Source organism: Pogoniulus pusillus, chromosome 36, assembly GCF_015220805.1.
Source record: "Pogoniulus pusillus isolate bPogPus1 chromosome 36, bPogPus1.pri, whole genome shotgun sequence".
Classification (NCBI taxonomy): Eukaryota; Metazoa; Chordata; class Aves; order Piciformes; family Lybiidae; genus Pogoniulus; species Pogoniulus pusillus.
In genome coordinates, this window is record NC_087299.1 from 2,064,617 (window position 1) to 2,131,631 (window position 67,015).

At 59.6% G+C, this 67,015-nt stretch overlaps 4 protein-coding genes across 7 annotated transcripts in view; 1 reads left to right on the forward strand and 3 right to left on the reverse strand.

Annotated features, from left to right (window-relative positions):
- Positions 1-11,448: 11,448 nt before the first annotated feature.
- On the reverse strand, positions 11,449-32,601 carry ZBTB17 (zinc finger and BTB domain containing 17). Of its 4 annotated transcripts, none has more exons than XM_064171896.1 (17): positions 32,493-32,601; positions 29,708-29,798; positions 29,132-29,249; positions 26,554-26,760; positions 25,561-25,749; positions 23,058-23,219; positions 22,823-22,945; positions 20,655-20,893; positions 20,417-20,559; positions 18,013-18,313; positions 16,609-16,696; positions 14,679-14,795; positions 14,480-14,600; positions 14,250-14,380; positions 13,215-13,430; positions 12,435-12,524; positions 11,449-12,344 (listed from the first exon to the last, which is right to left on the reverse strand). In XM_064171896.1, the coding sequence occupies exons 2-17, from the start codon at positions 29,711-29,713 to the stop codon at positions 12,061-12,063; spliced, it is 2,535 nt and encodes an 844-aa protein (XP_064027966.1). In that variant the 5' UTR covers positions 29,714-29,798; positions 32,493-32,601; the 3' UTR covers positions 11,449-12,060. The 4 variants fall into 4 exon arrangements, with proteins under 4 accessions (XP_064027966.1, XP_064027965.1, XP_064027967.1 ...); XM_064171895.1 differs by having other exon boundaries at positions 22,823-22,951; positions 32,493-32,600; XM_064171897.1 differs by lacking the exon at positions 29,708-29,798 and having other exon boundaries at positions 11,632-12,344; positions 22,823-22,951; positions 32,493-32,596.
- Positions 32,602-36,970: 4,369 nt separating this feature from the next.
- Positions 36,971-39,282, reverse strand: HSPB7 (heat shock protein family B (small) member 7). Its single transcript, XM_064171849.1, has 3 exons — positions 38,969-39,282; positions 38,645-38,778; positions 36,971-37,483 (listed from the first exon to the last, which is right to left on the reverse strand). The coding sequence occupies exons 1-3, from the start codon at positions 39,093-39,095 to the stop codon at positions 37,298-37,300; spliced, it is 447 nt and encodes a 148-aa protein (XP_064027919.1). The 5' UTR covers positions 39,096-39,282; the 3' UTR covers positions 36,971-37,297.
- Positions 39,283-39,689: 407 nt separating this feature from the next.
- On the forward strand, positions 39,690-48,453 carry LOC135190394 (chloride channel protein ClC-Kb-like). The gene is made up of 19 exons (XM_064171747.1): positions 39,690-39,798; positions 39,893-40,021; positions 40,129-40,257; positions 40,338-40,477; positions 40,590-40,667; positions 40,820-40,898; positions 40,991-41,116; positions 41,234-41,318; positions 42,068-42,169; positions 43,693-43,777; positions 43,864-44,031; positions 44,140-44,209; positions 45,449-45,559; positions 46,562-46,775; positions 47,456-47,589; positions 47,683-47,774; positions 47,857-47,940; positions 48,107-48,193; positions 48,282-48,453. Exons 1-19 carry the CDS (start codon positions 39,690-39,692, stop codon positions 48,318-48,320), a joined length of 2,061 nt encoding a protein of 686 aa, XP_064027817.1. The 3' UTR covers positions 48,321-48,453.
- Positions 48,454-54,353: 5,900 nt separating this feature from the next.
- The window catches only part of EPHA2 (EPH receptor A2), a 43,010-nt gene continuing 30,348 nt past the window's right edge, over positions 54,354-67,015 (reverse strand). Inside the window, exons 19-23 of the mRNA XM_064171748.1 lie at positions 66,497-66,706; positions 66,252-66,401; positions 65,148-65,341; positions 57,104-57,259; positions 54,354-55,201 (exon numbers count right to left, since the gene is read on the reverse strand). Of these exons, the coding sequence (XP_064027818.1) occupies positions 55,096-55,201; positions 57,104-57,259; positions 65,148-65,341; positions 66,252-66,401; positions 66,497-66,706 (816 nt within the window). The 3' untranslated portion in view covers positions 54,354-55,095. The remainder of the gene's footprint in view (positions 55,202-57,103; positions 57,260-65,147; positions 65,342-66,251; positions 66,402-66,496; positions 66,707-67,015) is intronic.

Sequence of the window (67,015 nt, forward strand, 5' to 3'; positions counted from 1 at the left end):
ACAGCTCAGCCCCGCAGCACAGCCCAGCCCAGCAGCACAGCCCAGCCCCGCAGCGCAGCCCTGCAGCACAGCTCAGCCCCGCAGCACAGCTCAGCCCCGCAGCACAGCACAGCCCAGCAGCACAGCCCAGCCCCGCAGCGCAGCCCTGCAGCACAGCTCAGCCCCGCAGCACAGCACAGCCCCGCAGCACAGCCCAGCCCCGCAGCACAGCCCAGCCCCGCAGCACAGCTCAGCCCCGCAGCACAGCCCAGCCCCGCAGCGCAGCCCTGCAGCACAGCACAGCCCCGCAGCACAGTCCTGCAGCACAGCACAGCCCTGCAGCACAGCACAGATCCACAGCACAGCCCCACAGCACAGCCCCGCAGCACAGCTCAGCCCCACAGCACAGCTCAGCCCCGCAGCGCAGCCCTGCAGCACAGCCCAGCCCCGCAGCACAGCACAGCCCCGCAGCACAGCCCCACAGCACAGCCCAGCCCCGCAGCACAGCTCAGCCCTGCAGCACAGCACAGCCCTGCAGCACAGCCCAGCCCCGCAGCACAGCTCTGCCCCACAGCACAGCACAGCCCCGCAGCACAGCCCCACAGCACAGCCCAGCCCCGCAGCACAGCTCAGCCCTGCAGCACAGCACAGCCCTGCAGCACAGCCCAGCCCCGCAGCACAGCTCTGCCCCACAGCACAGCACAGCCCCGCAGCACAGCCCCACAGCACAGCACAGCCCCCCAGTGCAGCCCTGCAGCACAGCCCCGCAGTGCAGCCCCACAGCACAGCCCAGCCCCGCAGCACAGCACAGCCCCGCAGCACAGCCCAGCCCTGCAGCACAGCCCAGCCCCGCAGCACAGCCCAGCCCCGCAGCACAGCACAGCCCCGCAGCACAGCCCCACAGCACAGCCCCCCAGTGCAGCCCTGCAGCACAGCCCTGCAGCACAGCCCCGCAGTGCAGCCCCGCAGCACAGCACAGCCCCGCAGCACAGCACAGCCCCGCAGCACAGCACAGCCCCGCAGCACAGCGCAGCCCCGCAGCACAGCGCAGCCCCATAGCACAGCACAGCCCCGCAGCACAGCACAGCCCCGCAGCACAGCACAGCCCCGTAGCACAGCACAGCCCCGCAGCACAGCGCAGCCCCATAGCACAGCGCAGCCCCGCAGCACAGCACAGCCCCGCAGCACAGCACAGCCCCGCAGCACAGCTCAGCCCCGCAGCACAGCTCAGCCCCGCAGCACAGCGCAGCCCCGCAGCACAGCGCAGCCCCGCAGCACAGCCCAGCCCCGCAGCACAGCGCAGCCCTGCAGCACAGCACAGCCCCGCAGCACAGCACAGCCCCGCAGCACAGCGCAGCCCCGCAGTACAACACAGCTCCACAGCACAGCCCCGCAGCACAGCCCTACAGCGCAGCCCTGCAGCACAGCACAGCCCTACAGCACAGCCCTGCAGCACAGCACAGCCCTACAGCACAACACAGCTCCACAGCACAGCCCCGCAGCACAGCGCAGCCCCGCAGCACAGCGCAGCCCCGCAGCACAGCCCAGCCCTGCAGCACAGCACAGCCCCGCAGCACAGCACAGCCCCGCAGCACAGCGCAGCCCCGCAGCACAGCACAGCCCCGCAGCACAGCACAGCCCCGCAGCACAGCGCAGCCCCGCAGCACAGCACAGCCCCGCAGCACAGCGCAGCCCCGCAGCACAGCGCAGCCCCGCAGCACAGCGCAGCCCCGCAGCACAGCACAGCCCCGCAGCACAGCCCTGCAGCACAATACAGCTTCACAGCGCAGCCCTGCAGCACAGCACAGCCCCGCAGCACAGCACAGCCCCGCAGCACAGCACAGCTCCACAGCACAGCCCCGCAGCACAATACAGCTTCACAGCGCAGCCCTGCAGCACAGCACAGCCCCGCAGCACAGCCCCGCAGCACAGCACAGCCCCGCAGCACAGCGCAGCCCCGCAGCACAGCCCCGCAGCACAGCACAGCCCCGCAGCACAGCACAGCCCTGCAGCACAGCACAGCCCCGCAGCACAGCACAGCCCCGCAGCACAGCCCCGCAGCACAGCACAGCCCCGCAGCACAGCACAGCTCCACAGCACAGCCCCGCAGCACAATACAGCTTCACAGCGCAGCCCCGCAGCACAGCGCAGCCCCGCAGCACAGCACAGCCCCGCAGCACAGCACAGCCCCGCAGCACAGCACAGCCCCGCAGCACAGCGCAGCCCCGCAGCACAGCACAGCCCCGCAGCACAGCACAGCCCCGCAGCACAGCGCAGCCCCGCAGCACAGCGCAGCCCCGCAGCACAGCACAGCCCCGCAGCACAGCACAGCCCCGCAGCACAGCACAGCTCCACAGCACAGCCCTGCAGCACAAGACAGCTTCACAGCGCAGCCCTGCAGCACAGCACAGCCCCGCAGCACAGCACAGCCCCGCAGCACAGCACAGCTCCACAGCACAGCCCCGCAGCACAATACAGCTTCACAGCGCAGCCCCGCAGCACAGCGCAGCCCCGCAGCACAGCACAGCCCCGCAGCACAGCACAGCCCCGCAGCACAGCTCAGCCCCGCAGCACAGCACAGCCCCGCAGCACAGCACAGCCCCGCAGCACAGCGCAGCCCCGCAGCACAGCGCAGCCCCGCAGCACAGCACAGCCCCGCAGCACAGCACAGCCCCGCAGCACAGCACAGCTCCACAGCACAGCCCTGCAGCACAATACAGCTTCACAGCGCAGCCCTGCAGCACAGCACAGCCCCGCAGCACAGCACAGCCCCGCAGCACAGCACAGCTCCACAGCACAGCCCCGCAGCACAATACAGCTTCACAGCGCAGCCCTGCAGCACAGCACAGCCCCGCAGCACAGCCCCGCAGCACAGCACAGCCCCGCAGCACAGCACAGCCCTGCAGCACAGCACAGCCCCGCAGCACAGCGCAGCCCCGCAGCACAGCCCCGCAGCACAGCACAGCCCCGCAGCACAGCACAGCCCTGCAGCACAGCACAGCCCCGCAGCACAGCACAGCCCCGCAGCACAGCCCCGCAGCACAGCACAGCCCCGCAGCACAGCACAGCCCCGCAGCACAGCACAGCTCCACAGCACAGCCCCGCAGCACAATACAGCTTCACAGCCCAGCCCCGCAGCACAGCCCAGCCCCGCAGCACAGCACAGCCCCGCAGCACAGCCCCACAGCACAGCCCCCCAGTGCAGCCCTGCAGCACAGCCCTGCAGCACAGCCCCGCAGTGCAGCCCCGCAGCACAGCACAGCCCCGCAGCACAGCACAGCCCCGTAGCACAGCACAGCCCCGCAGCACAGCGCAGCCCCGCAGCACAGCGCAGCCCCATAGCACAGCACAGCCCCGCAGCACAGCACAGCCCCGCAGCACAGCACAGCCCCGTAGCACAGCACAGCCCCGCAGCACAGCGCAGCCCCATAGCACAGCGCAGCCCCGCAGCACAGCACAGCCCCGCAGCACAGCACAGCCCCGCAGCACAGCGCAGCCCCGCAGCACAGCACAGCCCCGCAGCACAGCACAGCCCCGCAGCACAGCGCAGCCCCGCAGCACAGCACAGCCCCGCAGCACAGCGCAGCCCTGCAGCACAGCACAGCCCCGCAGCACAGCACAGCCCCGCAGCACAGCGCAGCCCCGCAGTACAACACAGCTCCACAGCACAGCCCCGCAGCACAGCCCTACAGCGCAGCCCTGCAGCACAGCACAGCCCTACAGCACAGCCCTGCAGCACAGCACAGCCCTACAGCACAACACAGCTCCACAGCACAGCCCCGCAGCACAGCACAGCCCCGCAGCACAGCACAGCCCCGTAGCACAGCACAGCCCCGCAGCACAGCGCAGCCCCATAGCACAGCGCAGCCCCGCAGCACAGCACAGCCCCGCAGCACAGCACAGCCCCGCAGCACAGCGCAGCCCCGCAGCACAGCACAGCCCCGCAGCACAGCGCAGCCCCGCAGCACAGCGCAGCCCCGCAGCACAGCACAGCCCCGCAGCACAGCGCAGCCCTGCAGCACAGCACAGCCCCGCAGCACAGCACAGCCCCGCAGCACAGCGCAGCCCCTCAGCACAACACAGCTCCACAGCACAGCCCCGCAGCACAGCCCTACAGCGCAGCCCTGCAGCACAGCACAGCCCTACAGCACAGCCCTGCAGCACAGCACAGCCCTACAGCACAACACAGCTCCACAGCACAGCCCCGCAGCACAGCGCAGCCCCGCAGCACAGCGCAGCCCTGCAGCACAGCACAGCCCCGCAGCACAGCCCCGCAGCACAGCACAGCCCCGCAGCACAGCACAGCCCTGCAGCACAGCACAGCCCCGCAGCACAGCGCAGCCCCGCAGCACAGCCCCGCAGCACAGCACAGCCCCGCAGCACAGCACAGCCCCGCAGCACAGCACAGCCCCGCAGCACAGCACAGCCCCGCAGCACAGCCCCGCAGCACAGCACAGCCCCGCAGCACAGCACAGCTCCACAGCACAGCCCCGCAGCACAATACCGCTTCACAGCGCAGCCCCGCAGCACAGCGCAGCCCCGCAGCACAGCACAGCCCCGCAGCACAGCACAGCCCCGCAGCACAGCGCAGCCCCGCAGCACAGCACAGCCCCGCAGCACAGCACAGCCCCGCAGCACAGCGCAGCCCCGCAGCACAGCGCAGCCCCGCAGCACAGCACAGCCCCGCAGCACAGCACAGCCCCGCAGCACAGCACAGCTCCACAGCACAGCCCTGCAGCACAATACAGCTTCACAGCGCAGCCCTGCAGCACAGCACAGCCCCGCAGCACAGCACAGCCCCGCAGCACAGCACAGCTCCACAGCACAGCCCCGCAGCACAATACAGCTTCACAGCGCAGCCCTGCAGCACAGCACAGCCCCGCAGCACAGCCCCGCAGCACAGCACAGCCCCGCAGCACAGCACAGCCCTGCAGCACAGCACAGCCCCGCAGCACAGCACAGCCCCGCAGCACAGCCCCGCAGCACAGCACAGCCCCGCAGCACAGCACAGCCCTGCAGCACAGCACAGCCCCGCAGCACAGCACAGCCCCGCAGCACAGCACAGCTCCACAGCACAGCCCCGCAGCACAATACAGCTTCACAGCGCAGCCCCGCAGCACAGCGCAGCCCCGCAGCACAGCACAGCCCTGCAGCACAGCACAGCCCCGCAGCACAGCGCAGCCCCGCAGCACAGCACAGCCCCGCAGCACAGCACAGCCCCGCAGCACAGCGCAGCCCCGCAGCACAGCACAGCCCCGCAGCACAGCACAGCCCCGCAGCACAGCACAGCTCCACAGCACAGCCCCGCAGCACAATACAGCTTCACAGCGCAGCCCTGCAGCACAGCCCCGCAGCGCAGCTCCACAGCACAGCCCCATGGGCATAGCCCTGCAGCGCAGCCCCGCAGCACAGCATAACACAGCACAGCCCCGCAGGCATAGCACAGGTGGAAGGGGCCTGTGGGGGTCAGACAGTCCAATCCCCCTCTGCTAAAGCAGGGCATCCACAGCAGCTTGCCCAGGAGCACAATGGACAGACAGGGAGACTCCACAGCCTCTCTGGGCAGCCTGCTCCAGGCCTCCAGCACCCTCACACCATGGAAGTTTCTCCTCCTGCTCAGCTGGAACCTCCTGGGTTCCACATTGTGCCTCCTGCCCCTTGTCCTGTCCCTGGGCACCACTGACAAGAGTCTGGCCCCAGCCTCTTGCTCCCCACAGCTCCTTTAGCTCCTGCTGAGCATTGCTCAGCTCCCCTCTGGGGCTGCTCTCCTGCAGGCTCTCAGCCCCAGGGCTCTCAGCCTTTGCTCCTCCCAGAGCTGCTCCAGGCCCCTCAGCAGCTCTGCAGCCCCTCTTGGGCTCTCTACAGCAGTTCCCTCTCTGCCTGGCACTGGAGGCTCAGGATTCCAGATGTGGCTCTACTAGGGCAGAGTAGGGGAGCAGAACAACCTCTCTTGTCCTGCTGACCACACTTCTGCACCCAGGACACCATTTCCATTCCTAGCCAGGAGGGCACATCTCTGGCTCCTGGGCACCTGTCCCCCAGCACTGCCAGGCCCTGCTCCCCTCACCCATACTGCTGCAGAGGTTATTCTTCCCCAGCAGCAGGACCCTGCCCTGGCCGTTGCTGAACCCCATGAGATTCCTCTGCCCAACTCCGCCGCCTGGCCAGGTCTGGCTGAATGGCAGCACAGTCTGGGGGGTGTCAGCCACTGCTCCCCATCTGGATCATCCGAGCTCCCCTCTGCTCCTTTATCCAGGTCACTGATGAAGATGTGGATCGAGACCGAAGCCTGTGCTGGGCACTGTGCGCCACAGGCGTCCAGCGACACCGAGCCACTGCTCACAACCCTCTGAGCTCTGCCCTTCAGCCCCTTCTCAACCCAGCTCACTGCTCACTCATCCAACCCACACTGCTTTAGCCTCCTGGGGAGGATGTCACAGCAGATGGCATCAAGGACACATCAGTTCTTCAGCTGCTGGTGCTGCATGAGGGGCTCAAGCCTCATCCAGACATCCCTGTGCACCATGAGAGGGCTGCTGGCCAGAGTGTGGCTGCTCTGTGGGACATGCCAGATCTCAGGTGCTTCACTTCCCTACCCCCAAGCACACTGGGCTCCAGCAGTGGGAGGCACTGACACCCCTGGTGAATCACCAGTGCTGGGGGGAGGGGACTAAGGAAGATTAGAACAAGGATGTTGAGGAGAAAATCTGGGGGTCTGCACCCCACCAGAAGGGTCAGGTTAGGGTCAAACGCTGCTGTGATGAGGCCACACCTTGAGTCCTGTGGTCAGTTTTGGGCACCTCATTACAAGAGGGATATGGAGGTGCTGGAGCCAGTGTGGAGGAGAGCAAGGAAGATAGGGAAGGGCCTGGAGAATAAATATGATGAGAAGTGACTGAGGGAGCTGAGGATGGGTAGTGTGAAACAGAGGAGGCTGAGGGGAGACCTCCCCTATTGGCTAGGGACAGTGTCTGAGAGCAGCCAGGCAGAGAGGGAGCTGGGGGTGCTGGCAGGCAGAGAGGAGCTGCAGAGGAGGCAGCAGTGCCCAGGTGGGCAGCAGAGCCAATGGCATCCTGGGCTGGCTCAGGAGCAGTGTGGGCAGCAGGACAAGGGAGGTTCTTGTGCCCCTGTGCTCGGCACTGCTCAGGCCACCCCTGGAGTGCTGTGTCCAGTTCTGGGCTCCTCCATTGCAGAGAGATGTTGAGGTGCTGGAAGGTGCCCAGAACAGGGCAGCAAGGCTGGGGAGGGGCCTGGAGCACAGCCCTGTGAGGAGAGGCTGAGGGAGCTGGGGGGTGCAGCCTGCAGCAGAGGAGGCTCAGGGCAGAGCTCATTGCTGCCTGCAGCTGCCTGCAGGGAGGCTGTAGCCAGGTGGGGTTGGGCTCTGCTGCCAGGCGGCCAGGGACAGAAGAAGGGGCCCCAGGCTGAAGCTGTGTCAGGGCAGGTTGAGGCTGGATGTTGTTAGGAAGTTGTTGTCAGAGAGAGTGATTGGCATTGGAATGGGCTGCCCAGGGAGGTGGTGGAGTCTGTGTGGCTGGAGGTGTTGCAGCCAAGGCTGGCTGGGGCACTGAGTGCCATGGTCTGGTTGGTTGGGCAGGGCTGGGTGCTAGGCTGGGCTGGCTGAGCTTGGAGCTCTCTGCCAACCTGCTTGATTTTATTCTATTCTAGTCTATTCTATTCTCACTGCTGTCTGCAGCTACCTGAAGGGAGGCTGTGGGGAGGCTGCTGCTGGGCTCTGCTCACAGGTGACAGAAGAAGAGGAATGGCCTCAAGCTGCCACTGGGTAGGCTTAGAGTGGATGTGAGGATTTTTTTCCCAGCAAGAGTGATTGGCTCTGGAATGAGCTGCCCAGGGAGGTGGTGGAGCCACCAAGCCTGGGGGTGTTTAAAGGTCGTTTGGGTGTGGTGCTTGGGCATGTGGCTTAGGGTGCACCTTGCAGAGTGGGGTTTGGGCTGGAGTTGGTGATCCTGAGGGGCTTTGCCAGCCTGAGTGTTTCTGTGAGTCGGTGAAGGGAGAGAAGCTTGGCTCACAAAGGGCTGGAGGCAGAGCAGAGCTTGTTCTGGGGTAAGAAAGGGACAAGGGTGCTGCTGGCACAGGTCTTCCCCTCCCCCACCCCCCACTGGTCAGGGCCCTTAGCCTGGGACACCCCCAGAGGACTCCCAGGCCCAGGACCGTGGAGAGGGATTGGGATATCCTGAGGTGAGGAGTCCTGCTGCTGTCTGTCTGTCCTCATCCCTGTCACCCACTCAGGTGCCAGGGGGCTTGGAGGCTCTGCAGAGTGCCTGCACCCCAATGCAGGCAGCACAGGGAGGGAGGAGGAGTCAAAGGCTTGTGTGTGGCCAAGGGGCTTTGATCTGAGGACAGTGACAGAGACGTGGCTGGAAGGAGGCCATGGAGGGCTGTGAGGACAGCCAGACAGGGCACCAAGGCGAGCTGGTGAGAGAGCAGCCAGCCCGAGCTGAGCTGTGCCCAGGGCTGGGCGAGAAGCCAGCCCAGCGTCCGCGGGTGCCACCGAAGGGGCAGCCAGCATGGCTGAGCCTCTCCTGGGTGTCTGCTACAGGCCCCCTGAGCAGGACAAGGCAGCTGAAGAGGCCTTCCACAGGCAGCTGGTGGCATCCTGGCACTTCCAGGCCCTGGGTCTCATGGGGGTTGCTCACTCCCAGGGATTTGCTGCAAGGCCTCCTCCAGCAGCCTCCTCCAGCAGCCTCCTCCAGCAGCCTCCTCCAGCAGCCTCCTCCAGGAGGTTCCTCCAGTGCTTTGGTGAGGGTGAAGAGAAGAGCACTGCTGGGGCTCATACTGACTGCCAAGGAGAGACTGGTTGCAGTGGTGAGGGTTGAGGGCAGGCTTGGCTGCAGTGGCCATGAGCTGGTGGAGCTCAGGATCTTGTGCAGTGGGAACAGAGCACCAAGCAGGATCACAGCCATGGGCTTCAGCAGGGCCAATGTGGCCTGGTCAAGCAATTGCTAGGGAAGATCCCATGGGACAAGGAAGCAGCAGGTAAAGGGGCACAGCAGCTGGTTAGTATTCAAGGATCACTGCTTCCAAGTTCAGGATCAGAGCATCCCAAGGGGTAGGTAATCAAGAAAGGGAGCCAGGAGAGCTGCATGGTTAGACAGGGACCTGCTGGGCAAAGCCAAGTGGAAGAAGAGAGCCTACAGATGATGGCAGAAGGGGCTGCCTGCGTGGGAGGAGGAGCAGGCTGCTGTCAGAGCATGCAGGGAGGCAGCCAGGAAAGCCAAGGCCTCCTTGGAATTCAACCTTGAAGAGAGGTCAAGGGCAGCAGAAAAGCCTTCCTCAAATCCCTTGCAGACACCAAGACTGGAGGCAGCAAAGGCCTGGTGCTGAGTGCAGTGGTTCCCTGGGGACAAAGGATACAAAGAAGGTGGAGATGCTGAATCCCTTCTTTGTTGCTGTCCCCTGGGGCCTCAGAGCAAGACAAGATGAAAAGGAGGAGTTTGCCTTGGAGTGGGAGCAGTTGGGCAACCTGGACATCCCTAAATCCTGATGGGCTGCTCCTCTGGGAGCTGGGGGAGCTGGCAGAAGTCCTCACCAGGCCACTCTCCATCGTCTTTGGTAAGGCACTGGAAGCAGCCTGTGGGTAGCGTGGGGACCAGAGGTGCCTGAGGGCTGGAGGAGAGCAAAGGTCACCACAGTCTTCCCAAAGGGCAGGCAGGAGGACCTGGGTAGCTGCAGAGCAGTCAGCCCCACCTGCACCCCCGGGGAGGCGATGGAGCAGCTCCTCGGTGCTGGCTGTGGGCAGGGATAAGGTCACTGGGAGCAGTCAGCAGGATCTAACCAGGGGGAGGTCAAGTTTGACCAAGCTGGCAGCCTTTGGTGAGGACATCAGCAGGTGAGCAGGCCAGGGCTGAGCAGTGGCTGTGCTTTAGCCTGACCTCAGGAAAGCCTTTGCCAGCCACAGCAGCCTCACAGCTGAGCTGAGGCAGTGAGCTCAGGACAGGCAGAGAGGTGGCTGTGAACTGGCTGAAGGGAGGAAGTCAGAGAGCTGTGGTCAATGGGGCAGAGCCTGCTGGGAGGCCTGTGTCCAGTGGGGTGCCCCAGGGGTCGGTACTGGGACCAGTGCTGGTCAATACATTCATCAGGGACCTGGCTGAGGGCACTGGCAGCAGGGCTGCTGATGGCACCAACCTGGGAGCAGTGGTGACAGCCCTCAGGCTGTGCTGCCCTTCAGGCAGGCTTGGCCAGGCTGGAGAGCTTGGGTGGGGAGAAATGAAATCCAGCAAGGACAAGTGGAGAGTCCTGCAGCTGGGAAAGGACAACCCCATGGAGCAGCAGAGCCTGGGGACTGACTGGTGGAGAGCAGAGAAGAGGAAAGACCAAGGGATCCTGGTGGACAGAAGGATGCCCTTGAGCCAGCAGTGTGCCCTTGGGGCCAAGAAGGCCAAGGGCATCCTGGGGGGTATCAGAAGGGCTGTGGTGAGTAGGTCCAGAGAGGTTCTCCTGCCCCTCTGTGCCCTGCTGAGGCCACATCTGGAATATTGTGTCCAGGTTTGGGCTCCTCAGGTCAAGAAGGAGCTCAGGGAACTGCCTGAGAGAGCCCAGCCCAGAGCCAGAGCTGCTGCAGGCAGTGAACATCTCCTGTGGGGCCAGGCTGAGGCAGCTGGGGCTGGGAGCTGGCAGCAGAGCAGCCTGAGGGCTGCCCTCAGTGCTGTGCTGAGGATGTGCAGGGCAGTGTGGGCAGGACACAGGCAGGCTCTGGCCAAGGGCAGCAGAAGGGGCACTGGGGTCAAGCTGGAGCAGAGGAGGTGCCAGGGGAACAGGAGGGGAAACTTCTTCCCTGTGAGTGAGCCTTGGAGCAGGCTGCCCAGAGAGGCTGTGGAGTCTCCTCTGGAGAGTTGTGGCTGTGTTCCTGTGTGCCCTGCCCTGGGTGACCCTGCTCTGGCAGGGGTTTGGCCTGGATGAGCTCAGAGGTTCCTTCCAATCACTACCATCCTGTAACTGTCCACATCTCTGTCCCCCAGCCTGGAGCAATGAGGGGCTCAGGTCTGATTGTAGCTCCAGGTTCTCCAGGACACCTCCAGGAGGTTTGTGTCCTGAGAACATTCCAGCACAGAGCCCCCAAGGTCCCTCAGGCTGGACCCCAGCCTCAGGCCAGTGTTCCCATAACCCCCCTGCCCCAGGCTGGGGAGCTGCAGCCTCAGCCCCAGCTCTGGGGGGAGATGAAGGATGGGGCTGGAGATGGCACTGCCTCCCCAGAGCCCCCCAGCCGGGTGAGAGGGACTGGGACACAGATGGAAACTTGTTCCCTCCACCCCAGGGTGGAGGTTCCCACCTGGGAGAGCTCTGGGGGCTGTCCTCAGCCAAGCCCCTCAGCCTTCAGGGAAGGCTGCCTGGACCCTGGGGTGCCACCAGCACCACATTGCCCTTTTTTCAACCCAAAATGAGCTCTGCTGTGCCTCTTCAGCATGGGGGTGGGAGACAGTCCCTGCTCCAAGCCCAGACTGCCTCAGGCTGCTCTGACAGGGCTCCAGGCCTCTGCTTTTAATCCTAGATCTTGAACTGCTTTTCACCTCCTGCCCGCAGTGCTGGTGATGGAGCAGGAGCAGGTGCTGCCTCCCCCCACACCTCCTCCTGTCTGTAACCCAACCCTTCCTGGCCCCTCTCCAGCCACCTTTTTTACCTTTCAGCAGCTCAGGCAGCCTCAGTTTCAACTCTTTGTGTCCTCCCTAAAGGAATGCTTCAGAGGCTGTGGCTGCCTCCTCCCTGGAGGTGCTCAAGGTCAGCTCGGATGAGACCTTGACCAAGCTGGGCTAGAGGGAGGTGTCTGTGCCCGAGCTGTGTCCCTCCCTCTAGCAGGGGGTCAGAGTAGATGACCTCCAAGCTCCCTTCCAACTCTACCCCCTTCCTCCAGTCCAGCCAAGGAGCGCCAGGGTCCAGGAGTCCCCACAACAGAATCAGACCCAAAGCATCCTCCAAGGGGAGCCCCAAAACTGTCCCGGGAGGGGGTCCCGAGGTGGTACCAAAAAGCACCCTTAGAAAATACTGCACTTTATTCCATCTGTCTCCTTCCAGCTCTGTCCCAGCCTGTCCCAGAAGCTCTTCTTAAACACAGGCGAGAGAGGGCAGTCACTCGGGGGGGGTGGGAGCCTCCCCGGCGGTGGGCGCTGGGGCCAGGGGGGCGCTGGGGGACTCGGCGGGTCCATCGCGGGCACGGAAGAGCAGCTCCCCGGCGGGGAGGACCTGCTCGGGCTGCCAGGCGGTGGCACCATACTGCTGGTAAAAGTCCGAGTCGGCCTGGAACATGACGAGCGCCTGCGCCGTGTGGATGCGCACATGCTGCGCCAGGCTGCTGGCGTCCAGGAACTTCTCCCCGCAGGAGTCGCAGGCGTAGAGGATCTGCGTGTTGGGGTCTGCAAGGCAGAAACGGTGCGGAGGGGTCGGCCCAGGGTGCGCAGGACTCGGCCGAGCCCCCGCCCCCGCCCCGGCTTAGCCTCTCTCACCTGCCTCCTGCACCTGCTTCACCGCCTTGGTGATCTCGGCTTTAAGCGCTTCGGTTTCGTCCGCGGTGACTGCGGCTGCCACCGGCACCACTGCGGGCACAGGGCGGGGGGAGGGGGGAAAAGACGATGAGAGGCCGAGGTGTGGGCAAGGAAAGGTCGGTGCGAGCAGATGAGGGGGGCTGCAAAGGCGTGAGGGGGGTGGAGGGAGAAACAAAGGAGCTGGGGAAGGGGAGGAAAGGGGGAGCAAAGGGGGAGGGGAAGGGGAGGAAAGAGGGAGCAAAGGGGGAGGAGAAGGGGAGGAAAGAGGGAGCAAAGGGGGAGGAGAAGGGGAGGAAAGAGGGAGCAAAGGGGGAGGAGAAGGGGAGGAAAGAGGGAGCAAAGGAGAAGGGGAGGAAAGAGGGAGCAAAGGAGAAGGGGAGGAAAGAGGGAGCAAAGGGGGAACTGGGGGAGGGGAAGGGGAGGAAAGGGGGAGCAAAGGGGGAGCAAAGGGAGAGCAGGGGGAGGGGAGGAAAGGGGGAGCAGGGGGCAAAGAAAACCCCGAGGGGCTGGAGAGATGCCAGGGCAGCTCCAGGCTGGAGCAGGAAGCACCCCAAGGTTTTGTGCTCGGGTGGAGGCTCCAACCAGGCTTTGCCATTTGCCGGGCTCAGGCCACAGCTCTGCACCCCAGGGAGGAGCCTCCCCCGTGGCAGCTGTGGGACAGCTGCGGGAGGTGCCAAGGCTGCTGCCTGCAGCCGGGAGCTGCCCGGGCCGGGCCGGCGGCGGGACCCGCGGGGCTCTCACCGGTGAGCTGCGTGACGGCGGTGGCCGCCAGCGCCTCGGTGGCCAGCGTCACCATGTCGTCGGAAGCCACCGTGACGATGTTGACCTCATCCCCTTCCTCCGGCTCCAGGATCTTGATGCCAGCCTTGCCCTGGTGCACAGTCTTGACGTGGGACCTCAGGTTGTCGACGCGGTTGAAGCCTCGCCCGCACTTGTCGCACAGGAAGGGCTTCTCCCCTGGGGCGGTGCAGTCAAGCGATTCAGAGCGGGGGCTGAGCGCTTGCAGGGGGAGGGCGACCACCTCGAGGGTGGGGCTGAGCGTTTTGAGGGGGTGGTTAAACAACTTAAGGGGTTGGCTGACCACCTCAAGGGGTTACCTGGACGTTTGGAGGGGGTGGCTGACTGGTTTGGGGGAATGGTTGACCACCTCAAGGGGGTGGTTAACTGACTTAAGGAGGTGGCTGACACCTCAAGGGGTTACCTGAAGGTTTGGAAGGGGTAGTTGACCACCTCAGGGTGTTTGCTGACTGTTTTGTGGGGGTGGTTAACCAACTTAAGGAGTGGTTGACCACCTCAAGGAGGCAGCTGACCACCTAAAAGGGTTGGATGACCACCTCAAGGGGGCAGCTGACCACCTTAAAGGGTTGGATGACGACCTCAAGGGGGAAGCTGACCACCTAAAAAGGTTGGATGACCACCTCAAGGAGGCAGCTGACCAACTTAAAGGGTTGGATGATGACCTCAAGGGGGAAGCTGACCACCTAAAGGGTTGGATGATGACCTCAAGGGGGCAGCTGACCACCTAAAGGGTTGGATGACCACCTCAAGGAGGCAGCTGACCAACTTAAAGGGTTGGTTGACCACCTCAAGGGGGCAGCTGACCACCTTAAAGGGTTGGATGACCACCTCAAGGGGGCAGCTGACCACCTGAAGGGTTGGATGACCACCTAAAGGGGGCAGCTGACCACCTAAAGGGGGCAGCTGACCACCTAAAGGGGGCAGCTGACCACCTCCAGGGGTCAGCCAAGGCCCTGGGAGCCCCGCAGTGGTACCCACCCGTGTGGATGATGATGTGCTTGGAGAGGTCGCCCACGTTGACGAAGGCCTTGCTGCAGACGCTGCACTTGTGCGGCCGGATGTTGTCGTGGTGCCGGATGTGGTTGGCCAACTGGCTCGACTGCACGAACCTGGGGAGCGTGGGGGACACCCACAGAGGTGACAGTGACAACCTGGGCACCTCCACCTACCCCCTCCCAGTCTGGGGCTGGGGGTGGAGGTGTCCCCACCTCTTGCCGCAGCGCTCACAGACGTAGGGCTTCTCGCCGGTGTGCTGCCGCACGTGGGCGATGAGGGAGCTGGCCTGGGTGAAGGCCTTCCCGCAGATCAGGCACTGGCAGGGCTTCTCTCCTGGCAGAGAAAAGAAGCTTGGAGACCACAAAGCATCCCCCAGGAATCGCAGGGGGGGCCGGGGGGGGTGCCCCGTACCGGTGTGGATGCGGACGTGGCGCTGCAGCGCGCCGGGGTCGGCGAACTGGCGCTGGCAGTGCACGCAGACGTAAGGCTTCTCCCCACTGTGGATCCGCAGGTGCCTCTTGAGGTTCCCTGAGAGCAGGGCAGGGTCAGTTTTGGGGGGCAAAGTGGCAGGGCAGGGGTGGACACGCGCAGGGACACTGTCACAGTGTGTCAGGGGCTGGGAGGGACCTCCAAAGCTCAGCCAGTCCAGCTCCTGCCAGAGCAGATCACACAGGAACACATCCAGGCAGGGTTGGAGTATCCAGAGAGGGAGACTCCACAGCCCCCCTGGGCAGCCTGTGCCAGGGCTCTGGCACCCTCACAGGGAAAAAATTCCTCCTCCTGTTTCCATGGAACTTCCTCTGCCTCAGCTTCCACCACTGCCCTTTGCCCTGGCACTGGGCATCACCCAGCAGAGCCTGGCCCCAGCCTCCTGCCACTCACCTGCACATATTGATAACCACTGCTGAGGTCACCTCTCAGTCCCCTCCTCCCCCAGCAGCACAGCCCCAGCTCCTCAGGCTCTCCTCACAACAGAGATATTCTGCTCCAGCATCTTTGTTCCCTGAGGTCCTTCTTGCACTGAGGGGGCCCAGAACTGGACACAGTACTCCAGATGTGGCCTCAGATGTGGCCTCAGCAGGGCAGAGCAGAGGGGCAGGAGAACCTCTCTCGACCTAACCACAGCCCTTCTAATGCACCCCAGACTGGCACTGCCCCTCCTGGCCACCAGAGCACACTGCTGGCTCGTGGTCACCCTCCCACCTGCAAGGACCCCCAGGGCCTTTTCCCCTTCACTGCCTTCCAGCAGCTCAGTTCCTAACCTGTACTGATCCCTGGGGTTGCTGGATGGAGGCGTGAGGAGGGCATGGTGGGGTTCTGGGGGTCACCAATGCTGCAGATGAGGACATGGTTGGGTGGGGAGAGTGTGAAGAACATCCACAACGAGGGGAGTAGGACAGAGGTGGAGGAGGCTATGAGATCATTTTGGGGGGGGGGTCTGGCACCCAGAGACAGAGTGGAGGTGAGGAGGAAGTTGTTGAGCAGGAGAGTGGTGAGAGGCTGGAATGGGTTGCCCAGGGAGGGGGTTGAGGCCCCATGGCTGGAGGTGTTTGAGGCCAGGCTGGCTGAGGCTGTGTGCAGCCTGCTCTAGGGTAGGGTGTCCCTGGGCATGGCAGGAGTTGGCACTGGCTGCTCCTTGTGCTACCTTCCAACCCTGACTGAGTCTGTGATTCTACAGGAGAGGAAGGGGGTGGAGGGGAAGATGAGGTCATGAGTGGGTTCTGGGGGGCAGGGGACATCCAATGGTGGGGGGAGGGCTGGGAGGTGGGGGTGCAGTGGGAGGAGGTGGAGGGCACCCATGTAAGGAGAGGGTGAGAACATGGCAGGGGTCTGAGGGGCACCCATGGAGGGGGAGGGAGGGTAAAGCTTTGTTCCTGCAGGAGGGCAGCATCCCTGCTCTGTGGTGGTGGAGACAGCCAGGACAATTTCTGGGGGGACAGGGGGACTGCATGGGGCTCATCCAGACCACTCCAGCTCCACAGCAGTTTAGGGTGATGGGAAGAGATGGAAGTGACCTCCTAAGGTCATCCAGTCCAACCCTACCCCTGCCAGAGCAGGGCCATATAGGGCAGGTCACACAGGAACACATCCAGGTGGGCCTCAAAGACCTCCAGAGGAGACTCCACAACCTCTCTGGGCAGCCTGCTCCAGAAGGAACATCCAAGGAGCACCCCCAGGGTGGGATCCCACAGGGAAGGGAGAATTTATGCACAGCTGTGGCAACACAGTGAAGAGGTTTAGACCCTCTTGTGCAGGGGATGAATCCTTCCTCCAGCTCCAGTCTTTCCCTGGAGTGTTCCTTGTCCCCTCCAAAGCCACCCAGACCCCCACCCCTGGCTACCTGACGTGGTGAACTGTTTGCCACACTCCCGGCACTTCAGGGGGCCGTCCGCGATGTGGATCTTCAGATGAGCCTTCAGGTTCCCCACCTGGGGACAGAGGAGGTCATGCAAACAGAGTGCCTTGGCAGGAACCCCAGGGACCATCCAGCTCCAACCCCCTGCCATGGGCAGGGACACCTCCCACTAGCTCAGGTTGCTCAAGGCCTCATCCAGCCTGGCCTGGAACACCTCCAGGGAGGGGATCCGCAGCCTCCCTGGGCAGCCTGTGCCAGGGTCTCCAAGACCTCACTGGAAAGAATTTCTTCCCAATGATGATGCTGAGAACCTGATCAGAGAGCATCAGGGGTTGGGAGGAACCTCTGGAGATCATCCAGGCCAGCCCCAGAGCAGGATCAGTCACCAGGGCAGGTCACACAGGAACACACAGGAGGGTTTGGAATGTCTCCAGAGGAGACTCCACCTCTCCAGGCCTCCAGCCCCCTCATAGTGCCCTCCTGCTCCCCTGGCACCTCCTCTGCTCCAGCTTGCCCCTAGTGCCCCTTGTGCCACCCTGGGCCACCCCTGGCCAGAGCCTGCCTGTGTCCTGCCCACATCACCCTGCACATCCTCAGCACAGCACTGAGGGCAGCCCTCAGGCTGCTCTGCTGCCAGCTCCCAGCCCCAGCTGCCTCAGCCTGGCCCCACAGGAGATGTTCACTGCCTGCAGCAGCTCTGGCTCTGGGCTGGGCTCTCTCAGGCAGTTCCCTGAGCTCCTTCTTGACCTGAGGGGCCCAGACCTGGACACAGTATTCCAGATGTGGCCTCAGCAGGGCACAGAGGGGCAGGAGAACCTCTCTGGACCTACTCACCACAGCCCTTCTGATACCCCCCAGGATGCCCTTGGCCTTCTTGGCCCCAAGGGCACATTGCTGGCTCAAGGGCATCCTTCTGTCCACCAGGATCCCTTGGTCTTTCCTCTTCTCTGCTCTCCACCAGTCAGTCCCCAGGCTCTGCTGCTCCATGGGGTTGTCCTTTCCCAGCTGCAGGACTCTCCACTTGTCCTTGTTGGATTTCATTTCATTCCTCCCTGTGCATCTCTCCAGCCTGGCCAGGTCTGCCTGAACAGCCTGAGGGCTGTCACTATTGCTCCCAGGCTGGCAGCAGCCTTGCTGACAGTGCCCTCTTGTGCCCACACCAACCTTTCTGCCACCCTCCAACAGCCAAGTTGCTGGCACGCTGAGATCCCCCAAGCCCACTCCCACCTCCCTTGGCAGTGCCCCGAAGCCCCAGGGCTCCATCTCTCTCCCCCAGGGCTCCATCTCTCTCCCCCAGGGCTCCATCTCTCTCCCCCAGGGCTCCAATCTCTCTCCCCCAGGGCTCCAATCTCTCTCCCCCAGGGCTCCAATCTCTCTCCCCCAGGTCACCTGGTTGAACTTCTTGTCGCAGTGGGGACATTTGTGCTCCTTGTCGGTGTCGTGCGTCTCCAGGTGGCGCATCTTGGAGGTGGGGTCGGAGAAGGAGCGGCCGCAGTAGTCGCACTGGTAGGGCTTCTCGCCGCTGTGCACCAGCTGGTGGCGCTTCAGGTTGCCCGAGGTGGTGAAGAGCTTGCCGCAGTCCTCGCAGCGGTAGCGAGCCTCCCCCGTGTGCCGCTTCTTGTGCAGGTTCAGCAGGCTGATCAGCCGGTAGCTCTTGCCGCACTCCTCGCAGCCGTAGGGCTTCAGGGGGCTGCGCAGGAGGAACTCAAACTCAGCGACTCCAGGGCTCAGATCCTGGCCCGGCTTGGGTCTGGTTTTGGCTTGGAAGGGGAATTCAGAATCATCCAGTTCCAACCCCCAGCCCTGCCGTGGACACACTTCCCACCGGACCAGGCTGCTCACCCAGCCTGGCTCTGGACACCTCCAGGCAGGAGGCAGCCACAGCCTCCCTGGGCAGCCTGTGCCAGTCTCTCCCCACCTCACTCTCAACAATTTCTTCCCCATCTCCACTCTCACTCTCCCCTCTCCCAGCTCAAAGTCATTGTCCCTCATCCTGGCACCTCCAGCCCTTATCAAAAGTCCTTCCCCAGCTCTTCTGGAGCCCACTTCAGGCACTGGAAGGCTGCTCTGAGGTCTCCCTGGACCTTCCTCTCCTTGGTCACAGCAGAGATGGAGCTGGGGGGAAGAAGTGGCAGCTCTCAACACCCCAGTGCAAGCTCCATCCAGTGTGGATGAACTCCCTCCTGCTGTCCTAGGGGCGGGCAGAGACCAGCACAGGCTCAGCCAGTGACATTTGGCATCTCCAAGGGACCTGAGACCTCAGTCAGGGCCAGGCCAGGCCTCACCTTGCACTTGTGCATGACTTGTGCAAGCCATAGGCCTTGACTCCAGATCCCACAGGATTGTCACAAAGCAACACGAAGGGGAAGGGTGAGGCAGAAAAAGACATCTCCTCCCAGAGCACTCTGCCATGCTGATGGCTTGCACAAAGACCCACAAGTGCTGTCTCCAGCCTCAGCACAAGGACATGGACCTGATGGAGGGGGTCCAGAGGAGGCCACAAAGATCATCACAGGGCTGGAGAACCTCCCCTGTGGGGACAGGCTGGGAGAGTTGGGGCTGATCAGCCTGGAGAAGGCTGCAGGGAGACCTCAGAGCAGCCTTGCAGTGCCTGAAAGGACTGCAGGAGAGCTGGGGAGGGACTTTGGACAAGGGTTGGCAGTGTCAGGATGAAGGACAACGGTTTGAAACTGGAGCAGGGCAGATTTGGGTTGGACACCAGGTGAAGTTCTGCACAGTGAGGGTGGGCAGACACTGGCAGGTTGCTCAGGGCTGTGGTTGAGGCCTCATGCCTGGAGACACTCACGATCAGGCTCATTGTTGCTGTGAGCAGCCTGAGCGACTTGGAGCTGTCCCTGCTGACTGCAGGGGGGGTGGATGAGATGACCTTTGGTGTCCCTTCCAACCTGATGCAATCTCTGATGCTGTGATTTAACCTTTTGAGGCAAACCCACAGTTTTTAGGCACTGATGGTGCCTTTGCATGGCTGGAGCTGCTGGCAGCAGGCACAGGAGGCAGAGAGCAGCTGCTCTGCCAGCCTCCTCCTCAGCCCCTCAGCATGGTGGGTAACAAGTTAACCATGGCACAGCAAAGTGCCCTGGGGGCCAAGAAGGCCAATGGGGTCCTGGGGGGCATTAAGCAGAGGGTGTCCAGCAGATCCAGGGAGGTTCTCCTCCCCCTCTACTCTGCCCTGGGGAGACTTCATCTTGAGTGCTGCCTTCAGTTTGGGGCTCCCCAGTTGCAGAGGGGCAAGGATCTGCTGGAGAGAGTCCAGCAGAGGTCTATGAGGATGCTGAGGGGACTGGAGCAGTGCCTGGTGAGGAGAGGCTGAGGGCCCTGGGGCTGCTTAGTCTGGAGAAGACTGAGAGGGGATTGAATCAATGTCTATAACTATCTGAGGGCTGGGGGTCAGCAGGGGGGGGACAGGCTCTGCTCACTGCTCCCTGGCACAGGACAAGCAGCAGTGGATGGAAGCTGCAGCACAGGAGGTTCCAGCTCAGCACAAGGGGGAACTTCTCTCCTGGAAGGGTCCCAGAGCCCTGGCACAGGCTGCCCAGGGAGGTTGTGGAGTCTCCTTCTCTGGACCCTTCCAGGCCTGTCTGGATGTGTTGCTGTGTGCCCTGAGCTGGATTGCCTGGTCCTGCTCTTGCAGGGGGTTGGACTGGATGAGCTCCTTGGGTCCCTTCCAGCCCCTAATGCCCTGTGAGCTGTGATCACTGCAGGCTTCCTCCGCCCAGCTTGGCCTGGCAGCACTGCCCAGCCCCCCTCTGCCGGTGCCCAGCGTGGCCCTCACCTGTGTGTCTTCTCGTGGGCCTTGCAGGCGGCAGGGTCGGAGAAGGCTTTGCTGCACTCCCTGCAGGAGAAAGGCTTCTCCCCGGTGTGGATGCGGATGTGCCGCTTGAAGTTCCCGGTGTGGGTGAACTCCTTCCCGCAGTCCTGGGGGCGCACAGAGACCGGCACAGGCGCGGCCGGTGACGCTGGGCGCCCCCCCGGGGACCCGGCAGCCCGCTCGGGGCCCGGCCAGGCCTCACCTCGCACTTGTGCGTGACGGAGCCGTACGCCTTGGACTCGGTCCGGTCGCCGTAGGAGCCGGAGCGCAGCAGCCGCGGCTCGCCCGCGCCCTCCTGCCCCGAGTCCGTGCTGCCCGACTCCAGCTCCTCCGCCCGGCCCCCGTTCTGCAGCCGCCCCTGCTCCTCCTCCGCCGCCTTCGCCTCCTCCTCCTCCGCTGCCGCCGTCTGCTCCTCTTCCTCCTTTCTTTCCAGCTTCATCTCTGCAGGAAGTGGGAAGGCTGAGGACAGGCAGCAGCAGCAGGACACAACCCCCAGATGCACCTCCTAGACCTAAGCCTGGATGTAAGGTGCTGGGGACTGAATCTGCCCTGCTGCACCCAGGAGATCCCAGGGCAGGCAGCAGCAGCAGGGCACAAACCTCAGCTGCATCTCCTAGACCTAAGCCTGCGTTTAATGTGCTGGGGACTGAACCTGCCCTGCTGTGCTAGAGGAGATCCCAGGGCAGGCAGCAGCAGGACATAAACCTCAGCTGCATCTCCTAGACCTAAGCCTGGATTTCAGGTGCTGGGGACTGAACCTGCCCTGCTGCACCCAGGAGATCCCAGGGCAGGCAGCAGCAGCAGGACACAAACCTCAGCTGCATCTCCTAGACCTAAGCCTGCATTTAAGGTGCTGGGGACTGAACCTGCCCTGCTGTGCTAGAGGAGATCCCAGGGCAGGCAGTAGCAGCAGGACACAAACCTCAGCTGCATCTCCTAGACCTAAGCCTGCGTTTAATGTGCTGGGGACTGAACCTGCCCTGCTGTGCTAGAGGAGATCCCAGGGCAGGCAGCAGCAGGACATAAACCTCAGCTGCATCTCCTAGACCTAAGCCTGGATTTCAGGTGCTGGGGACTGAACCTGCCCTGCTGCACCCAGGAGATCCCAGGGCAGGCAGCAGCAGCAGGACACAAACCTCAGCTGCATCTCCTAGACCTAAGCCTGCATTTAAGGTGCTGGGGACTGAACCTGCCCTGCTGTGCTAGAGGAGATCCCAGGACTCCATCTCACAAAGCTTCTAAGTGGAGGCAGTTTGGATTTGCAGGCTGTCAGCCCTGAAATCCAAGAGCAGAGGAGCATTCCAACCTCTCCTAGCTGTGCCCCGTGGAAAACTCCCACTCCTGTGGGCTCCCAAACTCAGAGACAAAACAAATCACACAGAGAAGGAGGAGGCAGCCCTTGCCCAGCTTTGTTTCAGCACTGCTGAAGAGGACAGCAAGTCCTCACTGCCACTGAGGAAGGTGTTGAAGAAGGCACTGAATGACACAGATGACACTAAATTGGGTGGGATGTTGATCTGCTTGAGGGTAGAAAGACTCTGGAAAGGGACCTGGCTAGGCTGGACCCATGGGCTTAGGTCAGTGGGTCGAGGTTCAACAAGGCCAAGGGCTGGGTCCTGCTTTTGGCTCTCAACAACTCCATGAACACTGCAGGGTTGGGGTAGAGAGGCTGGAAACTGCCAGCAGGAAAGGACCTGGGGGTGTTGGTTGACAGCAGCTGAAGATGAACCAATGTGTGCCCAGGTGGGCAAGAAGGGAACCCGCAGCCTGGCCTGGGTCAGCAAGAGTGTGGTCAGCAGGAGCAGGGCAGGGATTGCCCTCCTGTACTGCACACTGGTGAGGCCACACCTTGAGTCCTGGGTTCAGTTTTGAGTCCCTCACTCCAAGAAGGACATTGAGGGGCTGGAGTAGAGAAGAGGCTGCAGAACAGGGCTGGTGAGGAGCAGGTGAGAAACCTGAGGCTGTTTAGTGTGGAGAAGAGGAGGCTGAGGGGAGACCACCTGGATCTCTACAGCTCCCTGAAAGGAGGCTGGAACCAGGCAGGGGTTGGTCTCTTCTCCCTAGGCTCAGGTGATAGGATGAGAGGGAATGGTTTGAAATTGTGCCAGGGGAGGGTTAGGTTGGAGATGAGGATACATTTCCTTGCTGCAAGAGTGGTCAGGCACTGGCACAGGCTGCCCAGGGAGGTGATGGAGTCCTCACCCCTGAAGGTGTTAACAAACCTGTGGCCATGGCACTCAGGGACATGGTTTAGTGGCCATGGCTGATGGCTGGACTAATGACCTCAGAAGCAGTTCTGTGATTCTGTGACCCTAAGACTGGAGCCAGCCCAGACCCCTGAGGAGCACCATGAGCTCCACAAGCACTCACCTCCTGCCTCAGTGCCTGCAGTGCCACTGTCCTTCGCCGCGGGGCTGCTGCTGCCCACCAGGCTCTCGGCTGGCTCTGGCTGGCTGGGAAATTCAGCACTGGGATCCTCAGAGCTGGCAGCATCTGCCCCTGCAAACAACAGAGTGTCCTGGGCATGCCCTCGGAGACACACAGGACAGGGTGTGCTGGGAGGGGGTGTGACAGAGGGATCTGGAGTCATCCCACAGCACTTCACCTTCTCGGCTGCTCGGCTGCTCCGCTGGCGCCTGAGGCTGTGCTGCCGCTGCAGCTGTGGACGTCTCTTCCTTCCCCTCGGGGTCGGGAAGAACTGGGTTTACTTTGTCAGGATCACCCTGTGCCTCTGCCTCTGGTGGCTTGTCCTCGGCCTTGCTGGACTCTGTGAGGGAAGAGGCAAAGTGAGTGCCCCTGTGTGGGCAGCAGAAGCTGCTAGAAGGAGCCCAAATATCAGAACCCCAGCACGGGGAGGGGTGGGAGGGACCTCTGGAGATCAGGGGATGGTTTAGGTTGGAAGGGAGCTCAAAGTTCATCCAGTTCCAGCCCCAACCACAAGCAGGGACACCTCCCACTAGAACAGGTCACTCAAGGCCTCATCCAACCTGGCCTTGAACACCTCCAGAAGGGGAGCAGCCACAACCTCCCTGGGCAACCTGTGCCAGTCTCTCACCACCCTCCCTGCAAACAACTTCCTCACATCCACTTTCCATCTCCCCTCTGCCACTTCCAACCCATTCCTCCTCCTCCTGCCATTCCCAGACCTTCTCAATAGTCCCTCCCCAGCCCTCCTGCAGCCCCCTGCAGATCCTGCAAGGCCACTCCAAGCTCTCCTCCAAGCCTTCTCCTCTCCAGCCTGCACAGCCCCAACTCTCTCAGCCTGTGCTCAGAGCAGAGCTGCTGCAGCCCTCTCAGCATCTTGGTGGCCTCCTCTGGGCTGGCTCCAACCCTTTCATGTCCTGCTTGTGCTGGGGGCTGCAGAACTGCCCCAGGACTGCAGGTGGGGTGTGAGGAGAGCAGAGCCAAGGGGCAGAATCCCCTCCCTTGCCCTGTGCCCACACTGCTCTGGCTGCAGCCCAGCACAGGGTTGCTCTCTGGGCTGCACTCCCACTGCAGGCTCAGGTTGAGCTTTTCCTCTCCCCAGACCCCCAGGGCCTGTTCCTCAGGGCTGCTCTCAGCCATTCCCCACCCAGCCTGGAGCTGTGCTTGGAACTGAACCCATCCAACCATGAGGTTGGCCTGGGCCCACCTCTCCAGCCTGTCCAGGTCTCCCTGGATGGATCCCTGCCCTCTAGCAACTCATCTGTGCCACACAGCCTGGTGCCATCTGCACACTTGCTGAGGCTGCACTCAATTGCTCTGTCCATGGCACTGACAAAGATCTTAAAACAGCACTGGCCCAGCACTGACCCCTGAGGGATCCACTTGGCACTGGCCTCCAGGTGGACATTGTGCCCTTGATCACCACTCTGCATGTGACCATCCAGCCAGTTCCTTATCCAGCAGTGCTCCACCCTGCAAGTCTGTGTTTTTCCAGTCTGGTGACCAGGATGTCATGTGGGACAGAGATCATCCAGTCCAACCCCCTGCTACAGCAGGGCACCCACAGCAGCTTGCCTGGGTCACAATGGGCAGGGGGTTGGAAGCTCTCCACACAAGGAGACTCCACAACCTCTCTGGGCAGCCTGCTCCAGGCCTCCAGCACCCTCACACCAAGGAAATTGCTTCTCCTCATCAGATGGAACCTCCTGGGTTCCAGTTTGTGCCCCTTGTCCTTTCCCTGGGCACCACTGACAGGAGTCTGGCCCCAGCCCCTTGCCCCTCACAGCTCCTTTAGCTCTTGCTGAGCATTGCTCAGTTCCCCTCTGGGGCTGCTCTTCTGCAGGCTCTCAGCCCCAGGGCTCTCAGCCTTTGCTCCTCACAGAGCTGCTCCAGGCCCCTCAGCAGCTTCAGGGCCTCCCCTGGACTCCTTCCAGTAGTTCCCTGTCTCTCTTGCACTGGAGACCCAGGACTCCAGAAGTGGCCTGACTGAGAGGAGACTCCCTCTGTGACCTGCTGGTCATACTCTTTTCATGCACCCAGGACACCATTGGCCTTCCTGGCAGCAAGGGCAAATGAGCAACCTATTGTCCTCCAGCCCTCCCAGGCCCTTCTCCTTGGAGCTGCTTCCCAGCAGCTCCCCCCTCACCTGCACTGCTGCAGGAGGTTGTCCCTCCCCAGCTGCAGGACCCTACCCTTGCCCTTGTTGAACTTCCTGAGGTTCTCCTGGACAGGCTGGAGAGCTGGGCAGATCTGGCTGAATGGCAGCACAGCCTGAGGAGTGTCAGCCAGTTTTGGACCATCAGAAGTGGCTGAGGGTCCTCTGTCTGTTCACCCAGGTCATTGATGAAGACACTGAACAAGACTGGACCCTGTACAGACTCCTGGGGAACACCATGAGCCTCAGGCTTCCAGCTGTGCCACTGCTCACAGCCCTCTGAGCTCTGCCCTCCAGCCACTTCTCAACCCCCCTCACTGCCCACTCATCCAAGCCCAGGAGGTGCTATGGCTGATGGTGCCACCGAGAGCCAGGGGCGCATCAGCTCTTCAGCTGCTGGTGCTACACAAGGGCACCGAGCCCCATCCAGACATCCCTGTGCACCACGAGAGGGCTTGGGAGGGTGGCCAGAGCGTGGCTGCCTTGTGGGACAGCTCTGAGTCTCCCTGGGTGAGGGAAGGCTACGTACCCACGTGGGCAGGGGGGTGCTGGCTCTCCGAGGGGCTTCCCGCGGGCGCGGCGAGGGACTTGAGCGCGTTGCAGGCGCTGACGATCTCCTGCATCTGCAGGAAGCCTGCCACAGCCAGCACATCCTCCACGTTGTCAGGGCTTAGGCTCAGCTTAGCTGTGTACATGAACTCCAAAACCTGGTGCAGGCCTGCAAGGGAGGTGTCACAGCCAGAGCTGAGCTCTGACCCTCTCAGCCGGGCAGTCCTCAGAAGCACAAAGCGTGTCAAGTTCCAGGCCAAAAGAGCTCCCTCAAAGCCCAGGCAGCAAAGTGCTCCATTTAAGGAGCTCTGAGGGACACTGGACAAGTTTCACACAGACTCACAGACTGCATTGGGTTGGAAGGGACCCTCAAAGGTCATCTTGTCCACACCCCCGCTGCAGTCAAGCAGGCACACCTTCACATAGCTCAGCTTGCTCACAGCAACATCGAGCCTGATCTCAGAAGTCTCTAGGGACAGGGCTTCAACCACAGCCCTGGGAAACCTGTTCCAGTATCTCACCACCCTCACAGTGAAGAGCTTCCTCCTGATGTCCAACCTAAACCTTCCCTGCTCCAGTTTCAAACCATTCTCTTCATCCTATCACTCCCAACCCTTGCCAAAAGCCCCTCCCCAGCTCTCCTGCAGTCCCCTTCAAGCCCTGCAAGGCTGCTCTAAGGTCTCCCTGAAGCCTTCCCTTCTCCAGGCTAAGCAGCCCCAAGTCTCTCAGCCTGTTCCCAGAGGAGAAGTTCTCAACCCTTCTGATCATTTTTGGACCCACTCTAGCAGGTCTGTGTCCTTCTGGTGTTGGGGGCCCCCCTAAATGGACAGAGCCCTGCAGGTTTGGTGACAGCAGAGGGGCAGGATCCCCTCTCTCCATCTCTGGTCATGCTGCTGTTGATGCAGCCCAGGCTGCCACTAGCCTTCTGTGCTGCCAGTGCCCATTGCTGGCTCATGCCCAGCTTTCTGCCTACCTGCAGCATTGCTGATGTCCAGGTGTACCACATCCTTCTGGTCAACAAAGAGCATCCTGAAGTACTCACTGCAGGCTGCCAGCACAGCTTTGTGAGCCTTGAAGTCGATGCCATCCACCACGAAGGTGCAGTCACACAGCAAGCCCAGCTGCCGCTGCTGGTTCAGTTGCTCCAGGACCTGTTTGCTGTGCTGGGGGAAATCCATGGCTGTGGGGAGAGGAAAAAAAGAACACCCAGGATGGAAGTGAGACAGCTGCCAAAAGCCCATCACTGTGCTGGAAAAGACAAATCACAAAGCCACAAAGCAACCACAACCCTCCTGGTTAAAAAAGGTGGCCCAAAAAGATGTCTGATTTTGAGCTCCTTTCAACAGCCACCTGCCTTCTGCCCCAGAACCAACAACAAAACCTCTCCCCTAACAGCCATGATGTCAAGAAGGGGCTGGAGAGAGAGCTGATTGAAGTGTAAATCTATTTTTGCCACCCTAACAGCATTTAAAGTCATTTATTACTCTCCAACCAGCCCAAGGTGTGAGCAGGAGCACTGTCACCTATTGCCCCTCCAGCGAGCAGGTGGTGCCAGCACTCTCATCTCATCATCAAACCCACCAAGCTCCTGCTCATTTTGGGTGCTTGCATCACAAAATTGAAGGATTTGTATTTTTCTGTTGTGGATTTGGAGGGAATTCTCCCTGCTCAAAGCACAGCTTTGAGGCTGAGGAAGGCTGCAAACACCCCTAAAGCCTCCTGTTCACACAGACCCTTGTCAGCAAAGGCTGAGGAGCAACCACAAGCTCCATCTGTTAGGTTTTGCTCTTGGGCTGCACCTGCAGGGTGGAAGAGTTTCACTTGATTCTTCTGTCAGCTGAAGGGGTCATTCCTGGCAGCAGGAGATGAGCAAGGAGGGAGGAGAAAACAAGTGGAGCCTATCCACAGTTATTGTTCAACAGGGCAGGCCAGGAAGCTCCTAAGGCTCTGGAAAAAGGAAGGCTATGGCCAGGAGAAGTCTTGGTTTTGATGCCAAGTCCATGCTCAGTGTCTCTCTGAAGGCTTCCAGCTTTAGCAGTGCTTCAAAGCAGCCTGGAGAGTCTAAAGGTAACAGGCTTAGACTCACAAATCCAGGTGGCTTGCAGGGCAACACTTCCCTTCCTCCAGATCTGCAGCAGCAAGCAGGCTGGGCTGAGGAAGCCTCCTCCTGTCTGCTGCAGATGCTTGCAGCACACTCAGTGAGAGATCTTCCACCCGAGGATCCAACTGGCTCCCAAAACTGCTCTCAGCAGGGGTAAGAAACCTAAACAGCATCGGATCACAGGTGGAGAAGGCTTCACTCCCTAAAACTTCCATTGGCCTTTGCAGGGATTTTCCTGCCTCTCCAAAACACAAAGCACTTTTGAAACAAACACCCACAGCCTGTCCCAAGCCACATCCCACAGGAGCCAGGGAAAAAAAAACCCTCTGCTTGTATCAAAATCTGTCCAAACCCCAACAAATGTCTGACCCTGTGAGGGCTGCAAAGGAAAATTCTAGGAGGAAAAAAGAAAGAGAGGAAGACTTTCCCTGCTGCCTTCTGTGTTGGGAAAGATCTGAGCAGCAGGACCTGAGACACCACCGTGGTTTGAGGCACTAAAAGGTTACCTTTGGTCATTTGTAGGAGGAATTTTGTCTCTGACTGTTTTTCCTCTCTCCCTGATGGAACTTGCCTCAGCTTTGCAAAGAAAGCACAATCCTGAGAATTCCTCCCAGGAAACATTTTTCCTGCTGTGCCCTCACATTACAGCTCTGTTGAAGAGGTTGTAGCAAGCCCTCATGCCCAAACCCAGCACCAAACATCCCTCAGCAGCTTCACTCACTAAAAGCCCTCACTCCAAGCCTTAAAACCCCCAAATATTGGGATCAAAAGCCTCAGGGTGCACTCAAAATGCCAGCCTGGCTCGTTGCCACCACCCAGACAGGACCAATTTATGGCTCTGGTGCCACAGATCTATCTCCTTCCCAGACCAAATGGAAGTGAGGATGGATTTGGGGATGGACCCAAGGAGGGTAAATCATGGAATGGTTTGAGTTGGAAGGGACCTTAAAGATTACCCAGGTCCAAACCCCTGCCATGGGCAGGGAGACCTCCCACTAGCCCAGGGTGCTCAAGGCCTCATCCAGCCTGGCACAGCTTCAGGCAGGGGATATCCACAACCTCCCTGGGCAGCCTGTGCCAGTCTCTCCCCACCCTCACTCTCAACAATTTCTTCCTCATCTCTATTCTCACTCTCTCCTCTCCCAGCTCAAAGCCATTGCTCCTCATCCAGGCACCTCCAGCCCTTGTCAGAAGTCCCTCCCCAGCTCTCCTCTCCCTTCAGGCACTGCAAGGCTGCTCTGAGGTCTCCCTGGAGCCTTCTTTTCTCCAGGCTGAACTGCCCCAACTCTCCCAGCCTGTTCCCACAGGAATTTCTGTCCCACTTGATGGCTAAGTCAGGATCCATTAGCACAAACCCATCAGTGTTGGCTGTCAAGGTAGTGCTGCTGTCTGAGGAGCATGGCAGAGTTCCCCACTTGACAAACGAGCCAGGATCAGTGCCCAGACTCACCCCTGCGGTGCGAGGAGCGGAGATATCCAGAGGAGCACAGCTGTAGACAAGACTGTGGCGGCTCTCCTGTGGAGCTTTCTCTCTTCCTGCTGCCCAAATCAGTCTCTATGCAGCCATCCTGAGAGACACAGGACCAAAACCTGCATTTTAAACCCCCACAGCCTGTGTGTTGAAGGCACCAGGGTCCAACATCACCAACCTAGGAGCAGGCAGCCCTTGATTTCACCTCATCAGAGACCTGTGAGCACCTTTTCCCCTCCTGCCCTGGCTGTCAAGTCTCTCATCACATGATTAATCAGAGAAAAGCTCTGTTATGAGAACACCCACTCCTGCCACAGGGCTAAATCAGGCAGCTGCAGGCAAGGGGAGCTTCCCACACCAGCACCGTTAAGCTCTCGCTTGCTAACGACCTCTCCCTGTAGCTGCTGCTCAAGCATCTACCTACTAAACACACCCAAACCTCCATAAATTGGAAAGAGTGGGAGAGACTGGTTCAAATGCTGCCTTTGGATGCTGCCTCCACCCAGCTGTCAGTTCTTGTGCTGGGAAGGTAAAGAGGAAGAGGGTTCTGCCTACCGTCATCTCCCTTCTTGCTTGGGGAACAGGGCAGCCCTAATCCCTTCAGGCTCTGCCAAGAGGAGGCTGTCCTCATTTCCAGGAACTGATTCTGCAACGTTTTCAGTTAAAAAAAATCAAGTTAGGGGTGAATCTGAGCAGAGCAACATCTACTGAGATCAGTTTAGAGGTGGAGAAGGGCTCTGGAGCCTGCTGTCGGTGGTGAAACTGAAAGGTGAGCTCACATTCAGCTGTGGAGGGAAGGGGAAACAACCACAGGCAGCAAAGAACTCGGTGAAAAGGGACTAAAAGAAGAGAGGCACAAAGAGAAGGATGAGCAGGGCCACTCTGGACCCCTCTCAGCAAACAGACACCCCACAGAGGTGCTGGTGGTGCTGCTCCTGAAGTGGCTGCCAGGAGGTGAGCAGAGCAGGGAGCCAGCCTGGGCGCCAGGGCTGGAGTGCTGCCATGGCAATCCCCCCCTTCTGCACCACCTGCCTGATGGGGCATTAAAACTATGTCTCCTCACAAAACAAACCCCTGCCTCTGCAACGTGGCCTGCCCTCTGAAGCTGCAGCAGGAGCTTCTGGTGCAGAGGTGCAGCTCAGGGAGTGCAGCTTCTGCACCAGCTGCAGCATCTGCAGCTCAAACGCCAGGCCCACGGAGGGCAGCTGCAGCTGGCTGCTCTCAGCCACTCTGGCCCCAGCCTGAGAACCCTGCCCTTGGCCTTGTTCAGTCTCATCCTGGTGAGGGGCCTGGAGCACAAATCCTATGAGGAGAGGTTGAGGGAGCTGGGCCTGTTTAGCCTGGAGAAGAGGAGGCTCAGGGGTGATCTTATTACTGTCTACAACTACCTGAAGGGGCATTGTAGCCAGGTGGGGGGTGGCCTCTTCTGCCAGGCAACCAGCAATAGAACAAGGGGACACAGTCTCAAGTTGTGCCAGGGTAGGTCTAGGCTGGATGTTAGGAAGAAGTTCTTCACAGAGAGAGTGATTGGCATTGGAATGGGCTGCCCAGGGAGGTGGTGGAGGCACCGTGCCTGGGGGTCTTCAAGAGAAGACTGGATGAGGCACTTAGTGCCATGGTCTGGTTGATTGGATAGGGCTGGGTGCTAGGTTGGACTGGATGATCTTGGAGGTCTCTTCCAACCTGCTTGATTCTATGATTCTATCCCATTGGCCTCTGCCCAGCCTGGCCAGGTCCCTCTGCAGGGCTCTGCTACCCTCCAACAGCTCCACAGCCGCTCCTAGCTTGGTGCCATCTGCAAACTCACTGCTGCTGGACTCAATCCCCTGCTCCAGATCATCCCTAGAGACACTGAACAGATGAGCTTTGGAGGTCCCTTCCAACAGCAGAGATGGCAGAAGGGCAGAAAGCCCCTCGGATCCCTCAGGCAGCACAAGATGCTTCGGAGGTTCCTCTGCTGTGGCCACTCCTGAGCGCAGGCGGAGAGCTGCAGGGCTCCGACCCTCGGCTCCCGAGGGCACAGCAGCTGCCCCACGTGTGAGGGAGGAGGGATTTGCTCCTGATCCTGTCCTGGATCGCCCCAGGGCTCCGCGGAGAGGGACACATCTGCCACAGCAGCACTGTCAGCCTGCCGAGGGCGGGCAGGGGAGGGCTGCAGCCAGCAACTGGGGCCCTCAGGGCAGCTACCCAGGCCCCGGCCAGGGACAGAGAGGTGCAGGAAGCCAGGGGGGGAATCAGAGAATCACACAATTATTCCAGGTGGAAGAGATCTGAAAGACCACCCAAGGCCAGCCCTGAGCCCAGCACTGCCAGGGCACCCCCAAACCATGGCCCCCAGCACCACCTCTGCAGGGCTCTGGAACCCCTCCGGGGGTGGGCACTGCAGCGCTGCCCTGGGCAGCCTGGGCCAGGCCTTGGCAACCCCCAAGGCAGAGAAATTGTTCCTCATGGCCATCCCAAACCTCCCCTGGGGCAACCTGAGGCTGTTTCCTCTTGTCCTGTCACTTGTTCCTTGGCAGAAGACATCAACCCCAGCTGGCTGCAGCCTCCTCTCAGGGAGCTGCAGAGAGCCAGAAGGGCTCCCCTCAGCCTCCTCTCCTCCATCCTGCACACCCCCAGCTCCCTCAGCTGCCTCTCCCCAGACCCTCCCCCAGCCTCACTGCCCCTCTCTGGACCTGCCCCCAGCCCCTCAATGTCCTTCCTGGCATGAGAGGTCCCAAACTGAGCCCAGGACTCAAGGAGCAGCCTCGACAGTGCCCAGCCCAGGGGTATGATCCCTGCCCTGCTCCTGCTGGCCATTGCTGAGCCAGGGCAGGCTGCTGGTGCCCTTCGTGCCCCCCTGGGCACCCCTGGCTCATCCTCGGCCACTGCTGACCAACCCCCCCGAGGCTTTCCTGCTGGGCACTTGCCAGCCACTCTGCCACGGGCCTGGGGCTGTTGTGACCCAAGTGCAGGACCCAGCACTCGGCTCTGATGAACCTCACGCCCCTGCCCAGCTGCCTCCGCGGAGCCTCCGGCGGGGCAGGAGTGCCTCCAGCCGAGTGTCACTGCGAAACCGCGGAGCGCCTCCATCCAGGCCACCAACGGAGACACTGAGGAGGACTCGACGCTGCCACAGAGCTGCTAAGGACGCGGCAGGAGCCCAGGGCAGCCTCCGCTCCCGGTGCCCGCCGCTCGCACACCGCTGCGCCCCTCAGAGCGGCTCCTCTCCGGGGGGACCCCGCGGACAGGCCGCTGGGCCGCGGCCCCCTTCCCCTCCCAGCCCTTCTGTCACCCCAAGCCCGCCGCCTAAGTCGCTCCAACCCCCTCCCAGCCCCTCCCCGGTGCCCCCCGCCACTACCTGCCGTGCCGGGCCCCGCGGGGCGCTCCCATCGCGGCCGCGGCGCTCACCGTGACACGGAGCAGACAAAGGGCGCAGCCATGGCAGCGCCGGGCGGAAGCGGCGTCAGACCCTGCCCCGCCCACCGCCTGAGCTGCGCCTGCGCGGGGGGGCGGGGGCGGGTCACGTGTGGCGCCGCTGCCACGCCCCCTGCTGCCGCGCCCCCTGCTGCCACGCCCCCTGCTGCTGCCGCGGCGGTGCGGGGCTGGCGGCGGCGGGGCCGGGAGGGGCGGGGGCGGAGTGGGTCTCTGAGGGGCTGGGGTCAAGGCAGGGCAACCTGTGCCAGTCTCTCACCACCCTCAACCTGTGCCAGGCTCTCACCACCCTCCCTGCAAACAACTTCTTCCTCACATCCACTTTCCAGCTCCCCTCTGCCACTTCGAACTCATTCCTCCTCCTCCTCCTCCTGCCATTCCCAGACCTTCTCAGTAGTCCCTCCCCAGCCCTCCTGCAGCCCCCTGCAGATCCTGCAAGGCCACTCCAAGCTCTCCTCCAAGCCTTCTCCTCTCCAGCCTGCACAGCCCCAACTCTCTCAGCCTGTGCTCAGAGCAGAGCTGCTGCAGCCCTCTCAGCATCTTGGTGGCCTCCTCTGGGCTGGCTCCAACCCTTCCATGTCCTGCTTGTGCTGGGGGCTGCAGAGCTGCCCCCAGGACTGCAGGTGGGGTATTGGTTTGGGTTGGCAGGAGCCTTTCAAGCTCGCCTAGTCCAAGCCCTGCAGTCAGCAGAGACATCTGTGACTAGAGCAGGTGGCTCAGAGCCACATCAAGCCTGACCTTGAATGTCTTCAGGAATGAATCACTGGCCCAGATTGCTCAGGGGGGTGGTGGAGGCCCTATCCTGGTGGACATTCCATGTCATAGAATCAGGCAGGCTGGCAGAGAGCTCCAAGCCCACCCAGCACAACCTAGCACCCAGCCCTGCCCACCCAACCAGACCATGGCACTCAGTGCCCCAGCCAGCCTTGGCTGCAACACCTCCAGCCACACAGACTCCACCACCTCCCTGGGCAGCCCATTCCAATGCCAATCACTCTCTCTGACAACAACTTCCTAACAACATCCAGCCTCAACCTGCCCTGACACAGCTTCAGCCTGGGGCCCCTTCTTCTGTCCCTGGCTGCCTGGCAGCAGAGCCCAACCCCACCTGGCTACAGCCTCCCTGCAGGCAGCTGCAGACAGCAATAAGTGACCAAGGAGTATGCTCAGTGGGGTGAGGAACATGAGGAGGGGCAGTAGAGTGATCATGGAGGATGCTCAGCTGCTCAGTGGGGACCACAGTATCCATATAACCCTTGGGAGAGTCTCAGTGGGCTAAGGTGGTCTATGGGGAGAGGATCCACAGCACCCATGGAGGGTAGTTGGTGCAGTGAGAGACTGTGGTGAGAGGATCCACATCACCCATGGAGGCTGTATTTGGGGCACAGGGACCACAGAACCTGCATCACCCATGGAGGGTGCTCAGTGGGGTGAGGAACATGGGGAAGGGGAGCATAGTGACCAAGGAGGATGCTCACGGGGGTGAGGGGGACTGTGTGGAAAGGGTCCACAGCACCCGTGGAGGGTGCTTGGTGGGTTGAGTGTGCTCCATAGGGTGGTGAGACCACAGCAGCCATGCCACTTGGGAAGGATGCAGAGTGAGGAGGCTGTAAGGTGGTGAGCCCTATCAGACCCCTGCCAGGAGCTGCCAGCTGTATCAGGTTAGACAGGGCTCTCAGCAGCCTGGGCCACTCAGAGATGTCCCTGCTGATTGCAGGGGATGGGACCACACAGCCTCTAGAGGCTCCTTCCAACTCAGTGCCTGCTGCAGTTCTGTGGGGCCTCCACCCTTTCCCTGGGCAACCTGTTCCACTTTCCCACCACTCCTGTAGTAAGGAACTTCTTCCTGATGTGCAATCTGAATCTTCCCTTCTCTAGTTTCAAACTGTTGCCCCTTGTGCTGTCACTACAAGCCCTTGTTGAAAGGCCCTCCCCAGCTCTCCTCTGGCCCCCTTCAGGTGCAGGAAGACTGCTCTGAGGTCTGCCTGGAGCCTTCTCCAGGATGAATAGCCCCAACTCTCCCAGCCTGTCCTCGGAGCAGAGAGCTCTGCTCTCTGAAAGCAGCCCTTTAAAAATGCTCAGCTCACTGACAAATGACCTGGGAGTGTTGGACAGCAGCAACTGAAGATGAACCAACCTGTGCCCAGATGGCCAAGAAGGCCACCAGCAGCCTGGCCTGGGTCAGCAAGAGTGTGATCAGCAGGAGCAGGGCAAGGATCATCCCCCAGTACTGGGCATTGGTGAAGCCACACCTCGAATCTTGGGTTCGATTTTGGGCCACTCCAAGAAGGACATTGAGGAGCTGGGGGCAGGTCCAGAGGAGGGCAATGAAGCTGGAGAAGGGTCTGGAGAACAGGGCTGGGGAGGAGCAGCTGAGGGAGCTGTGAGTGTTTAGGCTGGGGAAAAGGAGAATGAGGGGAGCCCTTCTGGCTCTCTACAGCTCCCTGAGAGGAGGCTGCAGCCAGGTGGGGTTGGTGTCTTCTGCCAAGGAACAAGTGACAGGACAAGAGGAGGTTTAGGTTGGGCAGGAGAAGAAAATTCTTCAGTGAAAGGGCTCTCAAGCCCTGGCCCAGGCTGCCCAGGGAGGTGGTTGAACCCCCAGCCCTGGAGATGGTTAAAAGATGCAGAGATGTGGTGCTGAGGGCCAGGGTTTGGAGGTGCCCTGGCAGTGCTGGGTTAATCATCTTAAAGGTCCCTTCCAACCAAAACACTGCCATGACTCCACGACTCCCTGGCATGCAGTGCACAGTACCAGTGAGTTTGGGCAGGGGCAGGCAGCAGCTGGTGCACAGGCAGCACAAACACGGAACAAGCCTATCAGAAGGGCAGCAAGGCTGGGGAAGGGCCTGGGGCACAGCCCTGTGAGGAGAGGCTGAGGGAGCTGGGGGGGTGCAGCCTGCAGCAGAGGAGGCTCAGGGCAGAGCTCATTGCTGCCTGCAGCTGCCTGCAGGGAGGCTGTAGCCAGGTGGGGTTGGGCTCTGCTGCCAGGCAGCCAGCACCAGAAGAAGGGGCCCCAGGCTGAAGCTGTGGCAGGGCAGGTTGAGGCTGGATGTTGTTAGGAAGTTGTTGTCAGAGAGAGTGATTGGCATTGGAATGGGCTGCCCAGGGAGGTGGTGGAGTGGCTGTGGCTGGAGGTGTTGCAGCCAAGGCTGGCTGGGGCACTGAGTGCCATGGTCTGGTTGGTTGGGCAGGGCTGGGTGCTAGGCTGGGCTGGCTGAGCTTGGAGCTCTCTGCCAACCTGCCTGATTCTATGATTCTATTAACCAAATTCACATTCCCCAAATCCATATTTCCTTCCCCAAAATTTGACCTGTGCCGGCACCAGACTCCTGCGGGTTCTTTTCGGCGCTGCCTTGAGCTGCCCCTTCACCAACTGCCTGCCTCGGAAATGCCACCGCTGCCAAACCAGCTGGGGTCTGGGGGGGGGGGGGGTCAAAGGGCGTTTTGGACACCTCCTCTAGAGGCTGGGTGAGTGCCACACCCCCTCCATGCCATCACCACGAGGTGGCGCTCTGCGACCGCGGCCGGCGGCTCCCTGCGCGCAGCCTTGCCCTGGGCACCCAGGGCTGGCACTTGGGACCAAAGCAAACGCATCCCACCGCGGCTGATCACCGACAGGGCATCCCCTCTGCTCCTCACCTCCGTGGCTCCAAAGTCCTGAGCCACCCTGGGGACTTTTCTGGCCGTTAAGAGCTTTCGGAACAAGTTCGACAGACTTCGGTTGGGTTGGTTGATTTTCTGCCTCCCGCAGCAGGGAGTGCCCCAAGTGCCAAGAGGCCACTCGGGAGGAGATGCTGGAGGAGCCACCTGCGTTTCCATGCGTCCCCACGCTGCAGGTGTTTTAACACGAGGCACGAGGCGTTAGGGGACAGCCGAGGACGAGGTGACCTCGGTGCTGGAGCAGCAACACGAGCTGGGTGCTGTGTGGCAGCTATAAACAGCCGCTGGCCCCGGGCAGGCGCTTGGCTGTTGTTTGTATACACAGGGAGATGGGGCCGGGCCCTCGGCAGGGCATTTTGAGCCCCTCGAAATGATGCCACTGCCTTTGGCAGCCAGGCCGGCACCATCGTCCTGGCCGATGCCAGCCCTGAGGGTGATGGGTGAGGGTGGGCAAGGGGAGGAGGAGGAGGAGGATTTGGTGATCTTCCAGGTGGGCCAGCGGCCGAACAGCTGAGGGAATGGCTCTGAAATAGAGCGGCGGGGAAGGAATGAGTCACCCCGGGCTGGAAATAAACGGGGCCGTGGGCACCCGAGGGGAGCTGGGGCGGCTCCTCGCCCGTGGCTTTGTCGGGAAGGAGGAGCCCCTTTATGGAGGTAGCCCTCAGGGCTGAACCCGCAGCTCTTTTCTGGGGAGGGGGGAAGCAAAAGCATCCAGAAAAGATGAGAAGGAGGAGGCGCAGCAGCCAGGCGCTGTCAATAATTTATCACAAGCTGTATATACAGAGCAGGGCTCCGGCAGAGGCTCGGGAAGGGATCCCGCGCTCCTGGCGGGGCTCTTGGAACGCTGCATCCTCCCCATCAATCCTCACCAGTTGAAAACCACCGGAGCCGGCAGCCAGGACTCCCCTCTGGAGCTCCTCCAGGATGCATCTCTCCGTGCCAGCCTTGGGCGTGGGTCTGCCCCCGCGGAGGAGCGTTCCCTGCCCTACATCGCGCCTTCTTCCCAAGTCACCCCGAACGATTAAGAAGGGAAAGGGAGGAGGGGGGCGGGAAAGGACCCTCCCGGAGCCCTCAGATCTTGATCTCAGTCCGGAAGGTTTGCTGGACATGCTCAGTGTGCCTGGCAGGCTGCCTCTGAGCCCGGATGGTCAATGTGCCATCATCTCCCAGCGAGGATGACACCGATGTGGGGTCCACGTCGTCAGGCAGCTGGCATTTGTGGGTGAAGGTGTTCATGACGGTGCCATCCGTGGCCAGCTGGGTGAGCAAAACGGGGGAGAAAGGGCAACTTTAGGGTGCAAGTAGGATGGAGGCTCGTTGTTCCCTGGCCTTGGGTCACACCTTGTGTATGGTGACAATATTTATCTCCCTGAGGGATGGGGGTGACACCAGTGGGGGGACAAAGGTGCTTTTTGTGGTTGCCACCCCCCCGGGAGAAGGATGATTACAGGAGGCAACTTTATTGGGTCCCATGGGCTTTGGGATGAGAAGAGGAGGAAATGGTGAATTAAAGCCTAGCAGGGTCATGGATGAGGTGTTAGGAGTCTGGGTGGGAGCACGAGTGGGTTATGGCCAGGGCTGTTAGGAGTCTGGGTGGGAGCACGAGTGGGTTATGGCCAGGGCTGTTAGGAGTCTGGGTGGGAGCACGGGTGGGTTATGGCCAGGGCTGTTAGGAGTCTGGGTGGGAGCACGAGTGGGTTATGGCCAGGGCTGTTAGGAGTCTGGGTGGGAGCACGAGTGGGTTATGGCCAGGGCTGTTAGGAGTCTGGGTGGGAGCACGGGTGGGTTATGGCCAGGGCTGTTAGGAGTCTGGGTGGGAGCACGAGTGGGTTATGGCTGGGGGCTGTTAGGAGTCTGGGTGGGAGCATGAGTGGGTTATGGCTGGGGGCTGTTAGGAGTCTGGGTGGAAGCACGGGTGGGTTATGGGTGAGGCTGTTAGGAGTTTGGGTGGGAGCATGGGTGGGTTCTGGCTGGGGGCTGTTAGGAGTTTGGGTAGGAGCACGGGTGGGTTATGGGTGAGGCTGTTAGGAGTTTGGGTGGGAGCACGGGTGGGTTATGGGTGAGGCTGTTAGGAGTCTGGGTGGGAGCACGGGTGGGTTATGGCTGGGGGCTGTTAGGAGTCTGGGTGGGAGCACGGGTGGGTTATGGCTGGGGGCTGTTAGGAGTCTGGGTGGGAGCATAGGTGGGTTATGGCTGGGGGCTGTTAGGAGTTTGGGTGGGAGCACGGGTGGGTTATGGCTGGGGGCTGTTAGGAGTCTGGGTGGGAGCATAGGTGGGTTATGGCTGGGGGCTGTTAGGAGTTTGGGTGGGAGCATAGGTGGGTTATGGGTGAGGCTGTTAGGAGTTTGGGTGGGAGCACGGGTGGATTTTGGGGTCCCCCTGAGTTTGGGGGTGAGTGGGGAGGGAGGGAGCACCAACCTTCTCAGCATGCACCTCGATCTGGTTGTTGGAGGTGGTGACGATGATGTCCTCGGGGGCAAAGTCGCTGACATCCACCGTGAACTGATAGGTGTTGCCCAAGGTCTTCACTGTGCCAGTGCTGCCAGGACGAGCTGCAGGAGGGGTGTGTGTGGGGGGTGTCACAGTTTCAGTTGGGCTCCCCCCTAAACTCCTTTTGTTTTGGTGGGGATCTTCCCTGAACAGCTCCAGGACAGGGAGGAGAGGGGTGTGCCAGCGCAGGAGCTGAGGAGGCATCACCACCCCCTCCCTAAAAAATAACCTGTTTTCCCCTTCAAAACTCACCTGAGAACCCCAAAGTCTCTCCGCGGGGGCGGACGAAGCTCCCAAAAAGTTCCATGGTGCCGGCGGGCGCTGCCGAGTGCTGAAAGCTGCGCTGGGAGCGGAAAGCAGCCTCGGACCTCAGCTTCATCCACCGCTGCCCACCTGCCGCCGGCCAGCCCCAGCTCCCGCTGGGGAGGAAGAGCAAAGCCCCCTTCCCTCGTCCTCCTCCCGCCGAGGCAGGGCTGTTTGGGCCCGGGGAGGCTGGGTGAGCTTTTTAAAGCCTCGCCGGGGCTGCCGGCCGCCTGCCAACCCTCTCGTAAAAGAGGCTAAATTTAGGTCTTGCGCCGGAGACTGGTGGAAATTTCCCCCCCCCCCATCCCTCCCCTCTCCGTTCCCCGCCTCAACGCCCTGGAATGCGGTGCCGGTGTTCCTGCCTGCTCTTAAGGAATAAGAACGGGAATTAATGAAAATGCTTATTAAATACCTCTCCCCCCCCGCCCCCCCCCCCCGCCCTGGGGACTGGGAGCTGGGAGGTGGTGAAAGGTGTGCGGAGGGAAACCCGGCTCGCTCCGGCCCCGGCGGGTCCCCTGGTGGCTTCGTCAAGGTCGTTTTTAATGAGCTCGGTTCGCAAACGCAGTCCCACGGCGGAGGCTGAGGTGGGAGGATCAGTGAGGGGGTGCTGAAAAAAGGAAGGAGTCCTGACCCCCCCCCCCCCTTCCCCCCCAAAAAAAACATCTCCAGGATGCAGCACCCTGCCCCTGGGGGGCTACGAGGGGAGAAGGATGAGGAGAGGGTGTTGGTGGTGGAGAAGAGATGGAGACCCTGCCCCAAAGCCAGGAAGAGGCTCCAAGGTGAGACCCCCCACATCCAGGCAAGGGGAACTTGGGGACGTGGGTTTTTACTGGGGGGGGGGGTGTCAGCACCCCATTAACCCTCCCCTTGCAGTTTGCCTGGAGTGGGTGAAGAGGCAGCTTTTCCGTGTTGGGGAGGATTGGTATTTCCTCTTCATCCTGGGGGTCCTCATGGCCACCATCAGCTTCATGATGGACATCCTCGTCTTCAGGCTCTATGAGGGTAAACCGGGGGGGAGCTTTGCCCGCTGTTTGGGGGAGGGGGGAGGGGGGGAGGGAGTCTTATGGCGAGTGGTGGAAGCATCTCCCCTCCTGATGCTTCTCCTCCAGCCCATCGGTGGCTTTACCAAGAGGTCGGTGACATGTTGGTGCTCAAGTACCTCTCGTGGACCATATACCCCGTGGCGCTGGCTGCCTTCTCCACCGGCTTCGCCCAAAGCATCACCCCGCACTCGGGAGGTGAGGTGGCAGCACCCCAACCTCCCCAGCTCCCCACAAGTGTAGAGACCCCCCCTAAAAGTTGACCTCCACCTCTCTAGGCTCTGGCATCCCAGAGCTGAAGACCATCCTGACGGGCGTGGTGCTGGAGGACTACCTGTCCATCCAGAACTTCGGAGCCAAGGTGGTGGGCTTGACCTGCACCCTGGCCTGTGGCAGCACCGTTTTCCTCGGCAAATTGGTGAGCGATCCCCCCCCAGGACCCCAGCTCCCGGCACCACCAGTGGTTTCGGTTGGCACCGCGACGGTGGTGGCGAAGGGAACAGCGCTCAGCGCCGTGTGTCGGCACCCAGGGTCCCTTCGTCCACCTCTCTGCCATGGCTGCGGCGTACCTGGGGAAGATGAGGACCTCAGTCACCAGGGAGTACGAGGTGGGGAAGCTGCCCTCCTCCCCCCCCAAAAAAGCTAAAGACGACAAAAGGGGGGCGTTTTCCCACCCAAAATTGGGGGGAGGGAGGATTTAACTTTAGCCCCTCCACCCCCCAAATGCGGGTTATGACACACACCCCCCTTCTACCCACAGAACAAGGTCAAGCAGTACGAGATGCTGGTGGCAGCCCAAGCCGCCGGCGTCGCTTCGGTGTTCGGGGCACCCATTAGCGGTGAGCGCAGCCCCCTGCTCCCACCCTGGGGACCTCCAACCCTTCCTCTAAAGGACAACTCCCCCCCCCACCCCCCCACCCCGCCTTTCCAGGGGTGCTCTTCAGCGTGGAGGTGATGTCGTCGCACTTCGCAGTCCGCGATTACTGGCGAGGCTTCTTCGCTGCCACCTGCAGCGCCTTCGTGTTCCGCCTGCTCGCCGTCTTCAACAGCGAGCAAGGCAAGGAGAGGATTCGCCCCCACCCTCCTCGAACCCCCTCCCCCGCGTTTTTGGGGTGCTCACCCCCCCCCCAAACCCTGCGTTTATTTCTCTGCTCCCCTCCCTCCCCGCTGGCAGAAACCATCGTGGCGGTGTTTAAGAGCGACCTGCAGATTGATTTTCCCTTTGACCTGCTGGAGACCTTTTTCTTTGCCATCCTGGGGTACGGGGGGGGCCCTACCGCAGCCCTGCCTGTGCCCCTACCCTGCTCATGCTCCTGCCCGTAACCCTGCCCTACCTCTGCCTGTACCCCTACCTGTACCCTGCCCATACCCCCTGCCATACCCCCGCCTGTACTCTACTTAGACCTTGCTGCACCCCGACCACGTCCCTGACACACCTTGCCTGTACCCCTGCCCGTACCCCTGCCTGTGCCTCTGTCCATACCTCTGCCCATATCCCTGCCTGTACCCTGCCCACACTCCTGCCCATATCCATGCCCATGTCCATGCCACACCCTGCCCATACACCTAACTGTACCCTGCCCACACCCCTCCCATACCCCTGCTCATATCCATGCCACACCCCTCCCATACCCCTGCCTGTACCCTGCCCATACTCCTGCCCCTACCCTGCCCACACCTCTCCCATACCCCTGCCCATATCCATGCCACACTCCTCCCATACCCCTGCCTGTACCCTGCCCATACCCCTGCCCATATCCTACTCATACCTCTGCCCATATCCGTGCCACACCCTGCCTCTACCCCTGCCTGTACCCTGCCCACACCTCTGCCACATCCCACCTGTACCCCTGCCCATATCCCTGCCTCTACCCCTGCCTGTACCCTGCCCATACTCCTGCCTCTACCCCTCTCACACCCTGCCTGTACCCCTACTTGTGCCTCTGCCCATACCTGTACCTTTACCCCTGCCACCTCCCTGCCCGTACCCTGCCTGCTCTCCTCGCAGGGCCATCTGCGGGCTGCTGGGCTGCTGCTACCTCTTCTGCCAGCGCTGGCTGCTGGGCGCCGTCAAGGAGAAGCGGCTGACGGCCAGGCTGCTGGCCACCGAGTGCGTACCGGACCCTCCGGCCGTCCCTCTGTCCGTCTGCCCGCACCCTGTGCCTTCCTGCCGCCTGCATGGCCCTCTGTGGCCCTCCCCGTGCAGTGCCTGTGTCCCCACCACACACCCTGGGTGTCCCTGTGCCCCCACCCTGCCCCCTGTGCTCCAGCCCCACGCACCCTGGCTGTCCCTGTGCCCCCACCCTGCCCCCTGTGCTCCAGCCCCATGCACCCTGGCTGTCCCTGTGCCCCCACCCTGCCCCCTGTGCTCCAGCCCCACGCACCCTGGCTGTCCCTGTGCCCCCACCCTGCCCCCTGTGCTCCAGCCCCACACACCCTGGGTGTCCCTGTGCCCCCACCCTGCCCCCTGTGCTTCAGCCCCACGCACCCTGGGTGTCCCTGTGCCCCCACCCTGCCCCCTGTGCTTCAGCCCCACGCACCCTGGCTGTCCCTGTGCCCCCACCCTGTACCCTGTGCTCCAGCCCCATGCACCCTGGGTGTCCCTGTGCCCCCACCCTGCACCCTGTGCTTCAGCCCCACGCACCCTGGGTGTCCCTGTGCCCCCACCCTGCACCCTATGCCCCAGCCCCACACACCCTGGCTGTCCCTGTGCCCCCACCCTGCCCCCTGTGCTTCAGCCCCATGCTCCCTGGCTGTCCCTGTGCCCCCCACACTTACTCCAAGTGTCCATATGTCCATCCCCTGCACCCTAAGTGTCCTTATGTCCACCTCACACACCTTGCAGGTCCAGCTCGTGAGCTTTCAGTGCCCATGTGCCCACCCCATGCACCCTCTGCATGTCTGTCTGTCCACCCCACGTACCCTGGGTGTCTGTATGTCCACCCTGTGCACCCCTATGTCCCCTGCACCTCCACCCCATCCACCACACATGTCCATATGTCCATCCTGTGCACCCTGGGCCTTCCTGTATGCCCCTCATGCCCCCTCTGTGCCCACCCTGGTGCACCCTGTATGTCCACCACATGCACCCTGGACCTTCCTGTGTGCCCCCTGTACCCACCCTGGTGCACCTTTCATGTCCACCCCATGTACCCTGGGCCTTCCTTTGTGCCCCCCGTGCCCCCTCTGTGCCCACCCTGGCGCACCCTGTATGTCCACCCCATGCACCCTGGACCTTCCTGTGTGCCCCCTGTACCCACCCTGGTGCACCTTCCATGTCCACCCCATCCATCCTGGGTGTCTGTGTGTCCATCCCATGCACCCTGGGTGTCTGTGTGTCCATCCCATGCACCCTGAACCTTCCTGTATGCCCCTCATGCCCCCTCCATGCCCACCCTGTATGTCCACCCCATGCACCCTGGACCTTCCTGTATGCCCCCTGTGCCCACCCTGGTGCACCCTGTATGTCCACCCCCCGCACCCTGGGTGTCTGTGTGCCCACCCCACGCACCCTGCACCTCCACCCCGTACGTCCTGGGTGCCCAGACATGTCCCCCACACCCACCCTGGGCATCCCTGTGCCCGCCCAGGCAGGCTGTCCGTGCCCCTGCCCATGCCCCTCCCCTCCCGCAGCAAACCCATCTACTCGGCGCTGGTGGTGCTGCTCTTGGCCTCCATCACCTTCCCGCCTGGGCTGGGCAGGCTGATGGCATCCAGGGTGAGTGGGGGGCACACACATCCCCCCCCGGGGCCCCCTCGGTGCATCCCAGCAGGCGCTCAGGGGGGGTCTGTCTGTCCTTCCAGCTCACCATGAAGGAGTATCTCACCTCCCTCTTCGACAGCCGCACCTGGGGCACGCAGGTCCCCAATGCCACCCTGCTGGCACAGCCCCCGGGCACGGACCTCTGGCAGGACTGGTACCACCCCTCCGCCACCATCTTCGGCACCTTGGCCTTCTTCCTGGTGATGAAGGTAACCAGGGCCCCCTCCAGCTGCCCTCCCCCCCCCCCAGCCCAAGGTGGTGCCCCCAGTGCCCACCCTGAGGTGGTGGTGCCCATGGGGATGACTTCCCCCCCCCAGTTCTGGATGCTGATCCTGGCCACCACTCTGCCCCTGCCCGCAGGCTACTTCATGCCCATCTTCATCTATGGTGAGTCTGGGGGCAACAAGGCCTGGGGGGGTACATGGGTGGTGTCCTGCCCTGGGGGTGCATGCAGTCTGGGGGGTGCAGGGGTTGTATCCTGTCCTGGGGGGGGGGGGTACATGCAGTCTGGGGGGGGGTACAGGGGTTGTGTCCTGCCATGGGGGGGCACATCCAATTTGGGGTGGTACATCCAGTCTGGGGGGGGTACAGGGGTTGTGTCTTTCCCTGGGGTGGGGGTGCATCCAGTCTTGGGGGGGTTATATCCAGTCTGGGGGGGGGGGGGGGGACAACAGGGGTTGTGTCCTGCCCTGGGGTGGTTCACCCAGTCTGGGGGGGTACAGGAGTTGTGTCCTGCCCTGAGGGGGTACATCCAGTCTGGGGGGGGGTGGGTACAACAGGGGTTGTGTCCTGCCCTGGGGGATACATCCAATCTGGGGGGGTTATATTCAGTCTGGGGGGGGGGGGGGGTACAGGGGTTGTGTCCTGCCCTGGGGGGAGCACCCAATTTGGGGAGGTACAGAGGTTGTGTCCTGCCCTGGGGGGGTACATCCAATTTTGGGGTGGTACATCCAGTCTGGGGGTGTACAGGGGTTGCATTATGCCCCAGGGGTGGGGGTGCATGCAGTCTGGGGGGTGCAGGGGTTGTATCCTGCCCTGGGGGGTACATCCAGTCTTGGGGGGGGGTTATATCCTGTCTGGGGGGGGTGTATAACAGGGGTTGTGTCCTGCCCTGGGGGGTACATCCAATCTGGGGGGGTTATATTCAGTCTGGGGGTGTACAGGGGTTGTGTCCTGCCCTGAGGGCATACATCCAATTTGGGGGGGTACATCCAGTCTTGGGGGGGTTATATCCTGTCTGGGGGGGGTGTATAACAGGGGTTGTGTCCTGCCCTGGGGGGTACATCAAATCTGGGGGGGTTATATTCAGTCTGGGGGCGTACAGGGGTTGTGTCCTGCCCTGGGGGGTACATCCAATTTGGGGGGGTACATCCAGTCTAGGGGGGTACAAGGGCTGTATCCTGACCTAGGAGGGGTAGATCCAGTTTGGGGGGGGGGGGTACAGAAGTTGTATTCAGCCCGGAGGGAAGGGGGAGAGGTACCCCTATTCTGGGGGTGCACATGAGGGGCATCCCAACCCAGAGCTTCTGCAGGAGGTTGGTCCCCTCCAGCTGCACCGTGGGGGGGGGGGGGGGGTGTGTGCTGGGGTCCCTCACCTTGCCCTGCACTCCCCACCCCCGCTTGCAGGAGCTGCCATCGGGCGCTTGCTGGGGGAGGTGCTGGCCCTGCTCTTCCCGCAGGGGCTCAGCTCGGAGGGGGCCCTGCACCCCATCATCCCCTCTGGCTACGCCCTGGCTGGTGAGTGCAGTGCCTGGGGTGGGGGCACAGCCAGTGGTGGGGGCAGCGAGGTACTGCTCATGGCAGTGCTGTGGGCAGTGAGGCACCTCGGCAGGGCTGCTGCTGGCGCCGTGAGGTGAGCTGGGCTCGCTGCAGGGCAGGGATGGCACCGAGAGGGGTCTGGACAGGCTGGAGAAGTTGGGCCAGTGCCAGCTGCAGGAGGTGCAACAAGATAAAGGGCAAGGGCCTGTGGCTGGGTTGGGTCAGGTCCAGGCACAAATCCAGGCTGGGTGCTGAGTGGGTTGGGAGCAGCCCTGAAGAAAGAGACCTGGGGGTGAGAGGCTCCCCAGGAGCCAGCAGTGCCCTCCTGGAGCCCAGCAGGCAGCTGTGAGCTGGGCTGCAGCCAGAGCAGTGTGGGCAGCAGGGCAGGAGAGGGCATTGTGCCCCTTGGCTCTGCTCAGCTCAGACCTCAGCTCCAGTGCTGCCTCCAGTGCTGCTGTCCCCAGCAGCAGAAGGACACAGAGCTGTGGAGTGAGGCCAGAGGAGGCCACAGAGGCGATGGCAGGGCTGGAGCAGCTCTGCTGTGAGCACAGGCTGAGGGAGCTGGGGGGGTGCAGCCTGCAGAGGAGAAGGCTCCAGGGGCAGCTCAGAGCTGCTGCCAGTGCCTGAAGGGATCCTGCAGGAAGGCTGCAGAGGGACTTGTGCTGAGGGGGTCTGGAGGCAGGGCAAGGGCAATGGTTTGGAGCTGAGGCAGAGCAGGGTTAGAGTGGAGCTGAGGAAGAAGCTCTTCAGTGGGAGGGTGGTGAGAGCCTGGCAGAGGCTGCCCAGGGAGGCTGTGGCTGCCTCCTCCCTCGGGTGTTCCAGGCCAGGCTGGATGGGTCCTTGAGCAGCTGAGTCCAGCTGAGAGCTGTCCCTGCCCGTGGCGGGGGGTGCAGTAGATGAGCTCTGAGCTCCCTCCCAACCTGAGCCGCCCCAGCAGGCAGAGCTCTCCTGACCCCCCCGCGGTCTGCTTCCCCCGCCCAGGCGCCGCTGCCTTCTCAGGCTCCGTCACCTACTCCCTGTCCACGGCGCTGCTGGTGTGCGAGGCCACAGGGCACCTGGGCCACGTCCTGCCCGTGGTGGTGGCTGTGCTGGTGGCCAACGCCATCACCCAGAAGAACCAACCTTCCTTCTATGAGGGCACCATCATCGTCAAGAAGCTGCCCTACCTGCCCCGCATCCGCAGCCGCCACGTGGCGTAAGGCGCTCCTCCTCCCGCTCCCTCTTCCTCCTCCCTTCTCCTCCCTCTCCCCCTCCCTTCTCCTCCTTCTTCCCCTCTCTCCCTGCTCCTTTCCCTCTCCCCTCTCCCTCCTCCTCTTGTCTCTCTCCCTTCCCCTCCCTCCCCCTCCCCTATCTCACCTCCTCCCCCTCTCCCTCTCCATCTTCCCCCTCCCTCTCTCTCCTTCCTCTCTCTCTCTCTCCTTTCCTCCTCTCTCCTCGCCTCTCCCTCCTTCCGCCCTCCTCTCTCTCCCTCCCCCTCTCTCTGCCCCTTCCCCTTCTGCCTCCTCCTCTCCCTCCTCCTCTCCCTCTTTCCCTCCTTCCCCCTCCCCTCTCCCTCCCCCTCCCTCTCTCTCCTCCCCTTCTCTCTTCCTCCCCCTCCCTCCCTGCTCCCTCCTTCCCGATCCCTCCCCCCTCCTTTCCCCTCCCTCCTCCTCCCTCTCCCTCCTCCCCCCTCTCCATCCTCACCCTCTCCCTCCTCCCCCTCCCCTCCCCCTTACTTCTCCCCCTCCCTCTCCCTCACCCTCCATACCCCCCTCTCTCCCTCCACCTCCCCCCCTCCCCCTTCCCTCTCCCTCCTTCCCCCTCTCCCTCCTCCCTGCCTCTCCCCCCTCCTCTCCTCTCCCTTGATGGAAGTTCGGAGCTCTTCTGGCTCCCCAGCTCCTACCGAGTGGTGGTGGAGGAGTTCATGCAGCGCCGGGTGGTGGCCTTGGCCAAGGGTGATGGCTTTGAGGAGGTGCTGGTGGCCTTGGATGCCTCTGCTGATGCCGAATACCCTGTGGTGGAGAGCACAGGTGGGATGAGGGACATGGCATGGGGATGGGGGAGGGGGGTTGGAATCACCATGACCGTGAGGGGACATCACTGGGCTTGTCCCTGTCCTCCAGGGTCACCCACACTGGTGGGCACCATCAGCAGAGCCCAGCTGGTCACCTACCTCCAGAGCCACAAACATCCCCAGGCACCTCCAGGGGAGAAGGTAAATGAGGGAGGGAGCACCCTGCTGAACCCCCCCAAAATCTGTTTGTCCACCCCAAAATTCACCTGTCCCCTTCCCCAAGCTGGCCGCAGCAGGGACCCTTGGGGACAGCTGCATCATCGAGCCCATCATGCTCCAGCTCTCACCGTGGACCTCCTTGCACCAGGTTTGGGGGGAAGGGGGGGGCGGGACGGGATGGGAAACATGTCCTGAGGGGACTGGGAGCCACCGGACCCCCCCCGCCCCCGGCAGCTGCGGTGTGCTGCGGTGAAGGGGACGCAGCAGCAGGGTGGCTTTGTCCCCACCTGTCCCCACGCTGCCGCCTCCCCCAGGCGCATCACCTCTTCGAGCTGCTGAAGCTGCAGCGCATCTTCGTCACCCGCTACGGGCAGCTGGTGGGAGCCGTCAGCAGGGCGGAGGTGAGGAGGGGGGCGCAGGGCAGGGGACGCTAGGGTGGGACAAGACCCCCCCCCCCCCCCTCAATGTGTCTCCTCTCTTCCCTCGCAGCTGCGGACAGCGATCGAGCAGCTCGCCGACCCCAAGTGATGCCTTCTGGGGACCCTGCCCTGGGGATGGCACCCCTGGAAAGAGTCTCTGTGACACCTCCCCTCCCCCTCCCCGCCCCCCCCCCGGCCCTGGACGTCTCCCTCTGTAATTATCAATACATAATTAGCCTTAATTACTGCAGTGTTTTGTGCTGGGGGGGGGGGGGAGGGGACTAAGCCATCACAGCTCTTTAGTGCCCCCCAAACTGGGGTGCATTGGTTTTTAGGGGGGGGGGGGGGGTGAGTGGGGGGAGCAGCACAGGGCGCGGCGGACGCTAATGAGCCGTAATGAAGCCCGCAGGGGTAATTAAGCCTGGCGGACGGGTTGGGTGAGGCAGGCGTGCCCGGGCCCGGCTGAAGGAGAGGTGAAGTGGGGTCAGCGCCAGGGAGACACCCCAAAAGTGGGGCAGGAGATGGGTGAGGCATTGGGATGGGTGCTGGGAGCAGGGTTGGGCTGCAGCACTCATCTGCCTCATGAAGGGTGCTCGGTGGGGTGAGGAACGTAGGGAGGGAAACCAAAGTGACTATGGAGGGTGCTCAGTGGGGTGAAGAACATGGGGAGGGAAACTAGAGTGACCATGGAGGGTGCTCAGTGGGGTGAGGAACATGGGGAGAGGGAGCCAGAGTGACCATGGAGGATGCTCAGTGAGGTGAGGAACATGGCAGGAGGGAGCAGAGTGACCATGGAGGATGCTCAGTGGGGTGAGGAACATGGGGAGAGGGAGCCAGAGTGACCATGGAGGATGCTCAGTGAGGTGAGGAACATGGCAGGAGGGAGCAGAGTGACCATGGAGGATGCTCAGTGGGGTGAGGAACATGGGGAGGGGAAGCAGAGTGAGCAAGGAGGAAGCTTAATGGGATGAAGAACATGGGGAGGGGGAGCAGAGTGACCATGGAGGATGCTCAGTGGGGTGAGGAACATGGGGAGGGGGAGCAGAGTGAGCAAGGAGGATGCTCAGTGGGGTGAGGAACATGGGGAGGGGGAGCAGAGTGAGCAAGGAGGATGCTCAGTGGGGTGAGGAACATGGGGAGGGGGAGCAGAGTGAGCAAGGAGGATGCTCAGTGGGGTGAGTGGGACTGTGTGGAAGGGGTCCACAGCACTCGTGGAGGGTGCTTGCTGGGTTGAGGGTGCTCCATAGGGCGGTGGGACCACAGCACCCATGCCACCTGTGGCATGGGGGTCACAGCACCCACATCACCCACAGAGGGTCCTCAGTGGGATGATGAGACCATGGGGAGGGGGAAGCACAGCACCCAGGCTGCCCATGGAGGGTGCTGAGCAGAGTGAGGAGGCTGTAAGGTGGTGAGCCCACAGCACTCACATGCCCCGGGGGGAGATGCTCAGTGGGGCATGGGGACAGGAGATGCCCCCATCTGCGGCTGTCACTCCATGCCCACTCCCATGGTCTCACCACAGCCCAGCCAGGTGCCAGGGGGTGTGTGTGGGGTCATCCCAAAGGCTCTGCTTGCCCTGTGCCTCAGTTTCCCCAACACCCTCATCCGGCCCCACCATAGGCAAACAGAGATAAGCTGCTGCCAGGTGCAGCCACGCACCCGAATCCAGTCTGCTCCCCCTCCCCCTGGCTACCACTTCCTCCCTGCCTGCTCCTGGACTTTGACCCAGCACCAAGGGTGGTGACAGGGCTGAGCCTGGCAAACTCATCACACGAGTGAGGCATCCACCGAGCCTGAAACCCACTCAAACAGCAGCGTTCACAGCGAGATGCTGCCCTCCCCCACCACTCCCCCTCCTCCTTTGTCAATGGGTTTGGGCACACAGAGTCCCTTCTCTTGCCTTTTCCCTTCCCCCCCCCCCAAGTTACGTGCTGGCAGTGGGCAGCCAGCCCTGCTGCCACCACAGCTGAGTGCTGGGTTTTGGAGGGCTGGGGGGGGAATGGGACAGTGATGGGTGAGGAAAAAGCCAAATGTCACAGTACCACAGTATCACAGTATCACAGGATCACAGTGTCACAGTGTCACCAAGGTTGGAAGAGACCTCACAGCTCATCAAGTCCAACCCTTTAGCACAGAGCTCAAGGCCAGACCATGGCACCAAGTGCCACGTCCAGTCCTGCCTTGAACAGCTCCAGGGACGGCGACTCCACCACCTCCCCGGGCAGCCCATTCCAGTGGCCAATGACTCTCTCAGGGAAGAACTTTCTCCTCACCTCCAGCCTAAATCTCCCCTGGCACAGCCTGAGGCTGTGTCCTCTTGTTCTGGTGCTGGCCACCTGAGAGAAGAGAGCAACCTCCTCCTGGCCACAACCTCCCCTCAGGTAGTTGCAGACAGCAATGAGGTCTCCCCTGAGCCTCCTCTTCTCCAGGCTAACCAATCCCAGCTCCCTCAGCCTCTCCTCGTAGGGCTGTGCTCAAGGCCTCTCCCCAGCCTCGTTGCCCTTCTCTGGACACGCTCAAGCATCTCAATGTCCCTCCTAAACTGGGGGGCCCAGAACTGAACACAGCACTCAAGGTGTGGTCTAACCAGTGCAGAGTCCAGGGGCAGAATGACCTCCCTGCTCCTGCTGGCCACACCATTCCTGATGCAGGCCAGGATGCCACTGGCTCTCTTGGCCACCTGGGCACACTGCTGGCTCATGTTCAGGCAGGTATCAATCAGCACCCCCAGATCCCTCTCTGTCTGGCTGCTCTCAGCCACTCCCACCCCAGCCTGTATCTCTGCATGGGGTTGTTGTGGCCAAAGTGCAGCACCCTGCACTTGGAGCTATTGAAGCCATCCCCTTGGACTCTGCCCATCTGTCCAGGCAGTCAAGGTCCTGCTGCAGAGCCCTTCTGCCCTCCAACCCAGCCACATCTGCCCCCAGCTTGGTGTCTCCAGGGCTTTGCTGAGGAAAAGAAAGTTTTGCTGGGAAATGCTCCCCAGGCTGTCAGCAACTCCTTAAGTATTGCTTAAACCTCTCTGATGAATCCTTAAAACCATTAACCCTCACCCCCCCCGCCCCTTAAAAACCTCTCAAAACCCTTTAAGCCTCTCAACTCCTCCTTAAACTCTCTTAAAACCTATTAAAATCCCCTTAACCCCTTTCCAATCTCCTTAGAACTCCTTAAAAAGTGAAATCCTTAACAACAACAAAAATCCCTCCAAAACTTTCAGTTTATTTTAAAGAGGTTTAAAGTTTTTGATGGGTTTTAATTTTTTTCCCCCAGGGGCTTTGAGGGAGGTTGAAAGAGGTTTTGAGGTGGTTTAAGGTTATTTTTAAGAGGGTTTTAACACCTCAAAAGCTCTTGCAACTCCCTCAAGGCCTCCTAAAAATAAGACTCTTAAAATCCCTTGAAACCCCTTAAAAAAAAACCTTCATCCTGTTTAGAAATCCTTTGAACCCCCTTAAAAACCTCTTAAACACATCAACCCCCCTTAAAATGCCTTTAAAACCACCTAAAACCCCCTCCCCCCCCTTTTAACCCCTTTAAGCCCTCCCAATACAAACCTCCTCCAAGCCTCCCCTAAACACCCTTGAAGACCTTTAAAAAGGCTTAAAAGGCTTTAAAAACCTCTTTAAGTCCCTTTAAAAACCTTAAAACCCCTTTAAAAAGTACTTCAAACCGCCCCAAACCTCCACCAAACTCTGCTCCAGTCTCTTAACCTCTGAAACCTCTGAAAGCTACTTAAAAGCACCTTAAAAAAGCCTTATTGAAGCATAGAGACAGAATGAAGCAGGCTGGCAGAGAGCTCCAAGCTCAGCCAGCCCAGCCTAGCACCCAGCCCTGCCCAACCAACCAGACCATGGCACTCAGTGCCCCAGCCAGCCTTGGCTGCAACACCTCCAGCCACACAGACTCCACCACCTCCCTGGGCAGCCCATTCCAATGCCAATCACTCTCTCTGACAACAACTTCCTAACAACATCCAGCCTCAACCTGCCCTGACACAGCTTCAGCCTGGGGCCCCTTCTTCTGCTGCTGGCTGCCTGGCAGCAGAGCCCAACCCCACCTGGCTACAGCCTCCCTGCAGGCAGCTGCAGGCAGCAATGAGCTCTGCCCTGAGCCTCCTCTGCTGCAGGCTGCACCCCCCCAGCTCCCTCAGCCTCTCCTCACAGGGCTGTGCTCCAGGCCCCTCCCCAGCCTTGCTGCCCTTCTCTCAACACCTTCCAGCACCTCAACAGCTCTCTGCAGTGGAGGAGCCCAGAACTGGACACAGCACTCCAGGGGTGGCCTGAGCAGTGCTGAGCACAGGGGCACAAGAACCTCCCTTGTCCTGCTGCCCACACTGCTCCTGAGCCAGCCCAGGATGCCATTGGCTCTGCTGCCCACCTGGGCACTGCTGCCTCCTCTGCAGCTCCTCTCTGCCAGCACCCCCAGCTCCCTCTCTGCCTGCCTGCTGCTCTCAGCCACTCTGTCCCCAGCCTGCAGTGCTGCTTGGGGTTGTTGTGGCCAAAGTGCAGAACCCTGCCCTTGGCCTTGTTCAGTCTCATCCCCTTGGCCTCTGCCCACCCATCCAGCCTGGCCAGGTCCCTCTGCAGGGCTCTGCTACCTTCCAACAGCTCCACAGCTGCTCCTAGCTTGGTGTCATCTGCAAACTTACTGCTGCTGGACTCAATCCCCTGCTCCAGATCATCAATAAAGATATTGCACAGGACTGTGCCCAGCACTGATCCCTGGGGCACAGCACTGGTGCCAGCTGCCAGCTGGCTGTGGCACCATTCACCACCACTCACTGGCCCCAGCCCTGCAGCCAGCTCTTGACCCATATCAGAGTGAATCTGTCCCAGCCAGGAGCTGCCAGCTGTGCCAGGAGCTTGGTGTGGCAGAAGGTGCCAAAGGCTTTGCTGCAGTCCAGGCAGACTACATAAAAACCTTCAACCCTCCAAATCCTCTTAAACCCCCTTAAAATGCCCCCAACTCCATCACAACCCTCTAAATCCTCTTAAAACAACTTCAGTCCCCCCTGCACCCTTTAAAATCCTTTTAACCCCCCAAACCTTCTTAAACCCCCTTAAAACTACTTAAAACACTTTAACCTCCTCATTAAAACTCCTTTAATGACACTTAACCCCCTTACCAATCCCTTTAAGCCCTCTAAACTCTTTCAAACCCTTTAAATCCACTTAAAAATAACTTAAACCCCCTTAAAAATACTTTTACCCCCTCAAAAAAACCTTCAAACTCCTTTAAGAGACCTTAAAGACCCTTAAAGACTTCAACACCTTTAAAAAGACCTTAAAATCCCTTCAAAAAGACTTTTAACCCCTTTAGAAGACCTTAAAAACCCCTTAAAAGGACTTTTAACCCCTTTAAAAGACCTTAAAGACTTCAACCCCTTTAAAAGACCTTAAAATCCCTTCCAAAAAACACCCCTTTAAAAAGACCTTAAATATCCCTTAAAGTTCTCTTTTAACCTCCTTAACTCCCTTTTAACCCTCTTAACCCCCTTTTAACCCCCTTAAATCCTCTCTTAACTCCCTTAGCTCCCTTTTAACCCCCTTAACCCCTTTTAACCCCCCTAACCCCCCCTTTTAACCCTCTTAAACCCCCTTTTTACCCCTTAAATCCCCCAGCCCTCCTTTAATCCTCCTTTTAAACCCCCTTTAACCTCCATCATCCTTTTAACCCTCTTTTAACCACCTTCATTGCCTTTTAACCCTCTTAACCCCCCTTTAACTCACTTTTCACCCCCTTAAACTCCCCAAACCCTCTTTTAAACCCCCTTAAACCTCCTTTTACCCCTCCTTAAACGTCCTTTTAACCCACTTAAACCTCATTTTAACCCCCCTTAAACCTTTTAACCCCCCTTAAACCTCCTTTTAACCCCCTTAAACCTTTTAACCCCCCTTAAACCTCCTTTTGACCCCCTTAAACCTCCTTTTGACCCCCCCTTAAACCTTCTAACCCCCCCTAACCCCCTTTAAAATCCTTTTCAATCCATAAAAACTCCTTTTAAAATCCTCTCAAACCCTTCAACCCTCCCTCCCCATCCTCTTCTTAAACCCAGGAGACCCTTTCCAATCCCTCCTCTCTCTCCCCCCACCCCTCAAATTCCACCCCCCCCCAAACAGAAACCCACACCTCCACACAGCCACAAAAAGCAACTTTTTATTCAACTCCAACCCCCCCCCCAAAAAACCCTAAAAACCATCAAAAAACAATAACAAAACCCCATGAAAAATAAAGGAGGGGGGGGGGGGGGGAACGGATTTGGGATTCAGGAGAGGGAAGGAGGGAGGTGGGGGAAGGAAAAATACATCTTTTTAGTCAAGTCCCCCCCACCCTCTGACCCTTTTGCTCTCCCAACCCTGACCTGAACCTTTCCTTCCTCACAATAAATATACAAAAATAGAATAAATTAGGTTCAAAAATAAGAAACAAACAACCTTGGCACTGGCAGCTGAGCCTTAAAAAACAGGGGGGGGGGGGGGGAGGAAAAAGAGTAAACCCCCCCAAAAAAAAACATAATCCAGCAGGAGAGAGGAATAAATAGGCAGAAAAGAGCAAAAGAGTTTGGGGGTGGATGTTGAAATGTGGAAGAGAAAAAGAAACTCCATTCAAATCTTCCTCCTCCCACCCTGCCCCAGATCAAGCCCAAAAATGAGCTTGAAAGGCTTTTTTTGGGGGGGAGGAGGGAAGATAAGAGGTGATAAGTCCCTGGGGGGGGGACACAGACAGACACAATATTAATATTAGGAACCCCTTAATAACAAGAGAAGTAATAAATAAGCCCCTCGGGGAGGAGGGAGGAAAGGGGGGGGGGGAGGGGGAGGAGGGAGGTGTCTTCATTTGGTGCTTTCAAGTATGTTGGGGGGAGAGGGAGAGGGAGGAAAGGGTTAAGTGGGAGCCCCCCCAGCAGCAGCCCCCTCCCGCAGCCCCAGCAGGCTGTAGGTGATGCGCTTCTGGTGGCCTGGCAGCCGCACCCCGATCTTGTTGATGTCCCTGCAGAGGAGAGGAAAGGAAGAAGGAGGTGAGGCAGTGGGGAGGGACAGATGGACACAGCCCCACCCCCCCCGCCCATCCCCATCTCCCCCCCCCAATCCCCCCCCCCCGATGGATCCTGGCCATGGAATGTTTGCTTTTGTCCCATCCTCCCATCCCTTGGGGTCGTGGAAGTGGTTTCCGTTCCCAGCACATCCCTGCCCCTGGGGGAGGTGGAGGGGGACAGCAGGGGGACAGCGTGGAGGTGCCACGGAGGTACCATGGGGATAGTACAGGGACAGTGTGGAGATACTATGGGGACACCATGGAGATGCCATAGCGACAGCACAGGGACAGTGTGGAGATACCATGAGGACACCATGGAGATGCCACAGGGACAGCACAGGGACACCATGGAGATACCATAGAGACACCACAGGGACACCATGGAGATACCATAGGGACACCATGGAGATGCCATAGGGACAGCACAGGGACAGTGTGGAGATACCATGAGGACACCATGGAGACGCCATAGGGACACCATGGAGATACCATGAGGACAGCATGGAGATGCTATAGTGACAGCACAAGGACATCATGGAGATACCATGAGGACACCATGGAGATGCTATAGGGACAGCACAGGGACATCATGGAGATACCATGAGGACACCATGGAGATGCCATAGGGACAGCATAGAGACAACATGGAGATACTATGGGGACACCATGGAGATGCCGCAAGGATACCATGAGGACACCATGGAGATGCCATAGGGACAACACCAGGGCACCATGGAGATACCCTGGGGACAGTACAGGGACATCATGGAGATACCACAAGGACAGTACAAGGGGACTGTGGAGATACTACAGGGATGCCATGGGCTCAGTAGAGGCAGACCATGGAGATAACATGGGATGAGTACAAGGGCACCATGGAGATCCTACAGAGATGCCATGGAGATACTATGGGGACAGTAAAGGGACACCACAGGGACAGCATGAGGATACTGAGGGACAGTGTGGGGATACCACAGAGATACCATGGGGACAGTATGAGGACATCATGAGGACTCCATGGCTACAGTAAGGGCACATTATGGGGACTCCATGGGGACATCATAGGGATACGAGGAGGACACTGTGGGAAAAGCATTGAGGTAGCCATGGGGACAGTATGAGATGATGATGAGGACACCATGGGGGCTGCTTGGAGAGAGTATGTGGATGCCATGGGGATACTACAGCAACGTCACAGGGACACTGTGGGGACAGCATAGAGACACCAAGGGAGCATTGTGGAGATACCCATGGGGACAGGATGGGGATGCCCCAGGGACAGTATGGGGACAGCATAGGGACACCAAGGGAATACAGTGGAGATACCCATGGGGGCAGGATGTGGACATGACAAGGACACCACAGGGACAGTATGGGGACAGCATAGGGACACCAAGGGAATACAGTGGAGATACCCATGGGGGCAGGATGGGGACACCAAGGGAATATAGTGGAGAGACCCATGGAGGCAGGATGGGGACATCACAGGGACAGTATGGGGACAGCATAGGGACACCAAGGGAATACAGTGGAGATACCCATGGGGGCAGGATGGGGACACCAAGGGAATATAGTGGAGAGACCCATGGGGGCAGGATGGGGACACCACAGGGACAGTATGGGGACAGCATAGGGACACCAAAGGAATACAGTGGAGATACCCATGGGGGCAGGATAGGGACACCACAAGGACACCACAGGGACAGGATGGGGACACTATGAGAACCTCATGGGGACATCATGGAGTTGGGGTGGGAACAGTACGGAGACAGCACCTGGGCAGCACGAGGCTGGCAAGGGGACAGCACAGGGATGCCACAGGGACACCGTGGGGACAGAATGGGGACATTGACTCACTCGGGGGTCATCTGCAGGACCTTCTCAATGGTGCTGTAGCCCGAGGCCATGAAGTGCTCAGTGTACTGCGCCATGCGGATGGACTCCAGCCACTCGGGCACGGAGCGGAACGGGACCCCCTCGGAGCCACTGGTGCTGGGCAGGCGGATGGAGACCCTGCGTGGGGGCAAGGGGGGGTGGGGTGTGAGGGACTCTGTGGGTGGGAGAGGAATGGTGCAGAAATTGGGGGAGGGGACAGACGAAAACTGATGGTGGAGAAGTGGAAAGATGCAAAGAAATAAAGATGGAAATGGGAGGAGGCAAAAAAGGAGGCAGAAAATGGAAAGATGCAAAGCAAGGAGCAGGAATGGCAGCGTGGAAAGAAAGTGAGGTGAAAATGGGAGAGGGGCAAAAAGTGAGCCAGAGAAGGAAGGGTGCAACAGAGGAGCCAGAGATGGGAAGGGTGCAACAGAGGAGCCAGAGATGGGAAGGGTGCAACAGAGGAGCCAGAGATGGGAAGGTGCAACCAGTAAGACAAGAATTGGATGATGCAAACATGATGCAAGTATGAAAGATGGGAGAAAAAAAAAAAGGAGGGAGGAAAAAAAAGGAGGGAGGAAAAAAAGGAGGGAGGAAAAAAAAAAGGAGGGAGGAAAAAAAAAAGGAGGGAGGAAAAAAAAAAGGGGGGAGGAAAAAAAAAAAGGAGGGAGGAAAAAAAAAAAGGAGGGAGGAAAAAAAAAAGGAGGGAGGAAAAAAAAAGGGAGGGAGAAAAAAAAAAGGAGGGAGGAAAAAAAAAAGGAGGGAGGAAAAAAATAGGAGGGAGGAAAAAAAAAAGGAGGGAGAAAAAAAAAAGGAGGGAGGAAAAAAAAGGAGGGAGGAAAAAAAAAGGAGGGAGGAAAAAAAAAGGAGGGAGGAAAAAAAAAAAGGAGGGAGAAAAAAAAAGGAGGGAGGAAAAAAAAAAGGAGGGAGGAAAAAAAAAAGGAGGGAGGAAAAAAAAAAGGAGGGAGGAAAAAAAAAAGGAGGGGGGAAAAAAAAAAGGGGGGTGGAAAAAAAAAAGGGAGGGAGGAAAAAAAAAAGGAGGGAGGAAAAAAAAAAGGAGGGAGGAAAAAAAAAAGGAGGGAGGAAAAAAAAAAAGGAGGGAGGAATAAAAAAAAGGAGGGAGGAAAAAAAAAAGGAGGGAGGAAAAAAAAAAGGAGGGAGGAAAAAAAAAAGGAGGGAGGAAAAAAAAAAGGAGGGAGGAAAAAAAAAAGGAGGGAGGAAAAAAAAAAGGAGGGAGGAAAAAAAAAAATTGCGGGAGAAAAAAAAAAAGGCGGGCGATAAAAAAAAGGGGGGGGGAAAAAAACAAGGAGGGAGGAAAAAAAAAGGAGGGAGGAAAAAAAAAAGGAGGGAGGAAAAACAAAAGGAGGGAGGAAAAAAAAAAGGAGGGAGGAAAAAAAAAAGGTGGGAGGAAAAAAAAAAGGAGGGAGGAAAAAAAAGAGGGGGGAGGAAAAAAAGGAGGGCGGAGAGAAAAAGGAGGGAGGAAAAAAAAGGAGGGAGGAAAAAAAAAAGGAGGGAGAAAAAAAAAAGGAGGGAGGAAAAAAAAAAGGAGGGAGGAAAAAAAAAGGAGGGAGGGAAAAAAAGGATGCAAAAGTAATGCAGAAATGGGAAGGGGTGAAAAAGGAGGTGAAAATGGAAGGATGTAGAAGGATCAATGCAGAAGTGGAAAGAGGCAAAAGTTGATGTGAGAATAGGAAGCAAAAAGTAATGCAGAAGTGAAGAGGATGCACAAAAATGAGCTGGAAATGGAAGGATGCAAGAAAAAGATGGTGCAGAAATGCAAAGGCTCAAGGTAAAGGCAAAAGGGAGGAAGGTCAAAACACAGGAAAAGAAATCAGAAATAGAAAGATGCAAACAATGAGGAGAAAATGAGAGGGTGAAAAAAAAGTGATGCAAAGAAGAGAAGGATGCAAAAAAAATTGGTGCAGAAATCAAAGGGTGAGGGGGGAAAAAAACGATGCAGAAATGCAAGGGGGCAAAAACCCAATCCAGAAATGGAAAGGATGCAAAAAAAAAATGGAGTAATAAAGCACCACCCACATCCCCCCCCAGAAAAAATGAGGCAAAATTGAAAGGATGCCCTAATAAAAAAGGATGCAGGCATAAAAAGGATGCAAAAGATGATGCAAGGACAGGAGGGTGCAAGGAAATGGTGCAAAGAAAAATGAATGTGGAAGGAACAAAGATGCACCCAGAAAAGATTAGATGGAAGCATGGAAAGGCAGAAAAGTAATGCAGGAGGGGAAGGGTGGATAAAGAGATGCAGAAATGCAAAGGTGGAGAGGGAATAATGTAAAATATGAAGCAAAACCAGAGAAGGGCAAAGACAGAGAAATAAAGCAGCAGCAGTGCTCAGCTGTGCAGCTGCAAAGTAACCTTGTGGGTGCCATGGGCAGAGGCACTGAGTGCAGCCTCAGCAGGTTTGCTGCCCACACCAAGCTGTGTGGTGCAGCAGCCAGGCTGGAGGGCAGGATCCATGCAGAGGGAGCTGGGCAGGCTGCAGAGGTGGGCACAAGCCAAGCTCAGGAGGTTCAATAAGACCCAGGGCAAGGTCCTGCAGCTGGGGAGAGGCAATGCCAAGCACTAATCCAGGCTGGGCAGTGCCAGGCTGGAGAGCAGCCCTGAGGAGAGGCACTTGGGGGTGCTGCTGCAGGAGAAGCTCAGCAGGAGCCAGCAGTGTGCACCTGCAGCCCAGAAAGCCAAGCAGAGCCTGGGCTGCAGCAGCAGCAGTGTGGCCAGCAGGGCCAGGGAGGGGATTCTGCCCCTCTGCTCTGCTGAGACCCCACCTGGAGTCCTGCATCCAGTTCTGGAGCCCCTGGGCCAAGAGGGCTGTGGAGATGCTGGAGAGTGTCCAGAGCAGGGCCAGGAGGATGCTCAGAGGCTGCAGCAGCTCTGCTGTGAGCACAGCCTGAAAGAGTTGGGGCTGTGCAGGCTGGAGCAGAGGAGGCTCCCAGGGGACCTTCTGGTGGCCTGCCAGGATCTGAAGGGGGCTCCAAAAAAGCTGGGGAGGGACTTTTGAGGCTGTGAGGGAGTGGCAGGAGTGGGGGGGATGGAGCAAAGCTGGAGGTGGGGAGAGTGAGGCTGGAGGTGAGGAGGAAGTTGTTGAGCAGGAGAGTGGTGAGAGGCTGGAATGGGTTGCCCAGGGAGGGGGTTGAGGCCCCATGGCTGGAGGTGTTTGAGGCCAGGCTGGCTGAGGCTGTGTGCAGCCTGCTCTAGGGTAGGGTGTCCCTGGGCATGGCAGGGGTTGGCACTGCCTGCTCCTTGTGCTCCCTTCCAGCCCTGACTGATTCTATGAAACAAGACCTCAGTGCAAAGATGCAGGAAGCAAGGTCAGAGCTTGATGCAAATGGAATTAGGAGAGCAAAAATGTGACTAAGTAGTGCAATGGGAAAGGAGCAGAGGCTGAGTGAGTGCCCAGGGGTGAACAGAAAGTGGAGAGGGGAAGAGGGAGGCAGAAATTGGAACTGCAACAAATGAGGTAAGAACATTAAAAAAAAAAAGGAAGAACCGAGGTGAAAATGCCACAGGGGGGAGAAAAGCTGAAGTGTGGAGATGGAAAGAGGGAGGAAATAACAGGAGAGGGCAGAGGGGGTGAGAAATGCAAAGGGCTGGAAAAGCTGTAAGAGGAGAAAAGGGCAACACTGGTTAAAAGAGCACAGAGCAAAGGGGCGTGTGAGGAGGGAGAGGTGCAGACAGCCAGGCAGAGCTGTGCAGTTCAGTGCAGTCAGGAGTGCAAGCAGCAATGTGAGAATGGCTCAAAGGAGCACAGGAGTGCACAAAAACCCCTGCAGGAGTGCAAAGCTGCAGGGATCCAGACGGAGGAACAAACCCTGCGGGGAAGCGAGAAGCAAAGCGCCAATGGCAAAGGTGCCCAGGAGAAGGTGAGAGGAATGCAAAGGTGCAAAGGCTGTGGATGCAAAATGGAGCAGAAGAATGCAAACGTGCCCAAAAGATGCCCAAAATAGCAAGGACACCACAAGCAGTGCAATAATGCAGAGAGGCAGCAACGAGCACAGGCGTGAAGAGGTGCAGCAAAGAGTGCAGGTGTGCAGTGGGGCAGAGAGCAAGCATGCAGAGGTGGTGCAAAGAGCACAGGCATGCAGCAAATAGGGCAGGTATGCAGTGGGGCAGAGAGCAAGCATGCAGAGGTGCAGCAAAGAGCACAGCCATGCAGCAAATAATGCAGGGGTGCAGCAGGGCAGTAAATAGCACAGGCATGTAGAGGTGCAAAGAACACAGATGCAGGAGGGCAGTAAATAGCACAGGCATGCAGAGGTGCAGCAAAGAGCACAGATGCAGCAGGGCAGTAAATAGCACAGGCATGCAGAGGTGCAGCAAAGAGCACAGATGCAGCAGGGCAGTAAATAGCACAGGGATGCAGAGGTGCAGCAAAGAGCACAGATGCAGCAGGGCAGTAAATAGCACAGGCATGCAGAGGTGCAGCAAAGAGCACAGATGCAGCAGGGCAGTAAATAGCACAGGCATGCAGAGGTGCAGCAAAGAGCACAGCCATGCAGGAGGGCAGTAAATAGCACAGGGATGCAGAGGTGCAGCAAAGAGCACAGATGCAGCAGGGCAGTAAATAGCACAGGGATGCAGAGGTGCAGCAAAGAACACAGATGCAGCAGGGCAGTAAATAGCACAGGGATGCAGAGGTGCAGCAAAGAGCACAGATGCAGCAGGGCAGTAAATAGCACAGGCATGCAGAGGTGCAGCAAAGAGCACAGCCATGCAGGAGGGCAGTAAATAGCACAGGGATGCAGAGGTGCAGCAAAGAGCACAGACGCAGCAGGGCAGTAAATAGCACAGGGATGCAGCAGGGCAGTAAATAGCACAGGCAGGCAGAGGTGCAGCAAAGAGCACAGATGCAGCAGGGCAGTAAATAGCACAGGCATGCAGAGGTGCAGCAAAGAGCACAGCCATGCAGGAGGGCAGTAAATAGCACAGGGATGCAGAGGTGCAGCAAAGAGCACAGATGCAGCAGGGCAGTAAATAGCACAGGGATGCAGAGGTGCAGCAAAGAACACAGATGCAGCAGGGCAGTAAATAGCACAGGGATGCAGCAGGGCAGTAAATAGCACAGGGATGCAGAGGTGCAGCAAAGAACACAGATGCAGCAGGGCAGTAAATAGCACAGGCATGCAGCAGGGCAGTAAATAGCACAGGGATGCAGAGGTGAGGTAAAGAGCATAGGGATGCAGCAGGGCAGTAAATAGCACAGGCAGGCAGAGGTGCAGCAAAGAGCACAGATGCAGCAGGGCAGTAAATAGCACAGGGATGCAGAGGTGAGGTAAAGAGCACAGCCATGCAGCAGGGCAGTAAATAGCACAGGCAGGCAGAGGTGCAGCAAAGAACACAGATGCAGCAGGGCAGTAAATAGCACAGGCATGCAGAGGTGCAGCAAAGAGTACAGGCATGCAGCAGAGTGCAGGGGTGCAGAGGTGGAAAAGGCACCACGAAACTGCAGAGATGCAGAGAGCAACCTGAAAAAAAGTGAGGTGCTTGAAGGAATACAAGAATGCAAAGCTGCAAAAAGCAATGCAAATACATGCAACAGTGCAAAGAAGCTGAAGAGCAAGGAAGAGTGCAAAGGTGCAAGGATGCAGAGATGCAAAGAAAAGAACAAGAATAAATGATTTGCCCAGAAGATGCCAAAAGCAGTGCAAGAATGCAGAGGTGCAGGAATGCAGAGTGGCAAAAGGCAACGCTGCCAGGAAACTGCAGAGATGCAAAAGGCATTCTGAGAACACTGAGATGCAAGGAGTACAAGAATGCAAATCTGCAAAACCAGGCAAGAGTGCAAAGAAACCAAAGAGCAGGTGAGAGTGCAGAGGTGCAAGGCTGCAGAGATGCAAGAGTGCAAAACCCACCACAAAAAATAAATGCAGAGGTGCAAAATACTGTGCAAAAAGCCAGGCAAGGATGCAAAGAAGCACTAAAATGCAAGACTGCAAAGGGGCAAGAAGTGATACAAGAACAGCAAGGTGCAAAATAGAGATGCAAAACCAGAAGCAAAGCTGCCAGAGGCAGCAGGAAAGTATCAGAGGTGCAAGACTGCAGGGATGCAAAAAGCAATGTGAGGACAGCAAGGTGCCAAAAGCAGTGCCAGAAGGCAAAGGAGCCATCAAGAAATGCAAGAAGGGAGAGGTGCAAAACCCAACAGAAGAATGCAAAGGTGAAAACCAGGATATGGAAAGCAAGGCATAGGTGCAAAGATGCAAAATTCAGCACAAAAAAAGGCAAACATTCAAAAAAATCATGCAAAATGCCAGGCAAGAACACAAAGAAGCAACAAAGTGCAAGGCTGCAGAGGGGCAGGGAGTGATGCAAGAACAAGATGATGTAAAAAATTATGTAAGGGGAGAAGCAAAGCTGGAAGAGCAACAGGAAAATGTCAGAGGTGCCCAAGAGCATGCAATAAAGTGCAGAGGTGCAAGACTGCAGGGATGCAAAAAGCAACACAAGAGCAGCAAGGTGCCAGAAGAGTGCAAGAATGCAAAGAAGCAACAAAATGCAAGGCTGCAGAGGGGCAGGGAGTGATGCAAGAACAGGAAGATGCAAAAAACAGTATATATAGAGAAGCAAAGCTGAAAGAGCAACAGGAAAACGTCAGAGGTGCCGTAGAGCATGCAATAAAGTGCAGAGGTGCAAGACTGCAGGGATGCAAAAAGCAACACAAGAGCTGCAAGGTGCCAGAGGCAGTACAAGAATGCAAAGGAGCCACCAAGAAACGATGCAAAAACAGCAGCAAAGATGCTGAAAGCAATGGGAAAGCACAGAGGTGTCCAAGAGCATGCAATAAAGTGCAGAGGTGCAAGGCTGCAGGAATGCAAAAAGCAACATGAGGACAGTCAGGTGCCAGAGGCAGTGAAAGAATGCAAAGGAGCCACCAAGAAGTGCAAGAAATGAGGCAAAAGCAGCAGCAAAGATGGTGAAAGCAAGAGGGAAATGGCAGAGGTGCCCAAGAGCATGCAATAAAGTGCAGAGGTGCAAGACTGCAGGGATGCAAAAAGCAACACAAGAGCAACAAGGTGCCAGAAGAGTGCAAGAACACAAACGAGCCACCAAGAAGTGCAAGAAATGATGCAAAAGCAGCAGTAAAGACACTAAAAGCAAGAGGGGAATGCAGAGATGCTCAGGACCATGCAAGAGCACAGCAGTGCAGGGATGCAAGAAGCAACATGAGGACAGCAAAGTGCCAGGACAGTGCAAAGGAGCCACCAAGAAGTGCAAGAAACGATGCAAAAGCAGCAGCAAAGACACCAAACACAAGAGGAGAATGCAGAGATGCCCAAGACCATGCAAGTGCACAGAGGTGCAGAACTGTGGTGATGCAAAAAGCACAGTGAGGACAGCAAAGGGTCAGGAGAGTCCAAAGGAGTCACCAAGAAGTGCAAGAAATGATACACAAGTAGCAGCAAAGACACTGAAAGCAAGAGGGGAATGCAGAGAGGCCCAGAAGCATGCAAGAGCACAGCGGTGCAGGGATGCAAGAAGCAACAGGAGCACAGCAAGGTGCCAGGAGAGTGCAAAGGAGCCACCAAGAAGTGCAAGAAACGATGCAAAAGTAGCAGCAAAGACACTAAAAGCAAGAGGGGAATGCAGAGAGGCCTAGGAGCATGCAAGAGCACAGAGGTGCAGGGATGCAAGAAGCAACAGGAGCACAGCAAGGTGCCAGGAGAGTGCAAGAATACAAAGGAGCCACCAGGAAGTGCAAGAACCGATGCGAAAGCAGCAGCAAAGGTGCTAAAAGCAAGAGGGGAATGCAGAGAGGCCTAGGAGCATGCAAGAGCACAGCAGTGCAGGGATGCAAGAAGCAACAGGAGCACAGCAAGGTGCCAGGAGAGTGCAAAGGAGCCACCAAGAAGTGCAAGAAACGATGCATAAGCAGCAGCAAAGGCGCTAAAAGCAAGGAGGAGCTGTGGTGGCAGCCAGGAGCATGCAACGCCACAAACATCCCCCTCCTTTCTGCCTCCTCTTGCCACCATCTCCTGGCCCCAGCCCAGCCCTCTCCCGCTCCATATCTCACCGAGGGTCGAAGTCTGCCAGCGCCCTGAGGGACTCAGGGGCCCGGATGAGCTTGTCCAGGATGCTGACGACGTCGGCGAACTTGGGGCGCCGAGAACGCTCCTGCTGCCAGCACTGCATCATCAGCTGGTAGATGGCAGAGGGACAGTCCAGCGGGGCCGGCAGGCGGAAGCCCTCGTTGATAACCTTCATCACCTAGCAGGAGGAGGAGGAGGAGGAGGTGGTGGGGTGGTGCTCACCCCCACCTAGAAAAGCTGTCTGTCTGCAAGGGGAACTCCACCCGGTGAGAGGGGTGGGGGCGGTGCAGAGGAGGGAGGGGGTGGGAGTGCAGAGGAGGAGGAGGGTGCAGAGGAGGAGAGGGTGCGGAGGAGAGGGTGCAGAGGAGGAGGGGGGGGAGAGGATGCAGAAGAGAGGGAGGGGAGGGGATGCAGAAGAGAGGGAGGGGAGGGGATGCAGAAGAGAGGGAGGGGAGGGCGTGCAGAAGAGAGGGAGGGGAGGGCGTGCAGAAGAGAGGGAGGGGAGGGCGTGCAGAAGAGAGGGAGGGGAGGGCGTGCAGAAGAGAGGGAGGGGAGGGCGTGCAGAAGAGAGGGAGGGGAGGGCGTGCAGAAGAGAGGGAGGGGAGGGCGTGCAGAAGAGAGGGAGGGGAAAGGGAGGGGGTGCAGTGGGAGGGGGCGAGAGTAGTGGTGCAGAGGAGGGCAAGAAAGCTGAGGAATGGCCTGGAGGATCAATCTGCTGAGGAGTGTCTGAGAGCTGGGGATGGGCAGTGTGAAACAGAGGAGGCTGAGGGCAGACCTCACTGCTGTCTACAGCCTCCTGAAGGGAGGCTGCTGCTGGGCTCTGCTCACAGGTGACAGAAGAAGAGGAATGGCCTCAAGCTGCCACTGGGTAGGCTTAGAGTGGATGTGAGGAAAACCTTTTCCCCAGCCAGAGTGGTCAGGCACTGGAATGAGCTGCCCAGGGAGGTGGTGGAGCCACCAAGCCTGATTCAAAGCGGCGCTCGGGGACACGGTTTAGGGCGAGCCTTGCAGAGCAGGGCTCTGGGCTGGAGTTGGTGACCCTGAGAGGCTTTTCTGTGCCCCTGTGGGGGCAGAGGCTGTTTGCTCACCTCGTGGTTGGACAGCTCCCAGTAGGGCCTCTCTCCGTAGGACATCACCTCCCACATGACGATGCCGTAGCTCCAGACGTCGCTGGCCGAGGTGAACTTGCGGTAGGAGATGGCCTCGGGCGCGGTCCAGCGGATGGGGATCTTCCCTCCCTGCGGTGGTGGCAGCCAGGTCAGCGCTGCGGCCCCAGCCCAGAACCAGCGCTCCCCACCCCTACCGTGGGCAGCCACCCACCGCTGCCACTTACACTGGTGGTGTAGGTAGCTTCAGGGTCATCTTCCAACACCCTGGAGAGGCCAAAATCGGACACCTTGCAGACCAGGTTGCTGTTGACCAGAATGTTCCTGGCCGCCAGGTCCCGGTGGACGTAGTTCATGTTGGCCAAGTACTTCATGCCGGCGGCGATGCCCCTCAGCATGCCCACCAGCTGGATGACACCAAACTCCCCTTCCTTCTCCTGGGAGGGGGAGAAGGGGAGAATCACAGCACCGCCACAGCATCGCCAGAGCACCACCACAGCACCACCACAGCACTGCCAGAGCATCGCCAGAGCATCGCAGGATGGTTGAGGTTGGAAGGGAGCTCAAAGCTCAGCCAGTTCCAACCCCCTGCCATAGGCAGGGACACCTCTCACTAGAAGAGGATGCTCAAAGCCTCATCCAGCCTGGTCCTGGACACCTCCAGGGAGGTTGTGGAGCACAGAAGCACCCAATGTGATCTTTGATCTTTGATCACATTGGGTGCTTCTGTGCTCCACAACCTCCCT

What these genes read in the sequence shown, in the direction of transcription:
- HSPB7 (XM_064171849.1), bottom strand. Translation starts at nt 39,095, where the DNA reads ATGAAGCTGAGGTCCGAGGCTGCTTTCCGCTCCCAGCGCAGCTTTCAG. An exon ending in AGAGACTTTGGGGTTCTCAG is followed by an intron (nt 38,779 to 38,968) that starts GTGAGTTTTGAA and finishes CCCCTCCTGCAG; the next exon opens with CTCGTCCTGGCAGCACTGGC. An exon ending in TCGAGGTGCATGCTGAGAAG is followed by an intron (nt 37,484 to 38,644) that starts GTTGGTGCTCCC and finishes TTGCTCACCCAG; the next exon opens with CTGGCCACGGATGGCACCGT.
- ZBTB17 (XM_064171895.1), bottom strand. An exon ending in CCGCTCCTCGCACCGCAGGG is followed by an intron (nt 26,761 to 29,131) that starts GTGAGTCTGGGC and finishes CTCTCCCCACAG; the next exon opens with CCATGGATTTCCCCCAGCAC. An exon ending in GCACCCCCCTGCCCACGTGG is followed by an intron (nt 23,220 to 25,560) that starts GTACGTAGCCTT and finishes CTTCCCTCACAG; the next exon opens with AGTCCAGCAAGGCCGAGGAC.
- LOC135190394 (XM_064171747.1), top strand. Translation starts at nt 39,690, where the DNA reads ATGCAGCACCCTGCCCCTGGGGGGCTACGAGGGGAGAAGGATGAGGAG. An exon ending in GCCAGGCTGCTGGCCACCGA is followed by an intron (nt 42,170 to 43,692) that starts GTGCGTACCGGA and finishes CCCCTCCCGCAG; the next exon opens with CAAACCCATCTACTCGGCGC. An exon ending in CCCTGTGGTGGAGAGCACAG is followed by an intron (nt 47,590 to 47,682) that starts GTGGGATGAGGG and finishes CCTGTCCTCCAG; the next exon opens with GGTCACCCACACTGGTGGGC.